The 72089-nt window shown below is 41.7% G+C and overlaps 1 protein-coding gene across 1 annotated transcript; it reads right to left on the reverse strand.

The window, feature by feature from the left end:
• Positions 1-11220: 11220 nt before the first annotated feature.
• LOC124613404 (carboxypeptidase B-like) lies at positions 11221-52336 on the reverse strand. Its single transcript, XM_047142108.1, has 7 exons — positions 52262-52336; positions 41788-42093; positions 36668-36755; positions 30828-30973; positions 19823-19879; positions 19612-19696; positions 11221-11483 (listed from the first exon to the last, which is right to left on the reverse strand). The coding sequence occupies exons 1-7, from the start codon at positions 52334-52336 to the stop codon at positions 11293-11295; spliced, it is 948 nt and encodes a 315-aa protein (XP_046998064.1). The 3' UTR covers positions 11221-11292.
• Between the last annotated feature and the right edge of the window lie 19753 nt (positions 52337-72089).

Here is a 72089-nt window from a genome sequence, read left to right on the forward strand (position 1 = left end):
TAAACAAATAACATTTAGATACAATTTCTGACAAATCCACTTCAATATCATACCTCATTTATAGCTGCGTCACTCCTATATAACTTCCACAGTTGCGTTGTAATGCTGGTTATTATTCGTATTAAAATATGTACTACAATTCACGGCAATCCGACGTTTATTAATTCTGCCTTATTATAGTTTTAATGGCCATCAGCGTATATAATTGATGGATGCAAAACCTAATGTACGAGGGTAATCCCGAAAGTAAGGTCTCCTATTTTTTTATAAGTACATAGACCTGTTTAATTCTACAATGGTTTACATCAGTTTACAGCTTGAGCATTTAGCTATTTTTCGACACAATCATCATTTCTGTCGATGCAAATTTGTAGACGCTGTGGCAGTTATTGTATGCCCATGTCATACCAGCTCGGCGCCATGCTGTCCAGAAAGTTATAAACCTCTTCTTTCACCCGTCGTCGGAGCTGAGTCGCTGTGACCACAATTAATGCTGACAGGTACTGTGAGGCTCTGAAAAAACTCAAACGGGCAGTTCAATACCGGAGAAGAGGAATGTTGAGCAAGGACGTACACATTCTCCATGACAACGCTCGCTCACACATCGCTCGGCAAACCGTTGCTCTCCTGCAACAGTTTCAGTGGAACGTAGTCACCTACCCACCCTACAGTCGTAACTTGGCTCCCAGTGACTATCACCTGTTCCGTAGGTTCAAAGAACATTTGGCCGGAAAGCGATTAGCTCCGACAACGAGGTGAAAGAAGAGGTTCATAACTTTCTGAACAGCATGGCGGCGAGCTCGTGTGACGTGGGCATACAGAAACTGCCACAGCGTCTACAAAAATGCATCGACAGAAATGGTTATTATGTCGAAAAATAGCTAAATGTTCAAGCTGTAAACTGATGTAAACCATTGTAGAAATAAACAGGTCTATGTACACTCCTGGAAATTGAAATAAGAACACCGTGAATTCATTGTCCCAGGAAGGGGAAACTTTATTGACACATCCTGGGGTCAGATACATCACATGATCACACTGACAGAACCACAGGCACATAGACACAGGCAACAGAGCATGCACAATGTCGGCACTAGTACAGTGTATATCCACCTTTCGCAGCAATGCAGGCTGTTATTCTCCCATGGAGACGATCGTAGTGATGCTGGATGTAGTCCTGCGGAACGGCTTGCCATGCCATTTCCACCTGGCGCCTCAGTTGGACCAGCGTTCGTGCTGGACGTGCAGACCGCGTGAGACGACGCTTCATCCAGTCCCAAACATGCTCAATGGGGGACAGATCCGGGGATCTTGCTGGCCAGGGTAGTTGACTTACACCTTCTAGAGCACGTTGGGTGGCACGGGATACATGCGGACGTGCATTGTCCTGTTGGAACAGCAAGTTCCCTTGCCGGTCTAGGAATGGTAGAACGATGGGTTCGATGACGGTTTGGATGTACCGTGCACTATTCAGTGTCCCCTCGACGATCACCAGTGGTGTACGGCCAGTGTAGGAGATCGCTCCCCACACCATGACGCCGGGTGTTGGCCCTGTGTGCCTCGGTCGTATGCAGTCCTGATTGTGGCGCTCACCTGCACGGCGCCAAACACGCATACGACCATCATTGGCACCAAGGCAGAAGCGACTCTCATCGCTGAAGACGACACGTCTCCATTCGTCCCTCCATTCACGCCTGTCGCGACACCACTGGAGGCGGGCTGCACGATGTTGGGGCGTGAGCGGAAGACGGCCTAACGGTGTGCGGGACCGTAGCCCAGCTTCATGGAGACGGTTGCGAATGGTCCTCGCCGATACCCCAGGAGCAACAGTGTCCCTAATTTGCTGGGAAGTGGCGGTGCGGTCCCCTACGGCACTGCGTAGGATCCTACGGTCTTGGCGTGCATCCGTGCGTCGCTGCGGTCCGGTCCCAGGTCGACGGGCACGTGCACCTTCCGCCGACCACTGGCGACAACATCGATGTACTGTGGAGACCTCACGCCCCACGTGTTGAGCAATTCGGCGGCACGTCCACCCGGCCTCCCGCATGCCCACTATACGCCCTCGCTCAAAGTCCGTCAACTGCACATACGGTTCACGTCCACGCTGTCGCGGCATGCTACCAGTGTTAAAGACTGCGATGGAGCTCCGTATGCCACGGCAAACTGGCTGACACTGACGGCGGCGGTGCACAAATGCTGCGCAGCTAGCGCCATTCGACGGCCAACACCGCGGTTCCTGGTGTGTCCGCTGTGCCGTGCGTGTGATCATTGCTTGTACAGCCCTCTCGCAGTGTCCGGAGCAAGTATGGTGGGTCTGACACACCGGTGTCAATGTGTTCTTTTTTCCATTTCCAGGTGTGTACTCATAAAAAATAGGAGACCTTACTTTCGGGATTACCCTCGTATTTTTAAACGACAGGCAACAACACTATGGAGCGTGTACACGATATGTGAATAGAAGGGGCGTTCAATGAGCTGTGCACTACATCCTTTTTCCTCGCCAGTATCGTTTGAAAAAAATGGGGATTTTTTCGTGGAACATCGTGGAATATTTCCCTTGAACTCCTATAGTTTCTCGAAGTTCCGATACATGGCGACGATACGTAGCCTTCGAAATGGCCTCTGTAGCGGAGGCGCGTTTGAATGAGAGAGCTGTCACTGAGTTTCTTTTGGCGGAAAACCAGAACATCACAGGTATTCAAAGTCTCTTGCAGAGTGTCTACGGAGAGCTGGCAGTGGGCAAAACAACGGCGAGTCGTTGAATGAGGCGTCTACCATCATCGCAACAATGTCGCGCAAACCTATCCTATCTACCGCGTGTCGACTAACCGCTCACAGCTATGACTTCATCAATGTTGGAATGTGCGAACTCATTCGAGATAATCGACGGATCACTATCGAACCCCTCGCTGCTCAACTGGTCTGTGTTGGTAATACTGACACACTCGTCCACCAGTTTGAGTACTCAAATGTGTGTGACCACTTGGCTCTTCGCCGCCTAACAAAAGACCATAAATAGCAGCGAAGGATTATCTGTACCGAATTGATTGGGCATTCCGAGACTGATCGTGACAATTTTTTTGTCGAAAATCGTCACTGTCAATGAAACAAGGTTGCATCACTTCGAACCCGAAACAAAACGGCAGTCTAAGGAGTGGTGGCCCTTCACCTCTTCTCAAAAGAAAAGCTTCAAAGACGCATCATTAGCTGGTAAAGTCATGGCGACGATCTTCTGCGACTTTTAGGGGGTTATTCCGTTTGATGTCTTCCCTCATGTTGCAACGATCAACTCTGAAGTGTACTGTGCTTCTCTCACGAGGGGACCTTCTGGGAGGTATATCGCGTTATGAGCACCCACTTCGCCTGTTTATAGTGTGGGTAGGCACCTATCACACTCTAAAATTTGTACTTTTTCCTCCTATCTATGTAATTATGTAGTTCTCAATTCGTTCGAGCAATCAATCATTCATAATAGGAAACACAGTCATTGTTCAGTCACTCAAAATTATTCAGAAATTTTACTTGTTAAAATGAAATCAGGCGATGATTCTTCTTCTCTGCAGGCTCGTGCTTTGCGGCAGTCTGCTAATCTGTACAAATAAAATGCCTCGTATTTGCGGGAGCGTTGTATAATCAGTCGGGAAACCTCAGATCAAGCGGATACTTGGATTTGATGAAGTTTAGCCTTCCGAAGAAGTAATGGAGCTCTTGGATTATTAAATGCAGGTTCGTATCCAGTCTTTCGGAAGTTCCTCTCTGATTAACAACTACGCAATATATAGATGAATATCATTAATTCTCAAATGTCAAATACACACCTTTTGTATGAAGGAGCAATATATATACATATTTCCCTTTTAATCATACGATTTCGTATCAGTTATCTTTTATCATAAATCTCAATATTCAGATTCTGATACTAAAATGTAAACTTTCACGGCCGGAAATATCATGTCCATTATAATTATCCGGGCTGTTAGGCCGTGGTCGGTTGATGAATTCTGAGGTGATTCCCAACGTTTCGTCTCGGACTGCGGGAGACATCTTCAAGGGGGTCCGTAGCTTGATGGAAGGTCCAACACACACACTGGCTCGCTACTGACTGCCGCTAAATTCCGTGTCCGCGCGCCCCCGCGCCGCGGCGTGACGTCACGTGTTTTGAAAACGTCAGTGCAATTGGCCGCTGTCCGTCGCCGTCGATCGCCGTTGCCATCACCCAGTAGTGGAAGCTGAATAAGGACCCCACTAACAACGTTCTCAGAACTGTGTCGCGGTTAATAAAAAAGTCCTCCATTGAAGAGAGTGTACAGAAAGGTCTCTGCAGTTCGGTTGCGCTACCACCGAGGCTTTATGGATTGCCCAAAATTCATAAAGAAAATGTTCCGTTAAGACCGATACTAAGTGCCATTGGTTCGCCCACCTTCTCGTTAGCCAAGTTTTTGACTACGCTGTTAAACCACATGTGGGCCGTTCGGACTCGTATATAAAGAATTCGACACATTTCATCAGCAGATTGAATGGCATAGTTGTCCAGCCGGAGGACATATTGGTCAGCTTCGATGTGGTACCGCTGTTTACCATGGTTCCACTTAATGATGTATTGGAACAGCTGGATCGAATTTTTCCTGCCGATATTTTAGAGCTGTTTAAGTGTTGTTTGACGACCACATACTTCAAGTGGAATGAACAGTTTTATGAGCAAACGGATGGCGTGGCTATGGGAAGCCCCCTAAATCCCGTAATTGCAAACTTCTTTATGGAGAAATTCGAAGAACAGGCCTTAGGTACTGCCAGCAAGAAACCAAATGTATGGTTCCGATACGTGGATGACACGTTTGTGTTGTGGAGACATGGTAGGGAGGAACTAAGCCGGTTCCACGAACATCTGAACAGTATAAACTCAAGAATTCAGTTTACTATGGAGGAGGAGGTAGACTGCAAACTACATTTCCTCGATGTGCTTGTGTTTAGAAACGAAAATGGTAGTTTGGGCCACTCAGTGTACCGCAAACCCACGCACACGGACCGTTATTTGCACCGGGATTCGAACCACCACCGACAACAGAAGCGGGGTGTTATCAAGACGTTAGCGGACAGAGCTAGAAATATTTGTGAACTTGAGTTGCTCGACGCTGAGATGGAACATCTCCACAATGCACTAACGAAGAACGGATATTCGTCCGCCGAAATAAAACGTGCGTTGAGGCAGCCACGCAGAAATCATACTGACGTACAGGCTACTGCAAAATCTAAGGTTTTCCTGCCGTTTGTTAAAAATGTAACGGAAAGAATAGGGAGGATCTTGACGAAGCGGAATATTACCGTAATTTACAAGCCCACCAGGAAGATACAGGAATACCTTAGGCCTGCCAAGGACGCTCGCAAACCATTGGAAAAATCTGGAGTGTATAGGATCCCATGCGGCTGTGGTGATGTTTATGTGGGTACCACCAAAAGAACTGTTTCTAAACGTTTGGAAGAGCACAAGGGAAATTGTAGAAGAGGAGAAACGGAACGATCAGCTGTTGCGGAGCATGCTTCCCAGCCAGGGAACCACAATATTCGTTTCGAGGAGACGCAAGTACTAGCGGCCACGAGCGGATACTACGAAAGGCTCTACAGGGAGGCAATCGAAATCGCTAAACACCCAAATAATTTCAACCGAAAGGAGGAGGGCGTCAAATTAAACGGTATATGGATGCTGGTGTTAAAGAAGTTGTGTACCATTCGTCCACTACTGGGTGATGGCAACGGCGATCGACGGCGACGGACAGCGGCCAATTGCACTGACGTTTTCAAAACACGTGACGTCACGCCGCGGCGTGGGAGCGCGCGGACACGGAATTTAGCGGCAGTCAGTAGCGAGCCAGTGTGTGTGTTGGACCTTCCATCAAGCTACGGACCCCCTTGAAGATGTCTCCCGCAGTCGGAGACGAAACGTTGGGAATCACCTCAGAATTCATCAACCGACCACGGCATAACAGCCCGGATAATTATAATGGACATAATATTCAGATTACAATTCTTCAAACAATGCTCAGGCTAATCGGCACGAAGATAATCTCGGAAGCTTTTTTCTAACAACCACCAGAGAGAATGCTACAAAGAATAATTATGCGCTCATGTCATAGCTATTGTATGAAACTACTTTGTGCATGGATTCTGCGAGTATGAAGATAGAAAATTAGTAAAAGTCATTCAAGGGTAGAATTGTATCAGAATAATTCATCGAATATAAAGAGATATTACAAATTGTAGGCGCCAATGCGACCTCGTTTTTTGAAATATTGCCTGTTAAAGTTTCGACAGCTCTTTATATACAGAAAAGTTTCACTATTCTGGCAAGTGAGCGAGTAGCCGTGTGACAGTTCCGCTTGGGACGCGACAGCGACCGGTTGTGCCGGTGCTTCCGCGTAGTCGTAGCACCGCAAGCATTGGGTATAGAAATTCTTTGATTGTGAGCTGTGATATTCTCAGTGCTTCTTCACTAGCGTCGTAGAGGAACACGATTCTGAGATTAAACACTTCCCCTGGCCTCTTACGGATTTATGGACAGCCATGCGGGATACATAGTGTCAATTTCCTCCAGCATTACTTTAGACATTAGTTGAATCCAGGCCACGTCGTGTTGCGGCACTTCCGCGTGCTTGCGGGGTCCTACATGAGATTAGGCAGGTGTACCAGTTCCACCGGCCGGAGTCGCCGAGCGGTTCTAGGCTCTACAGTCTGACGACCTCAGAAGTTAAGTCCTATAGTGCTCAGAGCCATTTGTACCAGTTCCTTTGGCTCTGCAGTGTAATAACTTATTGCAATTACATTGAAGTTTATAAATAATGGAATTGTAACCAAACATATTCACATGTGAGCTCTTTTTTTTTCTCGGGTGATGATTATTGTGCGTTAACTTCAAGATGGCCGAGTTCAGAGGTTAGAGCAGGGACCCTAAGAAACAGTGCTGGCACTACAGACAGAGGATGATGCTTTCGCAAATGCAGAAGTCACACACAAAAGTAAACGAAAAAAGAAATAACTTTAAATATTGTTTGTAAATGAATCTGAAATCAATTTTTTCGGATTAACATGGTTAATAAAGATCCCGACTGCAGCAATTAATTACACTTATCGTAAGGAAAGGATACAGCATGAAACAGAAATAAAATTTACAATGCAATGAATGGCGTTTTAGGCATACTTGTATAAAAACATTTGAAACCATGCGGGCATTTGCTTTTCATTGTCTTGATCTTCTGTTTGATTGTCAGATTCTTTCTAACAACTGATATGGCTGTATTAATGATTACTTCATCGACAGTGGGACTGTACTGTAATATGAATGTCTTTCGAAGTAACACAATAGCCAGCGGTGTTTCCACACAAAACAGTAGAGCAATAAAGGAGTTACACTTACAGCAATTAGCACGAAAATACAGGGCTCCTTCAAAGAGAACAAACTATCTGAAATGTAAATTCGTCGTTTTATCCAGGCGTTTTCGATGATTCGGCAGGACGATTCTTTGAAACTGTTCGAAACTCCCAATGATATGCTTGCTTTGTCCTATGTAGGTGGTGCTCTCAGGGAAGATTTGTAGCTGGGGCTGAGTAATTATTTCCGTTCCCTTTCCGTTTTGTGGCATCCAATCGCAAGCAACGTAAATTTTACGAGCAGCGATCAATAACAAAGATTTTCTTCTGTTCTTCTAATTGTAGACCTACCGGTAGACATTGTAGGTGACTTTCAAGAAGTGCCAGGAACTTAGCATCACTTATTTTAGTCACGTATTGTACAATAAAAACACTCAGAACACGTAAGTGTACAACAGTAACGAAGCAGACGACAATGGCTACCTCGCGCAATACGATGTTGGCTGCAGCCAAAAAACACATCAGTGCCGCCGAAGCCTTCCGACGTCTATCGACTTCTGCCCATTCAGGACTAGGGAGAGGTCTGTCAATTAAAAGTTAACACATGCAGCGAGTTTCGATATTATTCTCCCTGTATTTCTCAATAAGAGTCGCAGATATTATTTCAACACACAAAAGAAATTATAATTTAAATTAAACGTTTTATTTTATAAGCTCGGCAGGTTTTAAGTGAGAGAAATTTAATCATTCGTTTCTGTTTGTTCCATGCCGACCGCTACGGTCCAACGAAACGACACTAACGTCAACTGACCGTGAATGATGGAAACTAGAAAGAGAGACAAGAGAGTCAGCGACAGGTTACTTATGCGGTATCTGCTACGTTATAAAACTGTACAGCGTTCTTTGGTTTTCAATTATGACCACAGTATGACATACAGAGCCGCGTCAATCACTGCAGTGAAAATTATTACTGTCTGACAGTTCGTGCGACACTCACGCCCCCAGCGGCGAGAAAGCAGCCGGAAGATTAATGTTTGTTTTTAATTATTTTTCTAGTTAATTAGAGAAATATTTGTTACATTTTTGCGTTCCAAGCATTAGTAAATAATCAAGAGACTTGAATGATCATGAAAAACATGTAAAGACAGCCGAATGTCCCTGATTCAGTGACATAAGCTCATAACTTAACGATGAAGAAATACTTCCGTATATGCGTATAATCACAGCTTACTCCGCTGAAAACAAGAGAATATAAACTCATGTTTCATGCATGAAAAGAATACATTTCTTTTGTTGTTTTCTTATTATGATATTCGTAGCATCATTGCAGGGAGCTTAATGTTTCGCACAGTCTTACAGTTCACTCGACTTTCTAATATATAAATATTTTGGTAAATGTAATTACTTTTGCTTCAAAGGCGAATATGTTACAAGATTCTTGCCATTTGTGGCTCAGATGCAGCAAGAATGGTGGAATTTGTTTCTTCTGTGTTTGGAAACAGTTTCATTGCTTTTATTCTATTATTATTTCGTCTGTGTCGTTTTTCCTTCAGCTACAGTTGTAGGACATCTGCTCCGTTAAGCAATGTAGGCATTGCACTCCACACACGTTTTTTATGTGCCACATTCACTGGTTTGACTGGAACTGTAGTGAAGAAAATCTCACGTTTTTGAGCAGATATGCAGCGCCTTTCTGCAAAAGGCCACGTCTTCTACAGTTTACTAGCAGTTTTTTTGTTCTTAGGGAACACGACATTTCCCAGTAAATATCTATAGCTTACAAGAAAGTCGTCAATAAACTGTTGTGTGATGTAGCAATTGACGCCTCCTAAGACCGTTAGTAAACCTAAGAAAGACAAATTTAGCGTCTTCTTGTTGTTGTTGCTGCAATTCATTACGCTACAGACGCCCACTTTTGTAAAAAACATTCTACAGATCAATACAAACAATTATGATTCACTTTCACTTTCACAATATTTCTCCGATCTCAACAGTTTAACTTCCTTTCCACTTCGAGTGCTGCAAGCACTGTGGGTAACAAAAAAGAGCTGGAGTGTTGCTACTGTTATATTAGACAGTGGATATGACAATGATATATAATATCTGTGATATCCTCAGGTTGTAAAGGGAGACATTCAATGAAAATTTAAAAATTATTCAGAAATGTCAAGATGCATCTTATAACTGATTCTGTACTGCGGTATAGTGTATACTGTATTATTTAAAAGATCTTTCTTTTGGTTTCGAGATTATTTCTCAATATTTTGAAAATTCATTGCGGAAAAATGAGTAAAGAATTTTTGTTTTGCTGAGACAATGGATGCATTGCACTTACATCGGGCCGACGTTGACTTTCCTTTCCAGATAAGAGCGTAGCTTTTTGACATTGGAATTTATATTTTCCACCAGCAAACTCAGTTTATTTCGGATACAAGTCTCTTGACCATTCGTGTCCTGTCCACCGAACTTCAATATGACTTATTTAAAACAGTGCATTGTTAGCTTCTCGATCGAAGCTCGATTCACGCGGTTACCATTGTACTATTGTTACTGACGTAGTAGCTTTACAGAATGTCAAAATAGCATGTGGTGTCTCAGAAACTAAATGTGTTGGATATTCCTAGTTACGTTTAATGATATTGATGAAAGCTGCGGAAAAAAAGCAATCAAGAATTTATGCAATGCTCATCTCCTTAATTTACGTACATAACATTCCATCTACGAAAAGCTCCCCCAGAAACAACCATTTGAGTTTTAGTCCATAAAGTGAATTGATTACGATCTGTCTTCCTAGTGCAAACATTTCCTTTCTTAAATTTGTGATCGTTGGCTTCCTTGAGATTTTCGTTACAGGTAAATCTTAATTTATCACTGAAGAGTGACAAATTAACTGTTTAAGACAATTTCGCTCCATGTCATTTGTCTTCGTTAGAACAGAATTAATCAGTAATGCATGTGCATTTGTAGTAATAACTAAAGTGGAAATTCAGGCCAGTTAGTTTCCTCAGAGATAATTTTTATCCGTTCTGTGGTCATGATACCTCAGTCAAAATGTTTTTGTTTTAATAGAATTTGGCAGGTGCACTTTTTATTATCTTCTCCATTATTTTTGAAGGAGGATCTTATTATTGGGTAAAAAAGTTGTTTTGGAAAGTGAAGTTCAACAACTATGCTGTTAATAAACAGTAGCTGTGAAACTTCTATTTCCAAAATAAATAAATAATTAAAAATAAAAACGTGTAAAAGGTACTTTATCAACTCTAGACCCGAAAATAATATTCTCCTTCTAAAACAATGGGGAAAATAATTGCAAAAATGGAATTTTTCAATTAAACTCTTTTTTTTTGAAGGAGAATCTTACTAGGTGTTCCGTAGTTGACTTCTACTAGATTGTAGCTATGTAATTTCCATTTTGAAAAAAAAGAATAAAACTTTTTTTAGCTATAGACCTGCAAATGAAAATAACGGTTAACATAAAAAAATTATAGAATTTTCAATGAAGTTCTATTGAAATTAAGTCAGGTTGCCGTCATCTCCACAAATGGGTCTGACACTAATATGTATTCCCGCTTTACTTTTCAGCATTCTGTAATAAATTCTAACTGCTTCCTTTATGTTTGCGTTAAGGGAAAGAGGAAACCAGAAATATTCTCCATCTCTGTTAAGATACTACGATTGACGAAAGGCCTTCGTTGCTAAATCTAATGCATAATGTATCTAAATGTAACCTGCTCAGTGATAAGCGTAAAAACTGATTACGAGATTTTTTTATGCTTTTAGAAATGTGTATTTCTGTTCATGACTTTTTGATGCATTAAAAGGTTTCTTATTCAGTGTTGCATTAATAATCGGAAAACCTAAAGAGAAATCTCTCTTTATTCCAGAAAAAACATGTAACATATAGAAATTATCGGTGAGTACTGGTTCTTTTTATCCATAGTTATCAGCAACATATTGGCCGAAGACGCGCACGGCTTCGAAGAATGGCGTCACCAAGTTGAGGATGTCTGACGCTGGAGGATTGAAACCCTGGCTGCCGCCACCGGGAAGTTCGATGGTGTAGGAGAGGGCTACTCCGCCGACACCCTTCGTCCAGTCATCACTGCCGCCAGCCGCTGCGTCTGTAGAAACAACGTAAGGTACAGTGTGGTGACTCAGTAACAAAACGAACATGGAACACTGTGCATTTGCAATTGCAAAGCAGATATTTTACATCTATAGCTATACTACTAAAAAACTGTAAAACCGTCATGTCGGTCTGTTTGCCTATTTGAACAACCTGATCTCAACTATCAGTTTAATAAGTCACAGCTGCAAAATACTAACGCCAGTTCTTTACAGACGAATGGAAGAACTGGTAGAAGCGGATCTCGGGGAAGATCAGTTTGGATTCCGTAGAAATGTTGGAACACGTGAGGCAATACTAACCTTACGACTTATCTTAGAAGAAAGATTAAGAAAAGGCAAACCTACGTTTCTAGCATTTGTAGACTTAGAGAAAGCTTTTGATAATGTTGACTGGAATACTCTCTTTCACATTCTAAAGCTGGCAGGGGTAAAATACAGGGAGCGAAAGGCTATTTACAATTTGTACTGAAACCAGATGGCAGTTATAAGAGTCGAGGGGCATGAAAGGGAAGCAGTGGTTGGGAAAGGAGTGAGACAGGGTTGTAGCGTCTCCCCGATGTTATTCGATCTGTATATTGAGCAAGCAGTAAAGGAAACAAAAGAAAAATTCGGAGTAGGTATTAAAATTCATGGAGAAGAAGTAAAAACTTTGAGGTTCGCCGATGACATTGTAATTCTGTCAGAGACAGCAAAGGACTTGGAAGAGCAGTTGAACGGAGTGGACAGTGTCTTGAAAGGAGGATATAAGATGAACAACAAAATCGAAACGAGGATAATGGAATGTAGTCAAATTAAATCGGGTGATGCTGAGGGAATTAGATTAGGAAATGAGACACTTAAAGTAGTAAAGGAGTGTTGCTATTTAGGGAGTAAAATAACTGATGATGGTCGAAGTAGAGAGGATATAAAATGTAGACTGGCAATGGCAAGGAAATCGTTTCTGAAGAAGAGAAATTTGTTAACATCGAGTATAGATTTAAGTGTCAGGAAGTCGTTTCTGAAAGTATTTGTATGGAGTGTAGCCATGTATGGATGTGAAATATGGACGATAACTAGTATGGACAAGAAGAGAATAGAAGCTTTCGAAATGTGGTGCTACAGAAGAATGCTGAAGATAAGGTGGGTAGATCACATAACTAATGAGGAGGTATTGAATAGGATTGGGGAGAAGAGAAGTTTGTGGCACAACTTGACTAGAAGAAGGGATCGGTTGGTAGGACATGTTTTGAGGCAACAAGGGATCACAAATTTAGCATTGGAGGGCAGCGTGGAGGGTAAAAATGGTAGAGGGAGACCAAGAGATGAATACACTAAGCAGATTCAGAAGGATGTAGGTTGCAGTAGGTACTGGGAGATGAAGAAGCTTGCACAGGATAGAGTAGCATGGAGAGCTGCATCAAACCAGTCTCAGGACTGAAGACCACAACAACAACAACAACAATCTCAAAAAATATTAGACTAATTATCATGAGGTTTTCGCCGGTGGCTTGAACGTGGCTTGGGACTAGGTATAAGGTTTATTTAATCAAAATACGATCACGAAAAAAATATCGTTATCTAACGTTTCATCTAAGTACGTCGTCTCTCTGTGTTTTTTTCTGTTCGAACACACTAATCTACAAAACTAGACGAATTTTCATGGGGTTTCCACATGCAACTTGACTGTGGCTTGCGGCAACATGTAGGCTTCATTTAATCAAAATCTGGACGTGGAATAAAAGATATCACAATTTGAGGTTATATCTAAAATTATCACCTCAGCTTAATAGTTGATGTTTAACCATCAAGGCGTAGTAAACCAAACAACCAACAGATGGTGCCGTTAGTTTCGTAGTACGCCAAAAAACCAATGAATCCCCCTTCTCATTTATTTTAACCTCACCAACAGATGTATTTTCCGAATTTTACTTCACTTCCAGTATTAAGCACCGGAATCCTGTCTTTACGAAATTACTTGGCTAGGATATACGGATTTATTGATTTCACTTTGTATATTAAAACGTGACATTTCTCCGCTTCTTCCGATAGGTTTTATTTGTATTCTTTTCCAGAAAAAACGAATTTACTAAGTCCACTTTGTGATTCTGGTGCCTGCTCGTTACATTTCGATTTAGTTTTGTTCACGAATAAAAATGCCTAGAAAACGGTAGAGTCTTTCTGAGTACATCAGAATGGCTAAAAGACTGAGGACTACGCGATATGATGTATCAAATGAAGATCATGAGGTGAGACTTTCTGCTGCTCGAGAACGTTGAGAACATCGCTCTTTGGAAACTCCTTCTGAAAACAGGGCGTGACTTGACTCTGATCAAGAGCATCACGCGTGATCTCGCTCCTGAGAACCTTCACTCACAGAGGCTTAAAGTTCCTTCTCTCCGACGCAACGTTATAGAAGCGGAAATTTGGACTGGAAGCAGCGCAGGCAAGGGAGTTTTTACACGCTATAACCCTCTTATTCCTAACAATTTATCATTTCGCTTTGAACGTGTACAATTCCCGGTGAGCTTATGTTATGCCATGACCATAGACAAAGCACAAGGTTAGGCTATGCGTATTGCAGTCGTGAACTTTAGTTTCAGTCGCTTTTCGCACGCCCACCTCTATATGGGTAGTGTAGCAAACAACCTCTTCGTTTATGTCCACAATCATATTACCTCAAACGTTGTGTACAAAGATGATTTGTGAGTAAAACATAAGTTCTACGTTTGATAAGTCTCAGACACAGCTCTAAATAAATACCGAGCGATGCTGAATATTTTAACCTACCAACCCATGCATTTAATAAGAAAATAATACATTTCATTTTGCCCACTTTTTTTAACTGTCTAGAAGGAGTCAGTTGTGTATAATTTTTATAATAATATAGATTATACATGTCAAAGTCTAAACTGAAAAGTATTTCTTCATATATTGTTCTGCTTTCTTTTGAGAAATCTATAGTATACAGAGTTATTCATAAGTACCTCCACGATTTCGGAAGACAACTACTCAACTACAAGACATACAAAAAAAAAAAAAAAACACGTATCATTGGATGCAGCAGCTCTCCAAGCTTCGATGTGTAATACACACCATGGAGTAGTTGCAGTGGGGGTAGGAATGTTAGAACATGTTCACATATTTTTCTCTCCATGATGTTGCCCCGAATTAGTTCGCACCTCTCGACAGAAATCTCTGTGAACACATATCTACTGCAGTCTGTTGATGAGCCTTCTTTGGCAATTCATGTCAGCGACGTATTGATGTCTGCCACGTTAGAAACGTAGCCGATACTGAGCAGCGGTAAACTAGGTTAAAAACTTAGTGAGGTGCTCTATTCACTGATGCGTGTATATTTTCTGTATGTCTCGCAGTTTTTGGGGAGTCGTCTTCTAAAACACTGACTATACATAAGACTAGTCCCATACAGTTTCGAATCTTCTCTTAGGTATTAACACTAAATTATTGCTTGTTCAGTGTAATGTAGGTTGCATAGTTATATGTGTGTGTGTTCCTACTGAAACAAAAATGGAAAACTCGGAGAAATGTTTGTCGAACTGGGTACACATACGAGTAATTATGTCTTTTTTTCTTTTGGGATTAGCAATGCAGACGGTGAAAACAGCTGTTGCACCTATAAGGCTGGAATGGGGATGGGAAGGGTTGAGATGAAAGAACAGTGTTGATCTGCTAGAGCTATTTTATCCAAAGAATTTCTGTAATGCAGCCACGGCACTAATACACCTACAGATCGCAATGACTGTTGGAAGGGGATGACAAATTGTCTGCAGTGATGAGGTCCGCTTCGAATTGAGCCCTGACGACCAGCGATGGGATACCAATGTGACTGTCGCCCACCATATAACCCGACAGCGAGTCGTGATGGTCTGGGGTGCCATTTCTGTTCATAGCAAGACGCAAAAAACGTTCAAATGTGTGTGAAATTTTATGGGACTTAACTGATAAGGTCATCAGTCTCTAAGCTTACACACTACTTAACCTAAATTATCCTAAGGAGAAACAAACACACACACCCATGCCCGAGGGATGACTCGAACCTCCGCCGGGACCAGCCACACAGTCCATGACTGCAGCGCCTGAGACCGCTCGGCTAATCCCGCGCGGCATAGCAGGACCCTTTTGGTTGTCATCCAAGGCACCCTTACAGCACAACGGTACGTCGACGACATTCTACACCTCGTTTGGTTGCCCTTGATGGCAACCCAAGCTGGTCTTACATTTCAGCAAGATAATGACCGCCCCCACACAACGAGAGTTTCTGCAGCTTGTCTTCATGCCTGCTAATACCCTGCCTTGGGCAACAATGCCGCCGGATCTCTCCCTAATGGACAACGTTTGGAGCATTATGGGCAGGGCTCTCCAAACATCTCGGTGTTTTGACGATCTAAGGGCATAATCGGACAGAATCTGCTCGATATCCTTCAGGGGGACATAACCAACTTCGTCAATCAATGCCAAGCTGAATAACTGCTTGTGTAATTGCCAGAGGCGGACCAATGCTTTATTGGCTTACTCAGTTGACGAACTCTTTCGCTTGAATAAATCATTCATTTTTCTGTAACTGTAACCATTTTCTGTCTGTACAGGGTACTTCCGTCCCATCTGCATAATTTCTTCGTAATGCGTCGTTTTTTTGTGTCTTATTAGGGTGTAACTCTGTACGAACATTGCGTCAGCTGGACTCCCATTAGCACGTTGAAACTCTGAGTCCTTGAGCTGATTACACGATATTTTTTACATGTACCCTCCGCAATGCTCGACGGTCCATGTCCAAGATGATATGAGGTCCGTCTGGCATAGTTTTACCTGCGGTTGTTCCTAAGCGTTTCCATTTCACAACCACATTACCAACAGTCGCGCAGCTTTATAAGGGCTGAAATGTTCCTCCTGGGTTTGTTACGCAAGTGATATACACTAGGTCACGATCCAAGTCCCTGAGCTGTCCTGACGGATCCATTCTGCTCTTACTCCTCCTCTACTGATATCACAATACTTCCCGCCTTCTTTTATAAAGGCATCTCGTGATGTCTAGTCATCTGTTCCGCATTCTCTATCGATACTTTTGATCAGATACTGTGTACATTTATTATATAGGATCAGAAGCACCATGATATGAAAAAACAACATTTCGGTCCCATATTGAAGTCCTAGCCCAATAATTCCTTAAAAGAATATATAATACGGTTGGATGTTAGAAGTGGAGAGGGGGCAAGAGATCTACGTCGCGAACACTTCAGCTGCTATTCCAGTGCCATTGGGTTTTCTTTGGACGCTTCTTCGAAGCAGAAATTAAACAATAGTGCATTTAAACGTTGTAACTTTAGTAACTTGAACTAACGGTCACTATTCCATTGTTCTTAACTCTATCTGGTAGATGTAGATGCTTTTTAAACGTGAAAAAGATGGAAAATACGAGAGACCGTCCCACAACATGAATCGCGATAATGGACACAGCCTGCCATCGTCTTGGCTGGCAGAGGCGCTCATGGGGTTGGTCCGTCACACGCGGCTGGAGGTAAAGTAGGGTTGCCACATGTCCGGCTTTAGCCGGACTTGTCGAATGTATCGTCCGCAGCTCGTGGTCTAGTGGCTATGTCGGGATCAAAACCCGCCAGTGCTTAACACAGACGAGCACGCCCGGCTGGTGTGCAGAAGGCGAGAGATATCTGGTTCTTGGTATGGTAGATGTTGTCCCTCGTTACCCTTACGACTCCTCATCAGATACTCAACTGCTGTTTTTTGTTTTTTCTGGACGCGGGATACTTCCCACAAGCGAAGGCTAACTCTGTGAAGTGGATTTGTGAACACGCAGCACACTGCTTGTTTGCTGATGGGGAGAAAAGTATCCTTGACTAATAGCAGTTCCTTAAAGAATCCCATTGTGCAGTTGCCCGCAGTCCAAGACACAGATAATTTTTCACCAATTTGATTTGCAGTGATTTCCTTAACCCACCCCAGAGGCGGGGTGTTCTGTCATGAAGCGTTGATCCCCGCCTCTCCCACACTTCGAACCAATATATTCACTGGTCATCAGAATGTTATTCTCGGAAAAATTATACATTGATATTCTTAATTAGTTTGACGTCTTGCTGCGCCCTCATCGTGTGGTGGCGATTACCTAATATCGTCAGTGGTATTAATGACAAAAATAAGTAAATAAATAAAAATAAAAAGAACGAAAAGGAAAATAAATAAATAAATGATGTTCGTTGTATCTCTGCTCCACGTTCCCTACGCTTTCCTTGGTTCCTGGAGGGTGGGAACGGTACATGGTGGCCAGGTCTTGAGTTGCGATCCCTCCCCACTTTGCCCCCACCCCTCACTTTGGGCGCCAGGAAGGTTCTGAAAAAAAAGTGCCTAGTGGTGCTGCCTCTGGATGACGAGAATCTGACTTCGGTTCCTGTTCGGTTGGTAATTTTTTCCGCAAGAGGACTGGGTGATTGAGTTGTCCTCGTCATCTCATGATCATTCGGGAAAGTGCCGAGATTGGATAGTGCAAGGATTGGGAATTTGCACGGGCGCTGATAACCACGCAGTTGAGCGCTTCACAAACCACTATCATCATGTCAGCTATAAAATGTCATGTCCGGATTTTTACAGTCAAGTCCGGCCAAATATTTGCAACTCTGCCTTGTCTGGCTTCTGTTGGGCCTTTCTGTGATGAAGTAGAGAATGCGCTACCAAGGCCCGTTCCAAACTGATGACTTAGTCCCGGAATAAGTATACGGAGGAATAAGGACATACACCATAAGTATATATAGATGTATGAACCAATGCTAGTGTTATAAATACGTTCTTCTTCGTAGGCCGAACGAGCAATTAAGATGACTGAGCACTTAGTAGCTATCATAATTGCCAAATTATAAGGCTGTTTACTGATTATATTATTAGCTTAAGCACATCTAATGTCGATCTCGCAAAACATTGACTGTAATTGTTCATTAATAAATGACTATGAATATCTAATGGACTCTATTTCTATTTAAAATGGATAGTCCGGCTTTTAGGGCTAAATATATGGCTAAGTACACCACCAAGACTGGCTTTTCTATGTTTGTGCCTGGTAACCATATTATATTATTCGACACACTGGTCCCTCCTAGCCACCACGAAACGACGCGGGAGTAGCACCACCCCATAAAAGCAGCTCACTCTTGATGGTCAAAAAAGGACAATAAGGCACCGTGTTAAATTGCATTCCACAAAAAACAACAGCAGCTTTCTTCTGCAATTCTGACACGCAGTCATAAAATGAATCTTATTTACGCCATTTTAAGGAATTGTGGGAACAGAAATAACGTCAGTTTTGTTACAGTAGTAGTACACACTAATATAACTGATGCCTCATCATTTTACATCACGACGCGCTCTAGAACCCAGACTAATTTTTATGGATATTGACTCCGGCCACCAAAGACTACGAAATTATATTCCAGAAGCGTGTTAGACATTTAGCAGTCTGCTTTAATACGACATACAGAAGTGTAGGGGTTAAAAGTCGACCAAGAGAGACTTTTACGACAAGGAGATTAACACGGTTAGTAATTGTACTGAGGTTTTCACAGCTAATTTATTTGACAATGGAAGAACCGATTGTGAAGGGTAATTGAGGGAAAATAGCAATTTAATTGCACCCACCTAAGATTGTTGCGTGCGGGCATTATTAATGTTCATGTGATTTAATATTCGTGACCTTTAAATATTCCACCACATCAGCTTCTCTGTGTAAGGCAGCTACGCTACAAGTGTTAATAGTGGTAGATCGTGTGTTATAAATCGTGAAAAATTAAATGCACAACTTACGTTAGTTCCTTCATCAGGTTATAGTGAATTCCTAACCAAAGTACGATACATGCAGAAAGCAGATTCAAAGTAGTAGTGAAATGTAATAGTAATAATAATAAAGTAGATAATTAAAAGAGGGATGAACGATTTACTTTGCAATAAACAGGCAAGAAACTGAATCACCGACTCATATGCAGTGTATTTCCGAAGATTCAGATACTAAAGTTCAAAAAATTCGGAGCAAAGTGGAAACTGTCTGTAACACAAACCCGATGGCTAAATTCTCAAGTATAACTCCCGTTTCATGAGGTCAACTGAAAACGCAACACTACTTACACAAGACGTTTGTAGAGCTACCGATGGCGTAGCTAGGGCCCCCTGCAGCTTGCTGGGCGGCATCTGCTTGGCGTGCCAAGGCGTCCTGTTGTAAGACACAGCGAGAATAGATTAGAAATGTGGAATAATTTCTGCCGTTGAGCTAATACTACTACACAATCAATATGAAAAATCATGCAGAGAAAGAGGTAAGTATAATAAAAGACGTTACCAGAGTCTCCCAGTCGTCAGGCAGTTCGCTAGTGTAACCCCACGGGTAGAGTAAGTACTGAAAAGAGATTACAGACATTGTATTCACATAATACTGAATTAATGAACTGGTACTAGAACATGATACTGTTCAGAAAGTAAAAATTGTTCAGCAACATATTTGTATTCACCAAATTTTGCCAGCGACCACATTTGAAACTGTATGCTAAAAACGAAAGTCAGTTCTTATCTACAATCTACACTACTGGCCATCAAAAAAGCTAAGAAATGCAGATGATAAACGGGTATTCATTGGACAAATATATTATACTAGAACTGACATGTGATTACACTTTCACGAAATTTGGGTGCATAGATCCTGAGAAATCAGTACCCAGAATAACCATCTCTGGCTTTAATAAAGGCCTTGATACGCCTGGGAATTGAGTCAAACAGAGCTTGGATGGCGTGTACAGGTACAGCTGCCCATGCAACTTCAACACGATACCACAGTTCATCAAGAGTAGTGACTGGCGTATTGTGACGAGCCAGTTGCTCGGCCACCATTGACCAGACGTTTTCAATTGGTGAGAGATCTGGAGAATGTGTTAGCCAGGGCAGCAGCCGAACATTTTCTGTTTCCAAAAAGGCCCGTACAGGACCTGCAACATGCTATCGTGCATTATCCTGCTGAAATGTAGGGTTTCGCAGGGATCGAAAGAAGGGTAGAGCTACGGGTCGTAACACATCTGAAATGTAACTTCACTGTTCAAAGTGCAGTCAATGCGAACAAGAGGTGACCGAGACGTGTAACCAGTGGCACCCCATACCATCACCCCGGGTGATACGCCAGTATGGCGATGACGAATACACACTTCGAATGTGCGTTCATCACGATGTCGCCAAACACGGATGCGACCATCATGATGGTGTAAACAGAACCTGGATTCGTCTGAAAAAATGACATTTTGCCATTCGTGCACCAGGTTCGTCGTTGAGTACACCATCGCAGGCGCTCCTGTCTGTGATGCAGCGTCAAGGATAACCGCAGCCATGGACTCCGAGCTGATAGTCCATGCTGCTGCAAACGTCGTCGAACTGTTCGTGCAGATGGTTGTTGTCTTGCAAACGTCCCCATCTGTTGACTCAGGGATCGAGACGTGGCTGCACGATCCGTTACAGCCATGCGGATAAGATGCCTGTCATCTCGACTGCTAGTGATACGAGGCCGTTGGGATCCAGCACGGCGTTCCGTATTACCCTCCTGAAGCCACCGATTTCATATTCTGCTAACACTCATTGGATCTCGACCAACGCGAGCAGCAATGTCGCGATACGATAAACCGCAATCGCGGTAGGCTACAATCCGAGCTTTATCAAAGTCGGAAACGTGATGGTACGCATTTGTCCTCCTTACACGAGGCATCACAACAACGTTTCACCAGGCAACGCCGGTCAACTGCTGTTTGTGTATGAGAAATCGGTTGGACACTTTCCTCATGTCAGCACGTTGTAGGTGTCGCCACCGGCGCCAACCTTATGTGAATGCTCTGAAAAGCTAATCATTTGCGTATCACAGCATCTTCTTCCTGTCGGTTAAATTTCGCGTCTGTAGCACGTCATCTTCTTGGTGTAGCAATTTCAATGGCCAGTAGTGTATTTCTCAGAAAAAAAATTGTTGACAACAAGAAAAACCTATCAAGAATAAAAGTACGTATCACGCCAGCTTTTGTGAGGAGATTACTGTGAGCTTACATATACGAGGTTTCATCTTCAGGGTCAGCTGTTAATTGACACCGAATTGCCTTTGTTGTTGTGGTGTAAGAGCAGGTTAGCTACTGATATCAGTCTACTTTATGCTTATGATGATGTATTACACAGTAAATCCAACGTTTACCTTCATCGTTTATGTGTTAAGTTTTAAGCCGTCATCTCACGAGACGTAAATACGCACGTGGACGAGGAGCTAGGTACGTCACATCGCCTAGTTCCAGATTCCACGATACTGCGCAGAGTGAAATAAAAAATCTGGCTCGTCAGATTTTTGCCTCTTGAAGAGGACCGTGGCCAGTGAGATGCGCATCGTTTTACGTTACAGGGAAAATATCGGAGCCGCGACATTGCATGGCCCTAAACATCGTATTTGGTGGATTCTCTTTCTCATACAGTGTATAGTATGAATGCAAACTGCTTCAAAGCATCTTCCAACTGAGGATCTCTCGGAAACGCGCCGTTTTAGCTACGCATTGTTATAATAAATTGATGGGAAACTCCATATCGGTGGTTGATGTTTTCAGTATTACACTTGAGACTTACGAAAGTATACCACTTCAGTTATATGCCACAATGAACATCTATGAAAAACGCGGTTTTTTTGGTATAGTCTGCATATTAAACATCAAATAATGACATATGTGGATACAGTCTTTAGAATATGTATGATATATAAGAGGGTTGGAACTTGAATAGTGGCAACTATTTATTTGCAGCTCGTACAAAATAGATACGTGTTTCAAAGCTTTACTGACCTTCAAAGTAGTCACCAACATTGTGTATAACCCGTTGCCAGCGATATGGAAGTCGTAGAATACTCTTAGCAGTGCCAGTTGTGTTGACAGTTCGAGCGGCGACGTCTATTGCCCGACGAATTCGTAGCAGTTCTGAAGCGAATGCCGTGAAGTGTCTCCTTCAGTTTAGAAATCGAGTTGAACTCGCGAGGGCTTAATTCAGGGGAGTGCAGTAGGTGGTATAGCACTTAGCAGCCACATGAGTCAAACAAATCAGTAACATCTTGCACTGTACGTTATTGAGCTTTGTCCTGCAAAATGATGGTCAGGTTCTGCAGAAAGCGTCATCACTTCTGTCCCTAAGCTGGTTGTAGGTTGTGTTCCAAAAATGAACAGCATAGAGACAGATGTGATGACACTTTCCAGAGGACCTGACCATCGTTTTACAGGATGGTGTGTGGATGCAAGCTGTTACTGATTTGTTCGACTGATCGGGCTGCTAAGTGCTATACCATCTACTGCACTCCCCTGACTTAAGCCCTCGTGAGTTCAACTCGATTTCTAAACTGAAGGAAACACTTCACGGCATTCGCTTCAGAGCTGCTACAAATTCATCGGGAAATAGACCGCGCCGCTCGAAGTGTCAGCACAACTGGCACTGTTAAGAGTATCCTACGACTTCCACATCACTGGCAACTGGTTATACACAATGCTGGTGACTACTTTGAAGGTCAGTAAAGCTTTGAAACACGTATCTACTTTGTACGAGCTGCAAATAAATAGTTGCCACTATTCAAGTACCAACCATCTTATATATCATACATATTCTAAAGACAGTATCCACCGATGTCATTATTTGATGTTTAATATGCAGACTGTACCAAAAAAAACCGCGTTTTTCATAGATGTTCATTGTGGCATAGCATTGAAGTGGTATACTTTCGTAAGTCTCAAGTGTAATACTGAAAACATCAACCACCGATATGGAGTTTCCCATCAATGACTACTTGGGAGGCCAGTAAAACTTTGAAACACGTGTCTATTTTGTACGGGCTGTAAACGAATAGTTGTCACTATTAAAGTTCCAACCATCGTAAGTAGGCCTTGTTGCTACGTTGGGCTGTAACGCCGAGGTTAGTGTCGTGAGTGCAGAGTTATGAAGAGAAAACTGGCAAGTTCCCATGCACCTCCTTACCATTTTTCCACCTTTCGTTTTCTAAAAGGTTCTAGGTATTTCTTGTTGATTAATGTACTATCTCAAATGTATAGGTTATTTATTATAAATAATGTATTTGCTACAAGGCCAACGAGTGGAATGTTTCCCCAGTGGCCAGAAATCTTAACGTGACTGACAGTCTACGTCTGAAAGTAAGTACAAGTTACATACTGGACGTTTTTGCTATTATGAAAAAAAAAAAATGGTTCAAATGGCTCTGAGCACTATGGGAGTTAACTTCTAAGGTCATCAGTCCCCTAGAACTTAGAACTACTTAAACCTAACTAACCTAAGGACATCACACACATCCATGCCCAAGGCAGGATTCGAACCTGCGACCGTAGCGGTCGCGCGGTTCCAGTGCTATTATGAAACTTTCTGTAAAATATGTCTTCCTATCTCTGACTTATGGATTGGATCATGTTCGTATCTTGCCCGTAAATATCTTTTGCAATGATGGTGAGCAGCTTCGAAAAAATCCCTCTTCCATTCGAAAGAAATTACAAAACTAATCTCGATACTGAAGTCTATGTGAAGAAGTACGTTATTTCAGAGTCCTGGTAGTCAATGCAACATCGAGAATATAGATATTATGTGTGCACAGACTGACATTAAACATAATACCTTTTCTTTTCCTTCGCTATTTCATGCCCCTTGCCACACGTGGAAGGTGGTCGGCTTTCAGTCCGCTCTTAAGTCAAGCGAATTAAAAAATACAGTAAGAGAAATAAAATTTGTGGCTGTTTTTCTACTTTAAATAAAAAATCAAAAACAGAAAGCTGAAAAACGAAAATGTATCCATTTTAATAAGACATCATAGAAAGTTGAAATTCTTCTGATAAAAAGACTGAAGAACTGAGCTTTCACTCTGATGGACCTGCACTGGGTGAGAAGTCTTGTCGGAGAAGAAAATACGTTCCATAGGTTTTAGGGGTTTGAATAAAGCGAGTGGGTCTATTATGTAGGGAAAATATGGAAAGGCCGATAGGGGGAAGAGAAGCACTGGTAAAGACAGAGGATGAAGAGTAGTGTAGTACATGTGGAGGTATTAATGGAGAGCAAATAGGAGGCAGTGGCCTTGATCTGCAGTGGGATGGATGGGGAAAAGTTAAGACTGGTAGGAGGGATAAATATCATGGCGGTTATCATAGTCTCGGAGAGGGAGTTGGCTAAAGTTGGGTTGTGATGGGTATGGAGTGTGTGTGAGAGTAGGAATGGAGGCATGTTTTTTGTGAAGGTGCAACAATGTACCATGGTTGGTGATCAGAGGGATCACAATGGGTTCCTGGAGTTTAGTTTGCGGATGGCATAGGAGATGTGATGGTGCTGAATGTGGACCAGGAGGGATGGGAATGTTATAGGATTGTAGTGTCTTTGCAATATTGCGCGAATTGCCTTAGCACGTCTCTCCCCTAAATTCAAATTCCCATTAACGCTTCAGTCCACTTGGTATTCCCCCTAAATTCAAACAGCATTGCAGAGGCTCTTCAGCTTGTCTGGAATGCCACTGCAGCATCGAATAAAATGCAGGAACCTGCCTGAAAACCAGGCGTAGGTGCCTTAATTAAATGAAACTGTGATTTCTGAGTCCTTTCCAAGTCTCAAACATCTGTGATGTAAATGTGAAGGCTGCAGTGACGAATGTAACTTTATACCAAGGCTCGCCCAGTGCTTTTCAGATACAGGAGGCGAGTCTGTACAATGTTCTTTGAGTTTAGGGGGTATACCGATTGGTATGAATGACAATTTGAGCAGGAGACCCCGGTTCGAATCTCGGCCTTGTTGCAAATATTTATTCATCACTTCAATCTGTATACTTAGGATGAATCACCTGAAACTTGCACCGCAAACTTTGCGGAAATGGAAAGTACAATAGATGTGCTGTTTTCATAGATTGAATTGGTAGTCAAGACCTCGTATTGTTAGCCAAGAAAGGGATTGTGTTAATACTTAGAAAGTCTGTTTTTTGTACAAACATACTCTTTTAAATTGAACAATGCCCATTGTCTTTAAAAAATTAACTGTAGGGTAAATTAGAATGTTAGTGGTGTTTGTTGCAAGATTCTCTTTACGAGATACCGTATTTTGAAAAGTTTCCACACCGACGCTTGTTTGTACCATTCACCCGGCGTAGTTGCTGGGTACAATGTTGTTATATTTGCTTACAATGTGCTTGTGTGTTCTTTGAGTGCACTGCGGCTTTCTAGTCGTTAGCGTGTGACAGTCCAAGCAGCAGTTCGTGAGTGGACGATGGGATTTACCAGTGCCGAAAAGGCCGACGTGATCATGGTATATGGAGTTATTTCTTGTCCGATGTAGGCGACGAGATATCCCAGTAGACGCCAACCATATCGGCAATTATTTATCATCTTCTTCAACCAGTTACGTGAAAACGGCAATGCAACACACAGACAACGTAACAGCAGGAAGCAAGTGACGACAGAAAAGATGAAATTAATTTTCTTATTCTGTCGCAGTTGAACCGCACGTTAGCTTCCTCTAAATCACACGAGCAAGTGGCATGAGTCAAGCAAGTGTCCTACGCTTTCTCCAACGGCATAGGTTCCATTCCTATCATGTCTCTCCCCATCGAGAATCGTGTTAACTTCCGTACATGGGCATTCAGACCGAATACTCCAAAGGTATGCCACATTTACCGATTATAGCCATGTAAACCATCGAAACATGCGCTGTTGGTCTGTGTACAATCCCCGTTGGTGAAATGCCAGCGTCTATGGATTGTAAACGAGTGCTGCGGCATAGTGAAGCATCAGCTTAGAGGTTTGTGTTTCATATATGGAACACTGAAGCCCACAAGTATTGCATTCTTCCACGGATGCTAGAAGGCGTTTCTCTGCAGATTTGGAAGAATGTGTGGTACCAACATTATCTCTGTCCAGTGTATGGCACACGAATTAGTGCAGAATGTCTTCACGAATTGTTTCCATGTCGTTGGATTGGAAGCAGAGGACCTGTACCTTGGCCAACCCGTTCTCCAGATTTGACGACTGCAGACTTTTCTGAGGAAAGCTGAAAGACGCATCTACAAGGACATAGCACCCACACCCAATGCTATGCAACGACATATTGCTGCAGCCTGCTCGGACATCTCCGCTGAAATACTAGCACGTGTGCAGCATTCGTTCCATACCAGACAGGTTCCATACCAGACCGGTGCCGGCGGTCACTTTGAACACAACCTGTGATGGTCACTTGTCTCGTTACTGGTCAGAATCCTCATAACTAGTATGTACACCTGTATTGTTCTTTAGTGTCTGCTACCACAGGTATTGTACAAGAGCTGATATGGGAACTTTTCAAAATGCGATTTCTCGTAAACGACTCACACTGGAATCCTGAAATAAACACCTCTGACATTCTAATTTATCCAGGTTTGTATGCTAATGTCAATAGGTATCGTTCCACTTAAAAACGTGTAGGCATTGTTCCACTTAAAAAGTGTATGTCAACACAAATAATACACTTTTTAAGTATTATTAAAATTTATTGATTGGGTAACAACACGAGCCTATAACTACCAATCCATTACATGGAAAAGTTTTAGGTGATTCACCCTGTATACATCAGAGTTATTCGAAACTTTAAAAGGTCTCTGGGACCAGGTAGTTTCTTTTTATTCCACTCTCTTCGTGTCTGAACTGTTTATGGTCCACATTGCAGTTCTGTACAAGGCTACACTCCAGACACACAAATTCAGAAAATACTCTTTAACATTTATATTTCTACATCTACAGTGACATCCATACTCTGCAAGCCACCGTATGAGGGTTGGCAGAACGTATCTTGTACCGCTACTAGTGTTCCACTCGCAAATGTTGAAAGGGTACAGTACTGCCCGACATTGAAGATAGGTACAACATTCTTCTTTATTCCTGTCATAACAACATATTTTTTCTAATAATAACTCAATTTCAATTAACACAGCGAAGCCGGATAGCAGTGGAGGAAAGAATGACAATTTATTTATTTAATTGATCACATGTGCACTCCCACAAAATAAATCCCTACATCCAATTTGGTCAGATCTGCGAAATGAATGAATGTATGGTTGTCTGCTAACCACAGATAGTGAATGTGCAATATATGATCATGTTTGAGACGGTCCTTTGGTCACCTTTGGTGGAACCGAAGAGATGACATTTACCTGAGCTTTGAGCGCCTGAAATGTGGCTGACCAATGGGTAGCATGGTTTTCCCCCACCACGACGGAGGTGCGAGATGACCTGAAGAAAGGCCATGTTTCAGCACTCTGCCGCTGGATCTTGAGTTGGTAAGACCTGTCTTAGGTGTACTCCGTAAAGACAAAAGAGTGGAGACATGGTGTGCATGTGGAATACTTAAGAGTAGTTTGGAATAATAATTTCTCTATTTCAGGAACTTTTGTGGGGAGAATTAAATGTCAGGCAGGTAATATTAAGGGGATCGTAGTAATCTTCGGAAGTGAGCAGCGGTCACAATGAAACAACGTGTAGCAATAAGTTAAAATACTTCCGAGTGCTTGAGTTAAGCTGAATTACTAGCGTGTGTACTATAAGTTGGAAATATTTAAGAAATGGCGTGTGCAGGACTTGAAATTAGAGACGAGTACTTCCACGTCGTGAGTACTGTGTGAGTCTCAATCTGTGTATGAGACAAAGGATAAAGAGAAGTACTCGTCCATGGTATCAGTTGAGGACTCGCGTGTGTGATGAATATGTTCTTAATATTACTTTGCGTGTTATGTTACCGTGTGACGCTTGATTCAAACTATAATACTCTGCGAGAGAAGCAAGGTGAGTCAGCCGTCTATCCAGCAACGCCACTTGGCTTGCATTGCACAGGAAGACGTGCATCATATATTCTCCAGAGTTCATAGTAGGAAAGAAAAGTTACGAAGTGGGGCAGTGTCGTGTGAAACTGGGATAAATACTAATTGAGGTGGGAAAGCTGAAAGTGGTGTGATTATAACGTGTGACTATTCTTTGTATTGTATGTTGCCAGTGTGATGTATTTCATGAAATTTAAGTATTTGTGGTTGGCATTGGAGAGTAGCAAGATAGGTTCAGAGGTAGTGGCTTATGCATGTTCCTTTTTGTACCGCTCGGTCTGGAGGAAATTTTCGTGATGATGGGTGTGAGAGTCGAAGTGTGAGATATAGCAAAAGATCCACCACCCTATCCAGAAAGTGCACTGTAGCGTTAAATAATTACGAGACCATAAGATAGAGAATCACTAATGTAAAGCCATGCCCACAGGACGGAGTTTCTCATGTGTAATTCTTGTAGAAAATGTAATGGTGTGTTTAGGTTATAGAATTTATCGGAATAAAAAAGATAGTGAAAAGAAAAAGATTGGTGGCCTTTTCCTTCGAACAGTATGTTGTCATGATATCCAGAATTTATAATGTGTGCGCCATTCATATTCAGTGCGATGGGCACGTGTTGATCAAAGCCGTTGGGTGAGAAAGGAAATGTGGTATTGCCAGTGCGTAGTGAACAGTCAGAGTTGTGTAAATTACTAATAGTCAGAAGTGCGTTATCCATTTCCGTTGCTTAATATTCAAACAGGAGAATAACTTGTAAATTAATTGTGAATACTAGAGCTCATGTTAATTGATAAATAAAAATGAATCCACTCGCTTGGCACACCACTCATCTTGCAGGCATGTGGGTGCCGCTCAATGTATCGAGGGGAAAACGACGTTTTACGTGCCTCCATAAGAGCCCTAATGTCTCTGATCTTTTCTTTGTTGTCCTTATTTATAGTAGACATTAAAATATAACTTTTTAGGATTCCGTGCCTGAGCCGATAAAAATAGAACACACTTTCGCCTCTCTGCCTGCCTGTCTGCCCTACTGCTAAAACCCTTTTCCTCAGGAATGTGCGGAAGTACCACTTCGAAATTTATGTCGCATACTCAGGTCTATTGTCCCTTCTCTGAGAAATAAATGTAAGCTTATCAGTCAGTGTAAAAAGAAGATACTGCCATCTGCGCAACATATTTTGATACTGGCAAACTCACCCATCGAAACACATAATTCACTTCCCGCTGACGTAGTCTCATGAAATTTGGCGAGAAGCAAAGTTTCACATAAGGAAAAAATCCTAAAACTATTACTTTGTAATCACACTATACGAAAAAATATTCATTTTGTTATTTGTTATCCGAAGTAACTTTAAGTTAAAATATTCTCGAAAGTGTTGGAAATATCAGGACTGATATCTTGCAAGTATCAATGTCGATAACAGGCAAATATCGTCGAGGATCTCGATGAACTGTCTATACATAATTAAGTTTGTACGGATCCCTCAGAGCGCGAGTTCTGCCTTTCTTGCCCTTGCCTGCCTGCATTTGATTCACTCTACACTTCGGCCATCGTCAGTTATTTTCCTGAATAGCAAAACATGTCTATTACTCTTAGTGCAATTTTTTGGGGAACATGTTTTTTTTTATGTTTTTTCAGTGAACTCTAATAAGTTAACACGATTTATTTTATGAAATTGGCCCTTTTTGTATTTTACTAATATTGAAAAAAATTATTAGTTAAAGGTATATCAGGACAAGTCAAAAGCCGTTTTAAAAAATTGAGCCCTGTATGTAAATTCTTAACAGCTGAAGCTTGTCGCTGAGCGTAGTGCAAACGCGAATCTATTTGTTACATTGGAAACCCATTATTAGACTACATAAATTACAAGAAACAAAAAAGGAAATTTGTGAAGTAAAATAACGTAGAGGGTAACGGTGTACCGGAAATTTGTTTAAGTGCTGGATTTATTCAAACTAAGACAGCTGAGACGGCTTGTACCCTGCTGTCAGTTTGTTAACAACACTTTTGAGGTGATCTGTATCGCTTTAGAGGCGTTAAGGCTGTAAACTATGATAAACTGTGACGTAACAACAACAGAATAAAAGCTGTGCATTACTATGTGCAATATGTTAGAGTTGAATCATTATTTAAATTATAACCTTATGATACGCCGTATTAGTTTTCGCAGCAGTTAAAAAAATAAAAAAAATAAGATGTAAAAAATAGCCACTGCATATAAACCAGTATGACAACGTCAGTCTGTTCAACAATAATCAAGATAAGTAATAGTATTTCTCGCTATTTAACAATACAGCGTAATTAACGAAATTAATTTTTTAAGTTCATTCGTAGTAATGCCCATTTTCCTGGATAATATGTTAATGTGCAACTATCTATAGGAATGGGTGGTCAAATGCATTTAGTTGGCAACTAATGCACAGCAATATCATTTCAGCTTTTATGAGTTAATTAGACAATGCTGTATCTGTTACTTACGGGTCCGTAGCTGTGGAATGTGAGGTAAAGTTTGATGCGGTTGGCGTTGGCCAGGATGTAGTCTCTGAGAGCTTGCGTCTCAGACTCCGAGAACGCCTCAGAACCGGCGTAAGTGTCAGAGCAGGGGTAGCTGCTGGCGCCAACCTCTGAAAGAAAGGAATGCGAGGACTGGTCAGAGATCGAAGGCTTCCAGATTAATTTGTCGGCAAGTAGGAACAGCTGCAGCTTTGTCTCTACCGGTTGACGAGAATCAATATACTCGTAATTCAATGGTCGATCATTAGAAGTCCCGCTGGGATATTGATGGCGAAAGAAATGTTCGTATTTGCTGTGTAACAGGAAAAGTAGGCACTTTCATGACGTACGATTTTTGCTCACCAAGTTCTTCGCCGACGTCGTGAAGTAAGTTCACTATCTGATCGGAAGTGTCCGGACATCTACTAGCGGACGTTAAAATGGGACGTGTCCACCCTTCAGCCGGCCGAAGTGGCCGAGCGCTTCTAGGCGCTTCAGTCTGGAACCGCGCGACCGATACGGCCGCAGGTTCGAATCCTGCTTCGGGCATGGATGTGTGTGATGTCCTTAGATTAGTTAGGTTTAAGTAGTTCTAAGTTCTAGGGAACTGATGACCTAAGATGTTAAGTCCCATAGTGCTCAGAGCCATTTTAACCATTTGAATCCACCCTTCACCTTGGCGTCAACTCGCTGGAGACACTTTCATTGAGGTGTCTGAAGTCTGTGGAGGAATGTCAGACTGTTCTTTCTCAAGTTCCGAAACCAGAAAGGATACTGATGTTGGATGCTGCGGTCTGGTGCGAAATGGACGTCCTAGCTGATCGCAAAGGTGTTCCAATGAGTTCAGGCCGCGATTCTAGTTAGGTCAGTCTGTTTCAGGAATAATATTGTCCACAAATCATTGTCATTTATGACAGGTTGCATTGGCTTGCTGATACAATAATCGTCTCCGAACTGTCTCTCTGCTGCACACAGTCACAGTGCTGCAGACCGTCTTCATAACTGTGCGCAATAAGGAGATACATAAATCGCTCGTTTCCATTCTTCCACTGTCCAATGGCTTCGGTCCTTAACACTTCTTCAAGCGCTGCCTACGCACAGTCTTCGTGCTAGATCGACTACTAGTAGCGCTTTGGAAGTACACGAGAGATCTTCCGCTAATTTCATGAAATATTTTACAACCTCCCTCCATTAATCTGTCTTCTCTTGGTTTAGCTGTATTCTCTCTACTTCGATCATCATCAGTTATTTTGCTGCTCAAAATAGCAAATATACCTTTAATATCATCTGTCTAATCTAACTCCCCATGTATCGCCTGATTTAAGTCGACTACATTTTATTGCACTTGTTTTGCATTTGATAATGTTCATCTTATATCCTTCCTCCAAGACACTGTCCATTCCGTTCAGCTGCACTTTCAAGTCCTTTACTGTCTCTGACAGGATTACAGTGTCATCGGCAAACCCCGAAGTTTTATTTCTTGTCCCTGAACTTTAATACCTTCTCCAAACATTTCTTTGGCTTCCTTTACTGCTTGCTCACTACAGAGAATGAACAGAATCGGGGATAGGGTACAACCCTGTCTCACTCCCTTTTCAGCCACTCATTCCCTTTCGTGCCCTTAGACTCCTATAAGTGCATGTGGTTTCTTTACACTCTGTAAGTAACTTTTTATTCCCTGTATTTCATCCCTGTTGCTTTCAGAATCTCAAAGAGGATATTCCAATCAAGATCGTCATTTGCCTTTCTCTAACCTACCCTTTAAGGTAAGTCGTAGGGTCAGCATTGTCTCAAGTATTCCAACATTTCTCCGGAATCTATAGTCTTCTACCAGGTTTCCATTCTACTGCAACTAATAGGTATCGGCATTTTGCAGCGATGACTTACTGACCTGAAAGTTAGTTATTATTCATACCTGTCAGCACCTACCCTCTTTGGAACTGAAATAATTACAGTCTTTTTGAAGTCTGGGGGTCTTTCCCCTCTCTCATTTCGCGTACTAGCTGGAATAATTTAGTTATTGCTGGCTCTCCCAAGGCTGTTGGGAGATCTGAGGCAATGTCGTCTACTCCAGGGGTCTTGTTTCCAATTAGTCTTTCGGCGCTTTGTCAAATTCTTATCATTGTATCATAGCCATTTTGCGCTCTCTGTCATTGTCGTCTTTTTAGACATCTGTATTCCCTTTCGCTCACTTCACTTGCCAATTTTTTAAGTTTTCTCCTTTCAGTAATAAAAGTCAATATCTCTGATGTCCACATATTTCTATTATTCCTTGCTTTGTACCTCTTTGATCCTTCTGTCCTCTCTACTTCATCTCTGAAAGCTACCCATTCGTCTTCGGCTGTATTATTTCCCCTATATTCAGTCAATCTTTGTCTAATATTTCCTTTGAAACGCTCAACACCCTCTGGTTCTTTCAACTTACCAGGTCTCCCTCACCTTAATTTCCTACCTTTTTCTAGATTCTTCAGTTTTAATCCACAGTTCATAAAAGATAAATTATCTTCAGAGTCCATACCTGTCCCTGGAAATGTATTTTAAAAATCTGGTTCCAAAATTTCAATACTAACATTATATAATCAATATGAAGCATTCCTATGTTTCCAGGTTTCTTCCACGGGTACAGCCTTCTTTCATGATTCTTAAGCCATATGTTAGTGATGATTAGACTATGCTCTGTACTAAATTTCACCTGAGTGCTTCTTCTTTTATTCCTTTCCTATAACTCATATTTTGCTGTTCTTTATCCTTCTCCTTCTCCTCCTACCAAGGAATTCACAACCGCAATCAATTTTCCTGCCCCTTAAATAGCTGAATAATTTCTTTAATCTCATCACATATTTTTCCAGTCTCTCCGTCACGTAGTTTGCATATAAACTTGCACGTATGTGGTTGGCCTTGGTTTTGTGTCTGTCTCGGGGGTGATGCGTTCACTATGCTGCAAGTAGTAACTTACCCGCATTCCCATTTTCTTATTCATTATTAGACCTAGTCCTGTATTACCACTATTTTATTTTTTATACCGCTTTACTGACCTGACCAGAAGTCCTGTTCATCCCCACGATATCTAACTTCAACCTTTCCGTTTCTCTCCTTATATTTTGTGGTCTACTTACCCGATTAAGGGATGTAACATTTCACCTTCCGATCCGTTTTGTCTTTCCTCATGACGACATTCTTCTGAGCATTCCCCGCACGGAGATCCGAACGAGGAACTATTTTCACTCGGGAATATTTTACCCCAAGAAGATGCCATCATCATTCAGCCATACAGTAGAGCTGCATGTACTCGCGAATAGTAAGCTCTAGTTTCCCATTGCTTTCAACCGTTCACAGTGACAGCACAGGAAAGCCATGTTGGCTGATGTTACGATGTCAGATGAGTCAATCATCCAGACAGTAGAACCCGCTGCTCTTCTTCATGAACCACACATTTGTCTGGCCTCTGAACAGATACCCCTCCCTTGTGGTTACATCTACGTACGACTATCTCTTCAGTTGGGGCACGCAAACTAGCCCACCCTAATAATGTTTGTAGTTCATGGGGCAGGAAATAAAGGAGTGAAACATGTGCCGTTACCTTCAGCTGATAAGAATTTCCGTTCCTTCTGTCCGCAGCTCGCATTCTAAGTGCAGTAGGAAAGGATGGGCGCTATATTTTCATTTATTTATTTAAGATTCCAAGCCCGATGAGCCAGTTTGATTTTCGGCCGGGTCGCAGATTTTTCTTCGGCCGATGTGTGGATGATAGTGTTATTCTCATCATTCCATCTCACTTTCATCTACGCACATGTCTCCAAAGTGGCGTCAAGTAGGAAGACTTGCACCAAGCATCCGATCTACCCAGATGGTGTCTCTTGCCAGTAATGGTATGAGACTGTTGCCTTCATTTTTAGCGTTCCGAATATCAGTAGGTAGTAACTGAACCCTTATAGGATCACTCTGTTCTCCATCTCTCTATCTGTTTGTACTACTGTTGAAAGCCCATCCTCTCAGGAACGGGTAGGGGTATCAAGCTGAAATTTATGTCATACTAAGGTCGATGGTTCATTGTCATCGTAAAAAATTGGAGCTTTTAAGTAAATGCAGTCGAAGGATACGGCCGTTTATGCCACAAATTTTGATACTCGCAAACACACTTCAAAATATGTAGGATACTTCCCGTTGACCTAGAACAACGAAATTTGCTAACAAGCAACGTTTCATAGTACAACTAATGGGAAAAAATCTGAAAACTGTAAATTTGTAATTATATAAACGAAAAAAAAATTATCATTTGTAATGTGACTGTATGTATGTCCGTCTATCCCTTCTCCTCAGCAATAGGTAGACGTATTAAGTTCAAATTTATGTGACATAGTAAGGTCTTTGGTCCCTTGATGATGTAAAAGTGTAAAGAAGCTTAAGCTTCTGAATTACTTCTATTAAAAGATATGGCCATTCATGACACATATTTTGGCACTCGCAAACTCATTCATCGAAACCTACATGATACTTACCGTTGACCTAGAATCACAAAATTTGGGAAGAAGCAAGGTTTCAAAGTTATCAGTTCATGACATGAAGTCTGTATATGAGTCCGCGATCATTTTATTTTTAGCACTTTTATTTTCACAAGTTGTTCTCGATCACATAGATTTCTTTACACTTTATGACCGGTTTCGGCTTATCGCCATCTTCAGATCGTTAAAATGTCGCATGTCACGTGTTTAACTTAACGATGATTTATATCAGAATATTTTAACGATCTGAAGATAAGCCGAAACTGGTCATAAAGTGTAAAGAAATCTATATGATCAAGACGGACTTGTGAAAATAAAAGGTTTCACAGTACTAGTAAATGAAAAAATGCGAAGTTTGTAAGTTGGAATTATATAACACGGAAAACATTAACATTTTTTAATTCGCCTGTCTGTCTGTCCTTCGATTAAGATGCCTTTTCTCAGGGACGGGTTGACGTATGAAGTTAAAAATTGTCGCATGTTAAGGTCTATAGCCCCTTGACGGCGTTTAAATTGTATAGTTCTAAGTCAAAACAGTCACAAGGTAACGATGTTGATGCCACATATTTTGATACAAACCTACTAATCAAAAACTGTTTGGTATTCTTCATTGAACTAGAATCATGAAATTTGGCCGGAAGCAAGGTTTTATAGTATAAGTGAAGGAAAAAGTCCAAAAACTATTCATCTGAAATTATATCACACGAAAAAACTGTTTTTTTTTCTCACTCTCGAAAGTCTTGGAAGTCCGATGACCCACATCTTGTCCGTATCGATATCGATAACAGCAAAATTCGTCTCAGGATGGATGAACTATCTATGTACATAATTAGGTTTGTACAGAGCCCTAGATGCGCGAGTCCTACTCCATTTATCCTGATTTTTTCCTTCCTTTCCAATGGCGATTGCAGGACGAAGTGCGCTATTAGCAAGTTTCTTTCTTTTAAGTGTGTTGTATGCTGAGTTCTTGCGAGTTTCATTTTCTTTTGAACAACTACAGCAGACTATGAGTCTGAAAGCAGCACAATGTGAAATGGTAACACGTCACATTTCCCGACATTTTAGCAGACAAACCGTACTAAAAATTACGTGTTTTGGAAGTATCTTTAATCCGGTGTATCGCTTAAACATCTTGTTTTCGCAATATGAGAGGTCTGACTGGTCCATAAACTTTACCGCATTCAACGAACAAGAAGCGAAACGTTGCAGGATTTCACAATGAAGGTTATGAAATTCTGTTTTCTGTATAATTAGTGTTCAACATGTATGAATCTAATACAATGAAGGTAACAATTCATATGCAGTTTCTAAGTGTTTGCTCACCATTCCAGTGGAAATCAAAGTTCCTGTTGCCGTCCACCCCCGTGCACAAAATGGATGCTCTTGATCGCGTCTTCCTCCACATGCGCTCCTGTGAAATCCAAATGTACATGTCAGCAATGGTACATGGGTAGGAAAAGAGGCAAACTGCACTGCCTGACAGAGAAGTTCAATACTTGATGAACAAGGATTTTGTGATTTAGCTTTTCTTTACATAATACTTTGATCGTAGAAGATAACAACAAATACCTCATGATTGTCTTAGCCAACAGTTTCAGTTTACAAATGTTTATAAAAGTAAATTTCCAAATATCTGGTATGTGCTGCGCGTAAGTTTTGATTAAAAACTCGCAATATTCGCTGCAGTACACACAATAAAATCTGTGTCAGAGAACATACATTGCTGTTTCGAGACCTGAAACCCATAAAGGATGCGTGCAATGTACATGTTACAGAACATTCAATAAATCGCAAGCATGACACGTGCATTTTAATGGCACATGACACGAAGTAGCCGAGGAAATATCTGTCAATTGTCGTGATTGGTGGACACATCAAGTTCTGTGCTCAAAAGTTCGACGTTGGAAATCGTTTTATTGAAGAGACTTACACAGTACAATAAATTTACACTAAAATCACAATATAAAATTGGAATTTCCTGTGAACTCAATTAAATCAAGCAAGTAAGAGAGTGATTCCTCGCTAGTGCTTATTACATTTTGTGTGGACTACATTACTTAGAAGTAGCTATGATAGAAGTAGTAAAAACAGAAATAACTAAAGCACAAATATAGTTATTTGTGAAGAGTGGTATAACAGATACTGTTGTTGGGCAAGTGAAATTGAAGTGTGACTTATGGCAGCAATGGATGCGATTGAAGAGATGGGAGGAAAAGAGAGAAACAGAAACGGTGAAAAATGGAACAGAACTCGTCGTCAGAGAGTATGTAACTTAGTATTCTTAAACATAGGGGACCTCTCGAAATTTAGGCATAAAACTATTAGTTGTTCAATATCAAATATAATTATTAGAAACCTTTTTTGACGTAATAAATTCTATTAGCAGTCTAAGAGTCATTAAATCTTCTTTACTATTACTACACTTGCAGTAAACTAATTGTAATAAGTAACAAATGATGAGTGATATCCTACCGGCAATGTACGAATCTTTCCAACTTAGTACGAAGTTCGCTATTGATTCGTATTGTGCGTTGGCGTTATAATGTACTGATCTCTGTGTTGACCATGCTCACGGTTTGGTGTGGTTTATTAGTTATAGATTAATCTACAAATAACAAACCACATCAAACAGTTCTCCATGCCAAAGTCTCACCGGTGTCCCTATGTGATTCTAAATACACATACAAAAACATGTTTTGCAGACAAATAAAAACGAGCCACAGCTGAAGAAAAGCGAACTACAGAAACGGTAAGAGTAAAAATGGGGTACATGCCATGATTTTGCCAGACTATATGTCTCTAAAGATTGTATTCTAAACGAAAATTCAATTCGGACGATGCCCTAATATCTCTATTAAATTAGACCTGTGAGAGATTTAAGTACAAAGCCATAGTGCAGACGCAATCTAAACAAAAGGTAAAGTATACAGGGTGTTCCAGCACTACGGCTACAAACTTTTAGGATATATAGGGTACACCTAGACGGTGGAAAATCACACACAAGAAAGGAAGGACAAGAACAGGGTGGGAAAACATGTTTATTACGCTTAACGCAGCAGATACCGAGTAATAAAAACAAAAAAGGTGTACGCATCGCGACAGCTTCTGGGGAAGTTCGGGACACGTCAGCTATTGTCCAGAATATCAGGTCTTCCATGCGCCGGATATGTGAATCCTGTATCACGGCCTGACGTCGTAATTTCGAATACCTTCTTTGATGAGGATTGTTCGTCTGTTTTATTCTAATTTCTTGGATTGATGTACTAAGCATAATAAACATACTTTCTGGTAGTGTTAGTGTCTCCCTTTCATGTGTTTTGTGTCGTCACTCTTGCACCTGATTCCGACCATGCATTGCTATCTGATTTTCCGTCGTATAGGTGTCCTCTATATCTCCTGAATCTTTGAAACCGTTGTGCTGAAACACCCTGCATATGTGCTTTATACAACAACAAAATCTGATGTAACATATTCCCTAGACTATACAATATCTGTATGTATGTATTTCAAGAACAGTAAAAGACGAAACCTATTGAGGCTGCCACAACTGTGCTGAAACATGGTTGGCTATTGAAGAAAAACAAAAAGCGTGTACTTGCAAAAAGGTGGATAACCTTTAATTTGTTATTATATTTCTGTAAGTACTGGAAAAGAGCTTAAAATTCCAATACGATTTCACGGACTTAAAAAAAAAAAATGAGGTGCTGAGAACCACAAGGACCCAAAGCACATACACCATGTTCTGACTGGGTGTTGTGTGAGTCCTTAGGTTAGTTAGGTTTAAGTAGTTCTAAGTTCTAGGGGAATGATGACCATAGATTTTAAGTCCCATAGTGCTCAGAGCCATTTGAACCATTTGAACCATGTTCTGAGACAAATAGATGTTTTTGGACGTCATATTTGTTGGCAGACCACCAGTCTCATAGGTCTTGCTCCATCGTAATGATAAGCGACGGCAAGAAGATGAAGAATGAAAGAACACAGAAGGCAGTGAGACGATGTCAGCCAATAGCCCGCTGACAAGGACAGCGCCTCGACAGGAATGACCTCTACTGAAGAGCGTATAAGAGCCGCTCCTGCCAGCCTCGGCCGGACAGTAATAGAAAGGACTGGCACAGTATTAGGAGAGCACTGCGATAGCAGTGACGTGTTATCCATATCAATTGCTTGCATTGACCTTGTATACAGCAATGGACCTTGAATGTTTGCATGTCACCTGTCGCTTGCCACACCGTTGTCAATTCAAAGTTTCTTCTTATTTGTAATGAAAACTATTTATGTGATTTGTTTGAATTATTGTATAGCGTTCCGAGAGTGCTGCATCCTTTAGGAACCCCATAAGCGACGAGTGGTCAGTACGCCACGGGTCTGAATCGTTTTCTCAATTCCTATACTTCCTATTAAAAAATAATGTACCCGCTTTACTCGTACGTCACGAAATATTGATTAATATTTAGCGTTATGTTTACTATTAATGTTAATTCACAAAATTTCCATATGTTGGCTAGTGATTGTCTTTTGACATTTGTAATCTTTGTAATTCATGTGAAACTGAAATCGAAACCTTAAGAACGTATACTAAGTGCACAGCATTCAAAAGGATGACCTATTCCAGCGCTTCAAGGTTCCTGTTACTACCATTTTCATTAAGTACATTATGTGGCTTGCGTTTCAGATAAAACTGACAGTATACACTATGTGATCAAAAGTATCCGGATACTTGGCTGAAAACGACTTACAAGTTCGTGACGCCCTCCATCGGTAATGCTGGAATTCAATATAGTGTTGGCCCACCCTTAGCTTTGATGATACCTTCCACTCTCGCAGGCATACCTTCAATCAGGTGCTGGAAGGTTTTTAGGGGAATAGCAACCCATTCTTCACGGAGTGCTGCACTGAGGAGAGGTATCGATGTTAGTCGGTGAGGCAGGGCACAAAGTTGACGTTCCAAAACATCCCAAAGGTGTGCTGTAGCATTCGGGTGAGGACTCTGTGGAGGTCAGTCCATTACAGGGATGTTATTGAAGTGTAAAACCTCTATCACAGGCTGTGCATTATGAACAGCAGGTCGATCGTGTTGAATGATGCAATCGCCATCCCCGAATTGCTGTTCAACAGTGGGAAGCAAGAAAGTGCTTAAAACATCAATGTAGGCCTGTGCTGTGATACTGCCACACAACACAATAAGGCGTGCAAGCCTCCTCCATGAAAAACACGACCACACCATAATATCACCGCCTACGAATTTTACTGTTGGCATTACACACGCTGGCAGATGACGCTCACCGGGCATTTGCCATACCACACCGTGCCACCGGATCGCCACATTGTGTACTGTGGTTCTTCATCACTCCACACAACGTTTTTCCACTTTCAGTCGTCCTAGGTTTACGTTCCTTACACCAAGCGAGGCGTCGTTTGGCATTCACCGGCGTGATGTGTGGCTTATGAGCAGCCGCTCGACCATGAAATCCAAGTTTTATCACCTTCCGCCTAACTGTCATAGTACTTGTAGTGCATCCTGATGCAATCTGTAATTCGTGTGTGGATGGTCTGGATAGATGTATGCCTTTTACACATTACGACCCTCTTCAACTGTTGGCGGTCTCTGTCAGTCAACAGACGAGGTCGCCCTTTACGTTTTTGTGCTGTACGTGTCCCTTCACGTTTCCACTTCACTAGCACATCGTAAACAGTCGACCTAGGGATGTTTAGTAGTCTGGAAATCTCGCGTACAGACGTATGACACAAGTGACACCCAATCACCTGACCACCTTCGAAGTCCGTGAGTTCCGTGCAACGCCCGATTCTGCTCTCTCACGATGTCTAATGGCTACTGAGGTCGCCGATATGGAGTACCCAACAGTAGGTAGCAGCACAATGCACCTAATATGAAAAACGTATATTTTTGGGGGTCTCCGGATCATTTGATCACATAGTTTACCTCCAATTACGGAGTACTGCAACTGCATAAATGACATAGACAATAAATTACGACAGCGACCCTAGATAACAACTGAGTAGTGGAGGCGAACGATTTTATATTTTCTGCTTTAGGCCCATATGGAAATGAATATTGGAAAAACCGCTGAAAACGGTTTTATATATACGTTGTGGGCCTACAGATGTAGATAAAACGGGGTTTCCATAAGATCAACTCATGAAAGGAGCACGCACACATGCTACAATCTCAAAATCGACGATGATGTGCTGTAGGCGCTTATGGTTCTGAGCGCCTCGATTTATTTTTTTATTTGATGGGTTTATGGCGAAGGTCACAATTAACATAAAACAGGTATTCCTATGACCATAGCGTTGACGGGGAAAAATAAATCAAGAAATAGATAATTAAATAGAGCCATCTGGAGAGGTTTTGTTAGAATGTAATTTCTGGATAAGCAGCAGTCCTACGATAGATTATGAGGTATTCAACCAGTCATTACATCTGTGAAGGTGTACTCGTATCCATCAGGGTTGAGCACGGGGATGATGTGCCAGTCGACGCTGTCTGTGAGCGCGCTCTCGGCTGTGTTCTCGACCAGCTGGTTGATGACGTAGAGGGCGGCAGCTGGCGCGATCCACTCCCTGGCGTGGATGCCCGCGTCGATCAGGATGACCGGCCTGGAGCCGTCGCCTCCAGAGGATATCTGGATGATATCCAGAGGGCGACCCTCGTACGTCTGTCCGATGGTCTGCACAGTCACTGTACTGGGATAGCTTGATGCCAGCTGCGACAGGTACTGCCGAATCTGTGAAACCCAAGTCGGAATGTTTAAGTAGGCTGTTTAGGTTTTCATGTTGGTGACGCCATGTAGCGCTCTGTATTAAAATCGCTGACTGGGCTGTGTTCAGTCTGTGGCTGGTTGGACTCATTGTGGATTGTTTGTTTGTGTAGTGTTGGGCAGTTGGATGTGAACAACCCGTAGCGTTGGGCAGTTGGAGGTGAGCCGCCAGCAGTGGTAGATGTGGGAAGCGAGATGCCAGAGTTTTGAGATATTAATATAAGCGGACGATCTGGAAGTGTTTACGTCAGAAAAAGGAAATTTGTCAAAATAGATGTCAAGAATTTACATATATATTATGACTTTTGAACCCTATTAAGGCAAATACATTGTTTGTTCTCTATAAAAATCTTACATTTCCTAACTACATGCCTATCAGTAGTTAGGCCGGCCGCAGTGGCCGAGCGGTTCTAGGCGCTTCAGTCTGGAACCGCGCGACTGCTACGGTCGCAGGTTCGAATCCTGCCTCGGGCATGGATGTGTGTGATGTCCTTAGGTTAGTTAGGTTTAAGTAGTTCTAAGTTATAGGGGACTGATGACCTCAGATGTTATGTCACATAGTGCTCAGAGCCATTTGAACCATTTTTGAGCCTATCAGTAGTTAGTGCCTTCAGTAGTTAGAATCTTTTATTTAGCTGGCGTACTGGCGCTGGCTGTATTGCAGTAGTTCGAGTAACGAAGATTTTGCTGAGGTAAGTGATTCATGAAGTGTGTAGGTTATAGTCAGGGCTATTCTTCTGTAAGGATTATTGAAAGTCGGATTGCGTTGCGCTAAAATATTGTGTGTCAGTTTAGAAATTATCAGAATAAGTAAAGAGAAAACTGAGTAAGTTCAGTTTTTCTCAGCTGTTTCTGTATCAAATAACGGAGAAGTTGACCAGCACAGTCTTTCTTTACATTCAAAGGGGGAAGTTTCAGGTGTTAACCAGGCGCATACGCAGTCGCTTCAAAATTAGGAAAATCCGGATAATCCTACGTTGGTGACCAGCAGTAAAGTACAGGTTTTGTAGCATTCCCTCCCAATGACCCTTTATGACTTACACAATGTGTATCAGTATCATACAGCCCCACATGACGAGTACTTGTTCAGTGAGATGGTGGACGACTATTTAGTGAATGGTAGAAGACGATGAAGCATGATGCCAGAACACAGTTTACCCCGAAGTTGCTAGACGCCTACTCCTTTCGAAAAGTCCTAAGTACCCAGACAGGGTAAGCCTCTCCCGTTGGGTGGGCAGATCGCCATCAACAGTGCCACGTACTCGCACTATGAGTTTGAATATTTAACCTAGAACATTGCTGCAAAATGTGTGATTGCGAGCCTTTGGCCACTACGTTCCCTACTTTTCCCAGTAAATACTTACGGTGAAAACGTCTCCTTAAATCTGTATCCTGTTCAGTAGCCTCTCAGACGATCACAGCAACTTAGCGACTTGAGCGACAAAGTCGGATGTGGAACATTAGCAGTTTCGTCGCAAATAGTGCGTTTACTTTTGTCAGTATATGTTTTGCTATAAATATGATATTCGTGTTATTGTGGATTACTGGAGCATTAATTACTGCAAAGAATCAACAATGTCCAATTTTTATTATATATGTTTTTTGCAGAATGGACAAATTTCATTGATCAAGTGTGGAATTAAGCATGAAAATAGTTGGTAATGAAGTGAAACTACATCGCTCCAGCGTCCTTTCCAAGTGTGAAACATCTATGATGTACAGGGTGATTATAATTAAAGTCAAACTTTCAAAACGCTGTAGAAATATCACCACTGGTCAGAATGATGTCAAACTGCAACGGAATATTATCGGGAAAGGAGGATAAGCATATGACAGAAGAAAAAAATAGTGTGAAAATTGATCAATGGATGGCGCTGTATGTGTCAGAATACATTAATAAAAACACCTGTCATCCGCGCGACCCACTGAACTTGGTACAAACACGCCGGGTACACGGCTTTTCGTCCTTTCGCGTCTGCGACGTTCGCCATCACTATCTCAATGCAGGATTTCACTTGTAAAGCTGTACTACAAGAATGATGACTGTGCACACGTCGCTCTGCAGAAGTTCCGGACACTGAAGGGTTTTAAAAAAGGCGTTGGTCCGATGACTGCTGTAGGTTTGGAGAACATGATTCGGAAATTCGAAAAGACGGGTTCTTTTGATGTGCAACCAAGCAGAGGGAGGACACGAATTGGTTCAGCGTCAGTGGGAGCAGTGGCCACAGCAATACAGTAGGAAACGAGTGGTGGTGTGCAAACGTGTAGTGCACGGAGAACTGCCTGGACATTGAACAGACCCGTGAGCACGGTGCCTAAAATCCTACGAGACATCCGTCTTTGCTATCGATTCAAAATTACCCACGTGCACGAGTTGCTTCCTGTTGACCTCCCAGCAAGAGGGACCTTTGCTTTAGAATTTCTTGCTAACATGGAAGTGGACAATGATTGGCCGTGGAAGATTTTGTGGGCACTTCCATCTGTCAGGATATGTCAGTACACAGAAATGTCGAATATGAGCAACGGAAAATCCACAAGCAAATCAACCAGTACCACTTCATCCTATAGTGCGGGTTTACGGCATCATTTATCATAGGACCATATTTTTTCGAAGAAACAGGTCCTTCAGGTCTTGTTACCTGTACCGTCACTGGTAAGCGCTATGAGTATCTTTTTCGCAAACACATCATCCCATCTCTCCAACAGCGTGGGTGTGTGGACGGGATCATTTTTATGCAAGACGGCGCATCTCCACACATTGCGAATTGAGTCAAGCAGCTTCTGAAGCACCATTTCGGAAATGCTAGAATTATCAGCCGTCATTTCCCTACATGCTGGTCGTCCCGATCACCTGATCTCAATCCGTGTGCCTTCTGGTTGTGGGGCCATCTGAAAGATGTTGTGTTCAGTGCTCCGATTGCAAACGTAGCTGCATTGAAGTCACACACTGCGTAACACATTCTGAACGTGACCCCGGAAACACTTCTATCAGTTGTGGAACATGCAGTTTCTCAATTTTAACTTGTCGCAGAAAACGGTGGACAGCAAACTAAACATGTTTTGCGCCAGTCACAAGAAATTTGGATTCAGGACAATTAAAAACCTATTTTCCCCATCCGATTTGATTTGACCATGCCGTGGTGGACGGGCTTACGTAACTAACACTATCACACCTGTACACCCACACTGAGTATTACGGTTTGTTTAACGTCAAACGTACACCTTAGGCATTGTTGTATGATGAAATTGTCATTTGTAGTCAACCACTATTAAATTATGATGCTTAGAGAGCCATCAATAGCTACATTTTGCAACTATTTATTTTTCTTCTGCCATTCGTTTTCCCCCTTATCCGATAATATTCCGTTGCAGTTTGACGTCATTCTCAACAGTGGTGTTATTTCTACAGTGGTTTTAAAGTTTAACTTTAACTATAATCGCCCTGTACATATGCGGACTGAAGCGACGAATGAAATTTATAACAAGGCCAGGATTCGAACCCTAGTCTCCTGTAAATGTGCAAAACATTATGCCGCTATGCTTAGCCCATTTGGTTTTCCCTCTAAACCCGAACAGCAGCGCAGAGGCTCCCCAATTGTATTGGGATAGCAACTCAGCATCAGACAAAACGGAAGATACTGTCTGAAACCCAGACTCAGTTGTTTTTATCAAACGAAGCCTTATGGCTCCACAGACCATTCCAAGTCTCAATCATCTATGCTCTGTATGTGGAGACTGAAGTGACTCTGCACAGCTGCACAAATTACCCCAGCACGACTCCCATTCACGCCTCAGCCCACTTGGTATTCCCCCTAAACCAGAACAGCATTGCATTAGAAGGGAATACTAGTCGGCCTGATGCATGAATGTGAGTTTGGATTGAGGAGAGAGGCGTTCTATCGTAGTCTGTGCAGTTGTGCAGAGCCACTGGGCATAAGCGTTAGCGCATCTGCCTATGAGGAATAGGCATGGATTGGCTACAAAATGCTTATATACATCATTAATAATAAGACTAACATGCAATTAATACATAAAAATTAATAATTTTGACAAAGAACCAGGTAATGTGTTTTTGTATGTAGTGTTATTGAATACAACGACGGGACTGACAGCAAAATAAATAAGCAGAATTGTAATATCGCCTAACTGAGTTTGGAAAATCTAAACAAGTTTTCAGAAATATGATGTGTTTGAAATTTGAAAGCAGTCAGTTACTGTTGGTTGGTTGGTTGGTTATTTGGGGAAGGAGACCAGACAGCGTAGTCATCGGTCTCATCGGATTAGGAAAGGACGGGGAAGGAAGTCGGCCATGCCCTTTCAGAGGAACCATCCCGGCATTTGCCTGGAGTGATTTAGGAAAATCACGGAAAACCTAAATCAGGATGGCCGGACACGGGATTGAACCGTCGTCCTCCCGAATGTCAGTTACTGTGTTTTTGTTATTATTAATTAAGAGTTACGTTGCCCCTCCTGGGGTCGCTCTGTTTACAATCCCCCAATTTTTCTGTAGAATTTACACTATTAGTATATAAAATCGACCTGCCAGGGTATCCAAGAGCGCTAACGAGCTGCTTCCTGGACTCAGGTAAGCGCGCCGGCCCCAGATCGAATCCGCCCAGCGGATTAAGAACGAGGGCCGATTCGCCAGCCAGACTGGATGTGTTTTTAGGCGGTTTTCCACATCCCATTAGGCGAATACTGGGCTGGTCCCCACGTTCCGCCCCAGTTACATGGCTCACAGACATACGAACACACTTGCACTATTCCGTGGATTAAAATAGCCGCAGACCGTTGGGGTACGCTACTTCCTCCCCGGGAGGTTCGGGGTGACGACAGGAAGGGCATCCAGCCATCCTTAAAATTAACATGCCACCTCCGATTAATCAGCAGACCCCACAGGATGATGGTGAAGGACTGTAGGTTATCTTCAGTGTGAAGGAAGTGAAGAAGATTAGAATGTGCCATCGACAGTGAGGTCATAATTGATGGAGAACTAATTCAGATTGTTTCAAGGATAGGAAAAGAATCGGTCGTACTGTTTCAAGCGAACAATCCTGGAATTGACCTGCAGCGGTTAAGGCAACTCACTGATAATCCAGATCTGGATAGCTGGACGCTGATTTGAATCGTCGTCCTCCAAAATGCGTAGAATGTGCTAACCACAGTGCCACCTCTCGGTCCCTTCACTATGGGTGATACTGTGAGGGCTCCTGGTAACTGTGGTTAGGGATATGAATGTGGGAAGTATTGGAGAAGATTTTATATGGGAAAGGAAATGGAACGGCTACATGAGAAGTAATTGATGGGTGGGATGCAGGTGCTAGAAGATGTATGGGACGTTTGGTAGGATATATTGAGTTGGAACCTTAATTCCGAGTAAGTATGTTGGTTATGATATGATGAAAGGGTGGATTTTAGGTACCGTCATTCCTCGTAACTATGATCCATTTTACAGGGTATTTTTTCACTTTGTCTGCAGAGAATATGCAATATCCAATAACACTGATACGACCACCAGTCAATAGCTTGAATAACAAGGTTTTGCAGCGCGGACCACCGCAAAACGAGCAGGAAAATCAGTTACTTTCTGGAAGATATCGACTTGGGTGCGGAGCGATGCTGACTCCAGTGCCGGTTGAGGATTTACAGCTCGAACAGCCCGAGAGGCCCCACAGATTCTCGATTGCGTTTAAATAAGAGGACTTCCGCGGCTAGGGGAGTACAGGAAACTCATGCTGTTGCTCTCCGAATCACGCAAGTACACTACAGGCACGTTGTATTGTCCTACTGGTAAATGCCATCGTGCTGAAGAAAAATAAAATGCCTGCAGGGGTGGACATGGTCACCAAGGGTGATTTATTATACCCTCCAGGACGACGAGACAACCTATGGAACGCCACGGAAACATTCCCGAGACCCTCCCGACGACTGTTGCAGCGATTTTGGTTTCAGAAGTTTCGCGCCGTACACGCCAACGGGCATTGTTCGATTGAGCGTAAAACCTGATTCATCTGAAAGGCTACCTGTCGCCATACAGTGGACATACAGTTGCAGTATTGTTGTGCAAAATCTAGCCTTCGTCGCAGATGAACAACAATCAGCATGGTTGCAACAAACAGGTGTCTGCTGAGGAGGCTCATACGCAGCAACGTTCGCTAAACGGTCGTTCAGGAGACACGGTTGGTTGTCCCTTTTGATTGACCTGGACGGTCAGTTGTTCTACAGTTCTACGTCTATTCGTCTACTCGCATCTCCGCAGTTGTCCATTTCTCTCATTTACGGCGTATGGTGCGCCACAGTTGCTTCGGTGCCAATTTTGGATATCGCCATTTTACCATGCACTGTATACTTTAACCGCGGTGGCACGCGATCAGTTTACAAACTTAGCCGTTTCGGAAATGCTTCAACCTTATCCCGAAAACCAATGGAGACGCCTTTTACGACGTCAGATAAATCTCTCCGTTTCCGCATTATGCAGTTTTCACTGTTTACCGCATCCCCCAGCACGCTTTATGTGCCTTCCACTTGTAGTGCTACCGCCTGCCGTCTGAGTGGTTATTGTAAGCGGTGCTCACATTAATATGGGTGGACTGTGTCTAAACGACATTCAAATTACTTCTTTTGCTTCTCAAGTGCTAATGAAGGGAACGGTACATTACTACTATTCCAAGTCTTTATTTAAAGTATTATTAAAATAGAAATTAATTATTAAACCAAATCCAAAGTTTCCCACTTCTCCCCATGCAACTCACTTGTGCCCTGGTTTTGCAAATTTTAATGATTCTACCCGCCCAGGCTTCGTCCTCATATTTGACAATTACAAAATCTTTAATTTTAAACTGTATCTGGGGACAAGGGCGATCTGGCCACCCACTTATTCTCTATCGCTGTTTATTGTCCATTATTTACTCCACTATACCTGGAATTAGTATTAAACAGAGCTATTTTAATTTCAGATATTTAAATACCATAATAGTAGGGCAAAATAATTTAACATGAACAACCTGTAGATAGGAATTTCGGACCATAGTTAAGTCTCAAGCTTAAATTTCTTTGTAAAATGTCATATAATGCGAATTCATTGGTAAATAATGATCAATAAGAATAGTTTATTTAAATTTCCTTGCCTGTCTGTGGTCAGACACCAAAGATTGCAATAAAATCAAAATCAGTTTCAATCCTCAAGGAAGTTCAAAAGCAACCGACACTTTCCAAGTGTACCGATATAGCCTAGTAATTCTGGTTTAATGGAGTGCAGCACAAGAGAAATGCACACAATAATTGTAGAGGTCTAAACAACAACACTATTCGACACTTGCAGCTTGGACTACAGTTACGGCAAGCTACGATATGAGTTTATGGTCTAAAAGGAACTGTAATTGAAAAATAACATGAAGAGTTTGAAAATGAAAGTTAGTCCAAGAAATTTTGAGGTTTTAGTTATGTGGATAAGACGGTTCTCATTTGTTAGGTAAATGTGGCTGCGGAGAAATATTCTGACGAATTTTACTATAAGTAATGCCTGGAGTTTTTCAAGGGTGATGGGAAGGTATCACTTGTTACTCAGCTGATGAAGTTATTGAGATGGAGTTAGAAGGATTGTTGAGATGAGACTAGGGTAGATGGACTGGAGTAGAAGCCCTAATTATAACCGTAACAAAAATTAAATGGGGCTGGGAGGAACATGTAGCCAGGATACTGGACGGACCAAGGAATTTCTAACAGAGTTTTTGAGAGATAGATAATGTCTGAAACAACAACCTAACGCATGTTCTGTAGATGACATTAAAAAACTTACAGGATCAAGAATGATGCATACAAATGTATGGAGAATTTTCGGAGGCGGCTTTATCCAGCAGTGTGAAATGGTTATGTAAAATTGATTATTATTATTATTATTATTATTATTATTATTACACTTTCATTCGAGCACCCTGCATATCTGCAGTTTGAAAGTAAACGAAAATATTCAGATTTGTTGTTCTTCGCCAGAATCTGCGTGAGAATGTGTAGCGAGCCCTGATATTTTTAAGTAAGTCGAATAAGGAGTTACACTAGACCCGATAAACAGTCTGATCATTTAAATGAGGAACAAATGTCACTGAATCTGACTTTATTCTATTTCGTTTGTTGGTACAACGCCGTTTAAAAAGTGAGAGAGAATTCGCTGTATCATGTTTGTTACACGCCTCAATTTCGAGTCATATGCTTGTTCTATAAACCGCAAGGAGGCTGAGCTCACGGTTATACAACGCATAGAAGAAATACGAAAAGTATTCAGTTCGTTGTGTGCAAAGAACTTCTCTCCTGCAGATTGCTGTTGTCAGACTGCTAGGGAATACGGCACGAATTCAGACAACAGAGAGAGGCTTGCGTTCTATTGCGCAGAGTTCGATAGAAATAATGAAGATTACTGTTTAATGTCCCGTCGGCATTGTAGTCGTTATTGATGGATCACAACCTCAGGTCGAGGAAGGATTGGAAAGGAAGTCGGCCGTGTCCCTTCAAAGGAACTATCCCGGCATTTGCATTAAGCGATTTAGGGAATTCACGGAAATCTAAATCAAAATGGCCAGCCGGGGATCTGAATCACCATCCTCCAGAATTCGAGTCCAGTTTGTTGACCACTGCGCTACTTCACTTGCTAGATTTCGATTGAGGCAGGATTAGCATCAATTAGCGAGCAACGATAAGGTCGACCGGGCATGTCCATGACAACTAACAACGAATGACGTACGGCATGTGTGTGTGTGTGTGTGTGTGTGTGTGTGCGCGCGCGCGCGCGCGCGCGCGCGCGTATGAGAGTGATCCTGACATCTTAGTTTAGGTAGTAACCTTTTCGACATCTCGTTCAAGAGGAAGTCAGCTATTAATTCAACCATCTTCCAAGTGCGGCACAAAACGATTGACGTCTCAAACACCTCACGCAGCGATATGAGAAAGGAATAATGTCACATCATTATGAGGCACGAACCAGAAGAATGAGAAGAAACAATCGTTCGTAGTATCAAAACACTGTACAATAGATATTTATTTCTAGAATCACAAGTACTTACCACAAGCTGATGTTGACGCGAGTGGAATGACAGTGAAGGATGCCTATTATAGTGACCGAGCGAGGTGGCGCAGTGGTTAGCACACTGGACTCGCATTCGGAAGGACGACGGTTCAATCCCGCGTCCGGCCATCCTGATTTAGGTTTTCCGTGATTTCCCTATATCACTTCAGGCAAATGCCGGGATGGTTCCTTCGAAAGGGCACGGCCGATTTCCTTCCCCATCCTTCCCTAACCCGAGCTTGTGCTCCGTCTCTAATGACCTCGTTGTCGATGGGACGTTAAACACTAATCTCCTCCTCCTCCTATTATAGTGTCGTATAGGAGTTTCTGAAAATGGTTCTGTCCTCCACAATAAGCATAGTCTTCCACCACCGCATTCGACTAAGATCACATGCAAACTTTTATGGTGCTTCTAATGGGAGTTAATGTACTGCCGGGTCGACGTGACGTCTGCTTCAGCGAACGACGAAATATGCATTTGTGTGGTAGGCGTGTCACAACTTACAAAGATGTCACATCGTTATGAGGTCACTAGTAGTAGGTTTAAATTTATTAATTCGCATGACCAGTTTCCATATATTTAGTGTCATTATCAGTGTCATCTTGTATATAATGCTGTTCCACTCTTTATCATGACGTGGCAACGTTTACGACATGGAAACATCTATACCATGAATCAGTGCCTTGCTTTAACGGTGAAAAGACAATTGGCAAGCATTGTAACTATGCTGGAACGCTTCACATACCACCTCCATACTATAGATTATCATCTTAAATGCCTCGCTGTGTGAGATCTCCTAATCTTTCGTTGTAATTCATCCGTATAAAATGAGATATTGCATCGTTCCGGTAAAATTTATATCCGATCCTTTAGCAGGTCCAAGAAAATTGTTCAGGATAGTTAACATACAATTACAAAAGAAATGTCAAGCGATTTTCCAAATTTTTTTAGGTAACTGTTTCCAATTCATAAGTTAGTATAGTAAAGTACTGAGTTCCAAAAAAATTCAAGTAGATTTCATTCTTCGGCTGTCGTAGGGAGCCAACCAAAATATTTTCAGCTCGGGCGATACTCACTTCATCATAGCGCTGGTACTCGGTGAATGAGATGCGACTCTCGGGGGTTTTAGGGATGGATTTCACCAGCGTCATATTTCGCTCCTTCTCAAAGATCCTGTAAATTGACAATGATATTATTTGTAAACCATAGAAACTACTCTATTTATAACAGAATGTATCGTTATCTCAATAATAATAATAATAATAATAACTAGTAGTAGTATTAGTAGTAGTAGCAGTAGTGTTCATGTTTGTGCCCTTCTTTTTCCTTTTTTTCAAAACTTTGACATTTATTTATTTAACCTGATGTGATTTAACATCACATACCAGAACGTATCAAATAACAAAACCCATTTTATAAATAGTTTGTACTCTACAAATATTCCCATTTACGTCTGTAATACTGGGATCTGTAAGAAATTGTCAATTGAGTAAATTCTTAGGTGACACCTGCATAGAACTCACATTACTGTTGTTTTGAGAAAGAATACACATTTCTCATAACTGTTAAACTGTTGTAGTTTGTGGTGTTGCGTAGTTATACACAACTGGAAATTTTCTCCACTCCTGTCTGTTTTTGAGAACATGTAAAATATTGTTTTTCCATCTAAACAATCGGCGGTATTTTTCTTCATTTTGGGGTAGCATGCATGTAGAAGATCCGTTGGTGTGATCATGTTGGGCGTCCTTTGAAAACTTTCCAATTTTTTTTTCTCATGGACATCTATGCTTTGTTAGCATTGCCACATAGAAACTGATGTTATTTGGTGTCGGTTAGTTAGCAGGTAGCACACAGTGATGAATCTGCTACATGAATGAAGTGTAATCTTGACCTGCATAAAGTTCTTGTACGCCTCGATCACTTTGCTCATATGTTTTTCAAGTGTTTTTATTTCAGTATGACTATATTCTATGAGGAAGTGTTTCACATAGTTTGAAACAAGTGATGTATTGGTGCAGCAATGTAAATTTTAGGAGTTCTGTGTCAGCTTTCCTTGGTTCCTACATCACCTTCATTTTATCAGAATGGGCTCTCTCCCTCTCGCCAGACCAAGTTTTATTGGCCTCTTTCACCAGCAGTCCAGTCGTGAATTTTTTGCCAAAATTTTTTTTTGTCTGGTATAGCATCTTGTATTATTCCGCGTCCTTCAGCGCTACTTTTACCGCATCGATCCGTTTCATTGTTTCCACTTCAACTATATCTGCGACCGTCGTAGAATTTCACAGCATCCTGGTTAACCAGGTTTTGGTCCATTCTTTAAATATGCCCATAAACTTTAGAATACGATTTTTCGTACTTCCAGTTTCTTTATTTACTCTTGGTCTGTATAGTCCTATTTCTTTGTAATTTGCATGCTAAAATTATCCGTATTACAGTTCACTATCTCTTTTGGATTTCTTTAAGGATTCTCTTTTTGTTTAAAACGACTGTTTAAGTCCCATAAAGTCATATGGTTTTATGCCCGTGTTGTAATGTCTGAGTTTTGTGTATTTTGAGGTACTTTTTCGTTATAGATTTGTTTCTTAAGTCTGAAGGCTCTTTCCGCTTTGCGGCAACGAATTTCGTAACTAGTCTTTTACAGGTAAGTTTCCTCAGTGATTTCACCTAAACATTTGAATCGGGGGAAACTTCTCGATTTTCCCGTATTTAGTTTTTAGAATTTTGTTTCTTTAAATGATAATTGGAGACATAATCTTTCTATTGTTCCTTTACGGGTTTTTGTTTTTTTAGATCCTCAAATTGAATCGATAGAACCTCTGCAAAAGCTAAGCAGTCTATCCTAATACTAGTTCGGTCTGATTTGATTGGTTCGTCCATTTTAAATCTCGATTTTAGTTTCCGAAACTTCTAAAATGCTTTCTCTAAAACGCAGTTGAAAATAAATGGATTCCATCCTCTTCCTCACTTCTGTTTTAATTTTGATATGTTCCGAAATTTCTTCTCCGAATTTTTGTACCATTTACTTAGTTTTTCACTAACAACTGCAGTGATTTTGCGATTCAGACCTTGAATTTTCAAAATTTGGAAAGGAGACTTAGAGTCTACCGAATCACAACTTTTTTCAAAAAAAAAAAAAAAAATATCACAGGCAGAAACTACTTAATGTCTGAGAATTAGTTTCAGAACTGAAATTTATTATAGGCATATTCCCTTTGGTCTGAGACCTCCTTTACATTCATCAGTTCTGCATTCAAGTTGTTACTCTATTCCATCCAAGAAACATTGAGAGAGAATTTGGTGCAAGACAACAAGAAAGGAACTCTTTCTGTAACTATTAACGTCGGTTCTGTCTCCAGTCTTCTGTAGTGGAAGTATCCCTGCAGTTTTCATATCATGCGGAATTTTCATGTTTCTCCAAAAGTTTTGCATGGACAATGTAATTTTCTTTAAGGTTTTTGGACCAACTAATTTAAGGTTTTCTGCAAAATTCTGTTTTCAACAGATGCTTTGTTATTTTTTAACCTTCAATTTGTCCAGCACTTTCCTCTTCATTTAGTACTTGTGAAACTGGATTGATTTTTGTGGGAGCTTCTAGTGGAAATACTATTATTATTATTAATGCCGTCAGATGTATCATAAACATTACGGTTCATAATACACTAAAAACTAATAAATGACTGCATGTTCCAGCATTATACAGTTGTAACTCAGAATGTCGCCACGCCAACTGCACGCGGTTAAGCTGATATGAGCTCTTTCCATAATCACTTCACAGAAAAACGGTTAGCGGAGTACATATGCGTAACTGTTTATCATCACATTCGCAAAGTCTTCTACCGTCAACGAAATCCCAGCTACATACTGTTTCGTTGCCACAATGATCTCTATTCCGAAACTGTCTAAGAGACTTCCATGTGGCCCACCTCTGTTTGTGTCCAGCGGGGTGTTCCGCTTGTGGAATCCAGTGTTGTTCCTCGGATTCTATCCGCCTCTCCAATTAGTGTCTCGCCCCTTGAAATCTACACAACATCTAATAACACTGTGCCTAAATTTCTGTATCATGGAGTGTTGTGTGGACGTAGGTAGTTTAGTTGACGAGTTCTACACAATTAGGGTTTGCCATAGTCAGCCAATCTGCCGGTTTCATTTGGAGCACAGTCAACGTTCATGGAATGTGTTACTTTATACCACACTGGGCTCCTGCACTCGCTCATTGTTAAAGCTATAATTTTCATAACCGATGTTTTGGCTTTACAAGTCCTGTTTTTTAACGTTCAAAGTATATTATTTCCAGCACCGATCTCCGATTTGATGATGCAACAATGTTTCTGGGAGGTTCAAACTCTATCTAGATTAACTCTCAAGTAAATGGGATTGGGACAGCGCTCCAGTATCGTACCTCGACATGAGATCATCATTTTATTGCGGCTTGCCAGTTGCGAAGATCAATAGCGCAGATCGGGATTTGATTGTCTTGATAGCAATGGTACTCGTACAAACATTCAAGCACCTCAGTAATCTTTTGTTCCATCTCATCAAATGATTTTCTCTGCGTGATTATTTGCGTCATCGAGGTACAAGCAGCTCTTTCTTTCTTTGGACATAGGCGGATCGTCGAGTTGAGTCGAGCACACTGCCTCTGACAGAAGTGTCATATCACTGGGTAAGCGGGGATGTTACACCGACTACTCCCTTAAATGTTTACCACAACGTTTTCATAGCAGCTCACTTGACTCTGCACTGTCGCTGAAGATATACTGTACGTGGTGGTACGGCTGCTGTAATTTTGACCATAATGGGTCTGTGTTGAGAATAGGGAAACGTTGGCCACACTTCTCGCAAGCACACGGGCAGGAAATTACTCACCCGCCGGAGCCACACTCCAACACCGTGTAACACCGACGCAAGGTTCTATAATGGCCTCAGTTCAGGTAGGAAGAGAGTACACCAATTTCAATGGATATGCCGTATCTCGCTCATCGATTGGGGCGATGGAGTTGCTTAATTTTAGCCACTGTTCCAAATGGTCGAGACATTTTGTGTGGGATTAATATCGAATAATTTAGCGTGTCAGTCAAGGCGCGATGGCGCGTCTAACAGTTCGTCACACCACTAACTATTGCGTCCAGTCCTATGAATGGAGCTGTTGTCATCTTGGAAGACGGATATCTCCACATCTTATATGTGCAACAAAGGAAAACATCTCTTCACACAGATTGGTGAAATAAACATTTTGGTTCATGCTCTCAGTAACCTGAATGAATTGCAAACACGCAACATCATGTATCGCTTTCAGTAATGACTTTTATGAGAATCAAAACTCTCATGCATGGAGTTCCCTTCGCAATATCTGCTCAGAAGCTGGTTGAGATGGACCTGCATTCGTGGCAGTAGCAGTTTACGTCGCATTTTTTAAAAAAAGGAAAAAATAACGTGTAGAACTTTTATCTATACTAATGTTTGACGGTATGGACACAACTCAAAAGTAAAGTCAGTAGCACTGCCTGAAGTGGCTTAGTGCTCTCATTTTGTGTTCCAAAACTGTTTAGTAAATTATCTCAATAAACACCTGCAGTGTCAACAAACTAATTGTAGTTACTATTAGTAGCAACATTTCACCATTGCAGATTATTTGTCTTCTTTTGTAGATAAAATATTTTCAGCGCAAATTAATTTTCTTTCTAAGTTTTATTTAGTTGCTCATGAATCATCAGAGGTATCAAATTATTTGATTTGATGCATGTGCCCGTTGGGTGGACTCAGTGACGTTCTAGAGGCACGAAAATAATTTGCGTTCATCACAGCTGCATGCATTGGGCGTAACAACATTTTTAAAAATATATTACAACGAATTTTAAAGTAGAGTTTCTGTGAAAGTCTATGTTTTTTATTGTTGTCATGGTCTTCAGTCCGAAGACTGGTTTGATGCAGCTGCCCACGCTACTCTGTCCTGTGCAAGCCTCTTCATCTCTGAGTAACTATTGTAGCCTGTATCCTTCTGAATCTGCTTTCTGTATTAATCCCTCGGGTACTTCCTACGCTTCATTACCAAACTAACGATTCCTTGATACCTCACCATGTTCCCATTCACCGACCCTTCCTTTTAGTCAAGTTATGCCATAAATTTCATTTTCCCCTAATGTTATCCAGTATCTCCTCATTAGTAACATGATGTACCCATCTAATCTTCAGCATTCTTCCATATTTCAAAAGATTCTATTCACCTTTTTTCTTTAGTCATTCAAGTCTCACTTCGGTACAAGGCTACACTCCATGTTAATATCTTCAGAAAACGCGTCCTAACACTCAACTTTAAATTCGATGTTATGAAATTCCTCTGTTCCATAAATGATTTTCTTGCTACAGCCAGTCTCCATTTCGTATTCTCTCTGTTTCGGAGATTATCAGCTATTTTTCTGCCAAATAGTAAAATTCGTCTACTACTTTTAGTGTATCATTTCCAAATGTAATTGCCTCAGCATGTATTCTATGTATGGAACATGGAACAATTGCGAAGTCAAAGAGAACTGCGGCATTCAGCGTGTGAAAGAGAGTAGAAAACTTACTGCTCGAGATCATCAATGAGCACGTGGTGCAGCACTCCATGGCGATCGAGGAATGCTCGGAAGTGGTCGTGCATGTGGGGCGGCACCCTCACGTCCACGGGGTGGCCGGCACGGTGAGCTCGCGACCAGAAGTCGAGCGCCGGGTGCTCCCGCAGCTGAGACAGCGTCTGCAGCTGCTCCTCCGTCGGCACCAGCCGGTAAACTTGGTGTCTGCCACAGAAAGACGACAACTGCCTCGTTATGTTCATCCAAACATCTGATTGAATATATAGAGTGCTTCAGGACAGCCAAGGTACAATCATACAGTATCAGGTCTAAAGTATATGGACACCTATTAATGGGAAACAGAATGGTGTGTGTCGAACCTTCGATTTTATGACGCCTTTAACTCTATCGGAGACACTTTCAATAATCTGTCTGAATTTCTTTCACAAGAGTCAAAAACAGAAAGGGTAGTGACATCGGACAGCGGGGTCTGGAGCGGAGTCGAGGTTCTAACGCAGTACAAAGGTATTCCATTGGTTGGAGGTAGGGACTCTGGACAGGTAGTTCATTGAATGTTATCCTTCACAAACGATTCCCACAAAATCTGCTTTATGACAGAGTGCGTTGTTATGCTGATACTACCACCATCTCCAAACAGTTTCTCTAGGATACGCAGTACACAACGTTATAAAATGTTTTCATATTCTTCCCTCTTATCGTTTTCTTAAGCCCAATAAAGGGCCACACCCTACCCCCGAGAAACATCCCCATACTGTAACAGCACCTCCTCCGTACTTTATAGCTGGCATCACACGCGAGTAACACTCGACTAGGGTGGCTTTAGGATGTTTGAAATGTCACTGATGGATTTTTTACTCAGCTGACAACCAACAACTAGTCCACGTTCGATGTCAATGATTTCTCCAGATGGGATCCATTGTGCTGTTACTGATTCTCTGCTGACAGCACAATACTCCCCGCCTTCTTTTATTCTATGTAAATTGAAGGTAGAGAGGGGGAGAAAGGAAGGGAAAGGAAAGGAAGGCGATCAATGCTGTCAGCTGCATCGGGGCATTACGCAGAATCCGCAGCGAAGAGCGAAAATGTGTACTAGAACACGCTTGAAGAAATATATGAAATAAAATATTTACCAAATCGTTTGACGACTGTATTGATTAAGCTTCTTGTTGACACAGACGATCCACTGCCACGCAAAGCTGTGTGCTGCTGAGTCTTTGTGTTGGCCATTGCTTTGTAATCTGAATCATTTCCTCGCAATAAATTTTCTACAAATTCTTCAACCTTGGATTTATTCGAAAAATTTTCAAGGGGCTCTCCGGTATTTGCACGGTTAGTGCACACTGTTTTTTAAAATTTATTAGCGCCGATAATGGGATAGAAAATATATGTAAATCTATATGATGGGAGAGACTCCCTCACTACAGAAACTCTGCCAAGCAAATTTAGACGTGGCTGAAGAAACAGGGACAAGTACAAAGTGGAAGCAAAACAAAGCTAGCATATATATATTTGCTAAATAAAATACGCTTCTGAAATAAGTGTTTCAGTGGCACCAAAGATGGAAACTCTTGGATGACATGTACAGCGAAAGTGAGAGTAGCAACGCAATCTCAGTCATGCTGAACTCAAATGTTGTTTTTCAAATGTCTATTTACGAAGATAAACGAGTACTGACCCAGTTTATCCTCGTGTCACTTGAAACATGAGATTAGGTGTATTACTCGATGCAACGTAGCCATAGTGAGGGGGAACTTCCAGGATGTAGAACAGTTCATAAAACAAGAACACACAATAAACATTTGCAATTAATAACATATATGCTTAATTACTTTCTTAATGTCCCAAGTGAAACAGTCCTCCTGGATGTGAAATAAGTGAAATAATTTTAAACATATTTTCATTTCAAAGAGAACAACGAACTTTCACAAAATATGTAAGTTTTCGATATAATGAGATGCAAAAGATAATTTCTAGGCTGCTGTTACCATGAATCATGAAAGAGAAATCATTTTACAATATTTATTTACAATCATCGCATTACTTCTCTGAATTTGTACGGAAGTCAGATTGTAGGTAATGATCACATTATTTGATATTATTAGTAACATATACACATCAGTCGGTTCTGCTAATAAATTCAGTGCTAGTATTGCTTCCACGAACTCTAGTCCCTAAACGGGTCTTCGCGGGACAGCCGACCGGGGTAGCCGCGCGGTCCCAGGCGCTTTGCCATTGTCCGCGCGGCTCTCCTCGTCGGAGGCTCGAGTCCTCTCCCGGGCATGGGTGTGTGTGTTGTACTTAGCGTAAGTTAGTTAGGTTAAGTAGTGTGTGACCTCATCCGTTTGATCCCATAGGAACTTACCATAAATTTCCAAATTTCTTTGCAGAACGTTCATGACTTCAAGCCACATTTATTTAATCTTAGACTTTTCGGACTCGGAAAATTTTAGCTTGACTTGGTGAGCTGCTCCAAAATAGATGAGTGATATAGCTATTTGTGTCAGCGGCGTTAAGAAATAGCTTAAATTGCTAGAATAAAGAAAGGAACACCGAGTGCGTTGGAATTCCTGTCAAACGAAATCTGTAGCTGAGTTAACCCCTTTACAAACCATAATGCACCGTACATCACTTTAACAAGAAACAGTCACTAATAACTGGACGAAAGTAGACTTTACATCCTTGTAAAAGACGGGGAGCTTAAGTGATCACAAAATTACCATCAAATATTTCTGACATCTATCAGCAGCAGCAGCTTAGAAAATGTTCTGAGCTCAAATGTCATGAGGTACCTCAAACAGAAATACCTCCTCCATGCCAAACAACATGGATTCAGTACACGTTGGTTATGCGAAACAAAACTCATGTTTTTTTCACACGACATTTGAAAGCCATGTATCAAAGCTATCAGACAAATGCAGTAGTCCTGATCATGTGTGACTGGACAGAGGATTTCTTGGCAGGGAGAACCCATCACGTTATTTTGTATGGGGAAACACGGAAAGACGTAGAAGTAACTAAATGAACGCGACTGGCTTCCCAACACTTCGATGTCTCGTGAAAGACTTTCCTAGACTAGTTAACAGGAAGTAAAATATTGCTACACGCTTTTAGGCTGGGGTCTCCGTTGTTCATTACATGTACGTCACTCCCCTCACGTGCTGTTAACACTCTCTAGAGTCTCGGAAACAGGAAACAGTTCTGAGGTAGAGCAGCATCTCACAACAGAAAGAAACATTTGTAACTGTGGCGTCCGTTATTTTGGACACGTTCAAAAAAACAGATACCATTTTCATCCTGCAGCCACTATGAATCAAGACATAAGTGAATTAATGACATTAACTGCCAGTGGATATAGACTTAATACTCAATGGGGAAATGTAAAAATTTGTGCCGTATCGGGATGCGATCCCACGTCTCCTGCGTACTTGGCACATATACTGACGAATGTGCCCTCCACACAAGTGACGAGTGTTCCTACACGGACGACACCTCCTGTTAGACTCAAATTCCCGCACAACTCATGTAGTGCCCTTTGCCCATTATACTCATTACTCGCGACATTTCTTCGATTCCCAAGAGTTCGAGAGTGGTGTGCATTCGCACTGAAGTGATCACATAGTCGTCTCCACCTTAAATATAAATGTGGTGTTTGTTCTTTTCAGCACATATTTTCAACTTTCCTCAATACTCACTGGCAGCTAATGCCATTATTTCAATTGCGTCTAAAAACATTTGTCTTTGTTTCAACAGTATTGATGCACTCACACAATCTTTTTTGTTGTTCAGTCTGATACGAGAATGCGTGTTTTGTTCCCTCATACGAAATGTAAAATATTCGTAGAGACCTTTCATTTACAGCCCCTGCGTTCGACGAGCCTATTTACGACATTCTATCCAGCCAATATTAGTTTATAGCGTTATGTGAACTTATAAGCTCAAGCAACCTTATCCCTGGTTTGGAAGCACTAATGTCGCAAATAGAGGCTCATTAGTAATGTTGCTGTTGTGGTCTCCAACCAGAAGATTTTTTTCATGGAGATCTGTAAGCTATTCTATCCTGTGCAAGTCCCTTCATGTCTGAATTATTACTGCATCCCACATCCTTTTGCAGCTGGTATCTCTAGTCAGGCTTGAATATCAGCTTTAGTGACATGAAAGGAAAAGGAACAGTATGGGTCATTCACAGCTTCATTTAGCTTAGAGGAAAAAATTCATAGACTGGTCTATAATAATCCACTACGAAAAACCGAAGAACATGCAAGCTGTTTGAACTTTTTGTGAGTACTTAAAATCATTTACTCAAGACAACGTGATAACCTGTTGTATTCGCCTGGATAATGGGCTTGAGTTTCTAGGGAATCCAGTCCATTTTGTTTACGAAGTGTTCAGCATATCAGATTGAATTCTTATCTGTCGTATATAAGGGCATTATCTCGTAAAAAAATTATCTTTCTACTTCAAAATTCCCCCCGGCCTTATCATACATGGCCTGCTCTAAATCAAGTAAGATAATCGCCATCACCCGTTGAGAAACTATCATGACTCACTTTACAATATTATCTAGCAGAGCTTTAAGTAGCCACTCTGAAATAATGACTCGAATTTTCAGCAACTTCTTTTAACCAGTTAGTCTAAAAGACTGATGTCACAGAAAGATATGACCTCGAAAAGAAATGAATTTTTGGAGGTTTACGGAGCTCATGTCGTCATGTACACTCACGTTCCGGACAAAAAACGGAACACCTTGAATGACTAGAGGTAGAAAGTTCATATTCATAGGACATATATATTGGTATGTTTTTCAGAAATGACGAGCGTTTCTGTCGCCTCGGTTCAGCATGTATCCTGTTGCTCAATAGGCACCGGGTCTGCCATGGATCCTGATAACTTGTTTCATGCGTGGTGGCATCAACACGTATAAGGTACGAATGGCGTCCTGTGATACAGCCATCCGTGCTATATTCACCTGGTTCCAAAGTTTATCTGGGGTGGTTGGCATTGGTTCCAGCACTGTAGCCGTCGTTTCACCACATCTTATACATTTTCGATTGGCGACAAGTCTAGTGATCCGGTGGGCCAGGGCAAAAGGCTGACAGTCTGTGAAACCAAGAAGGCACGTGTTCCTGCAGCAACATGTACCCGTGCATTGTCTTGCTGGAAATTGGCATCTGGAGTGTTGTGCAGAAAGGGTATGGGTTCGGGTTGCTGATGTCATTCACGTATATGACATTGGTCACAGTGCCCCGGACACCTACCTACTGTGATTTGTGGCTGTACCCAATATAACACACCATAAGGCCTTGTTTTGGAGCTGTACGTCTTGGGCGAATGCAGTCACTGTGATACCACTCCCCCTGTCTGCGGGAAACCAAAATGCGGTCATCACTTTCAAACAAACAGAACCTGGATTCGTCCGAAAACACTATCTGATGCCATTCCTGTCCCCAGCGACGTCTACATCTACATCTACATCTACATCTACATCCATACTCCGCAAGCCACCTGATGGTGTGTCGCGGAGGGTACCTTGAGTACCTCTATCGGTTCTCCCTTCTATTCCAGTCTCGTATAGTTCGTGGAAACAAAGGCTCTAATCTCTCTGATTTTATCCTCATGGTCCCTTCGCGAGATACACGTAGGAGGGAGCAATATACTGCTTGACTCCTCAGTGAAGGTATGTTCTCGAAACTTTAACAAAAGGCCGTATCGAGCTACTGAGCGTCTCTCTTGCAGAGTCTTCCACTGGAGTTTATCTATCATCTCCGTAACACTACCGCGATTACTAAATGATCCTGTAACTAAGCGCGCTGCTCTCCGTTGGATCTCTTCTATCTCTTCTATCAACCCTATCTGGTACGGATCCCACACCAGTGAGCAGTATTCAAGCAGTGAGCGAACAAGTGTACAGTAACCTACTTCCTTTGTTTTCGGATTGCATTTCCTTAGGATTATTCCGATGAATCTCAGTCTGGCATCTGCTTTACCGACGACTAATTTTATGTGGTCATTCCATTTTAAATCAGTCCTAATGCGTACTCCCAGATAATTTATGGAATTAACTGCTTCCAGTTGCTGACCTGCTATATTGTAGCTAAATGATAAAGGATCTTTCTTTCTATGTATTCGCAGCACATGACACTTGTCTACATTGAGATTCAATTGCCATTCCCTGCACCATGCGTGAATTCGTTGCAGATCCTCCTGCATTTCAGTACAATTTTCCACTGTTACAGCCTCTCGATATACTACAGCATCATCCGCAAAAAGCCTCAGTGAACTTCCGATGTTATTCACAAGGTCATTTATATTTATTGTGGATAGCGACGGTCCCACGACACTCCCCTGCGGCACACGTGAAATCAGTCTTATTTCGGAAGACTTCTCTCCATTGAGAATGACATGCTGCGTTCTGCTATCTAGAAACTCTTCAAACCAATCACACAATTGGTCTGATAGTCCATACGCTCTTACTTTGTTCATTAAACGACTGTAGGAGCTGTATCAAACGCCTTGCGGAAGTCAAGAAACACGGCATCTACCTAGGAACCTATGTCTGTGGCCCTCTGAGTCTCGTGGACGAACAGCGCGAGCGGGGTTTCACACGATCGTCTTTTTCGAAACCCATGCTGATTCCTACAGAGTAGATTTCTAGTCTCCAGAAAAGTCATTATACTCGAACATAATACGTGTACCAAAATTCTACAACTGATCGACGTTAGGGATATAAGTCTACAGTTCTGCACAACTATTCGATGTCCCTCCTTGAAAACGTGGATGACCTGTGCACTTTTCCAATCTTTTGGAATGCTACGCTCTTCTAGAGACCTACGGTACACCGCTGCAAGAAGGGGGGCAAGTTTCTTCACGTATTCTGTGCAAAATCGAACTGGTATCCCATCAGGCCCAGCAGCCTTTCCTGTTTTGAGCACTTTTAATTGTTTTTCTATCCCTCTGTCGTCTATTTCGGTATCTACCAAATTTGTCATCTGTGCAACAATCTAGAGAAGTAACTACAGTGCTGTCTTCCTCTGTGAAACAGCTTTGAAAAAAAAAATTAGTATTTCGGCCTTTAGTCTGTCATTCTCTGTTTCAGTACCATTTTGGTCACAGAGTGTCTGAACACCTACCGCTTTGACATAAGACCAAAATTTCTTAGGATTTTCTGCCAAGTCGGTACATAGTACTTTACTTTCGAATTCATTGAACGCCTCTCGCATAGGACATCCAAACATCATTGCCGTCTAGCATGTTTCTGTACATTCGTCAAAGGCAAGCAGAGAAGTGGACGATGCGCACGTAACCCATGCCAAAATAAACGGCGAGAGACTGTCACCTTGATAGTCTACGATGTGCTTCACTGTTCCACTGCTACGCCAGAACCGAGTAGGACGAAGATCTATCGTACAATACCATCGAATGAGGCGTCGACCTTCTCGGGGAATGGTTTGAGTGATACGACCTGACGCATCTCGTCTTGTTCTGCAGCCTTCCGTGAGCCATTCTGCAAACATCGGTTGTGCTGCGGAAACATTTCGTCCCACACGAGCAGCAGTTTCTCGGTTGGCTGCATCACAGTCTCCCATGCCAATAACGTGCTGTCTTTCAAACCCACTAGTTTGACGGTATGTTTCGCTCGTGCTTCTGCGAGGCATTCTGCACTTCTGCTCGAGTCACACTGTTCCATAACCTTCGGTCTATTGCGACAACGAGAATCGCAGGAAACCCGCGGGCCGACATGGTTCAGATGTTAACCATTTATGGAGAACATATTAATGTACATGCCCTGTTAATATGAACGCCCTACCTCTAGTTGTTCAAGGTGTTCTGTTTTTTCTCAACAAGAGTGTATCAAGTGCTAAAATAAGTGGTACTTTCCACCTGCCATCCACAGCTACTAATAGGAAAGCACTGATTTTAAGATTCCAAGAGTCTCAGTACCAAATGGTTATCCCACATCTGAAAAGAATGGATTCTGATTCTGACAACAGAATGACATTTCACATTATTTTCCTCTCCGTAATATTAAAATGTACACATTATGTTGCGCCCTCTTGATTTCACCATTGATTTGGAAGCTTAAAATTTGAGACTACTATTTTCACTGACAATTATACCAATATATGTTAGAATATTGAAACGTTAGAAAGCATGAATATCATGTAAATGAAGGAAGAAGGTAAAGCTTCAGGTTGTGTTGGGAAAGAACGAAGCAACAAAGGGCGAAAGTAAAGATGATACTGAGCTCATGTCTTTCAAAGGAGAGACGCTGCTGCCTTGAAACTATGAGATTTATTGTTCATGAATTTTTTTTCTTCATGAAGTTATTATCAGTTTCATGGTGGTTTTACAGCAGCTAGCAATGAAGATTCCAATGAATGTGCCGATGAGACTTAATACTTCAAAAAAATAAATAAATAAATAAATAAATAAAATGATTTAACGGTTCCGATTCGAATTCGCCCATTTGCAACACTAATTTACTGCCTTAAAAATAGAGTTAGTGTCCGAAAAAGTAGAGGTATAAAATGTTCTTAGTTTATTGATTTTAGATACATTGTGTGGTGGACATATAGAATTTAAAACTTAAAATTTGTTATAACACAACTTTTTTCTTTTTATTTTCCCAGTCATCTACTTATGGGGGCAGATCCCTTTGGCACCAGACCGCTCAATTCTCCAGTTATAAGCTTTCGTTGTTTTCAAACAGTGAGAGATGTTTCAAGCATTTAGTACTTTCCGCAGACTTGGAACCAGCATCAATATTATAAACTGACGTGCATGCTCCGTCTTAGAACGCACTGGAAAATACAGGTCAAGTGTAGAGGCATGTTGACGTATAATGAGAAACGCTTTTTAGCTCCGTTGCTAGCAAATTATTTTAGAGCATGCCCCTTTTTTCGTTTTAGACTTCTTCTTAACATGATACCCCTTTCATATACAATACTTTTTTTGCTTCTAGTAACAAAACGAATATCAAGAAAGTTGCATGCATTGTCAAACAAAGACCATTTAGGGATAAAAACAGGGCTGAGACTGCACACCATCTTTTGGTTTCACTTTTAGTATTTAATTCTTTTGTCTTTCAGTGACATGGGAACGAGCGAGCGAAGAGAGGAAGGGATTAAAAAAGGACAAACGTTTGCAACAAACAGCTAAAGCTTTTTTTTAACACAGAGCGCCAACAAAGGCCCCGTAATGATTTGTAATAAAGAAACAAACTATCTTGAGCAAGTGTGTGTGTCGATGAATTCTGTCGTCGCTACTTGTAAAAATTACATATTTGCAAATGACGGCAGAAACTGCGGACCATTAAAAATCCATTCATCTAGTGAAAAGCATTTTGGTTTACAGACAATAGCTGATGATTGTCTCCTAGGAGCAAGATGGTGATAGTCATACTGCATAAACTAGAACGTATCTGCAGGTTCTAGAAGTCTCCTCCACGTGTGCTAAATAAATGTCTCAGGTACCAGCCGCACAGATACGAGGCACGTTGGGCTTGGTACAAAAAAGGCCGAAACATGGCTTGATGTTAATAAACATCTGACACCCCGCACTTACTATTAAACGTATAAACTCAGCTTCCCCTCTCTTGATCTTCAACTCTTCCTCTCATTTCCCTAGATGTACCACATTACCTGATTCATCATGCTTATCCACTTTGCTTTTTAATGTCATTTATTGAGATTTTCAAGGTATTCTAAGTTGTCTGACATTGAGCTATTTTACCATAGCCGGCCGGAGTCGCCGTGCGGTTCTAGGCGCTACAGTCTGAAACCGCGCGACCGCGACGGTCGCAGGTTCGAATCTTGCCTCGGGCATGCATGTGTGTGATGTCCTTAGGTTAGTTAGGTTTAAGTAGTTCGAAGTTCTAGCGGACTGATGACCTTAGAAGTTAAGTCCCATAGTGCTCAGAGCCATTTGAACCATATTTTACCACATCTCTACAGTTACATTTAAGCATTTACATTGAGGTGATAAAAGTCATGCGATAGCCATATGCACATATACAGATGGCGGTGGTATCGTTCACACAAAGTATTGTATCCTGCCTAGTTGTAAAAGATGTGTCTAGGACACCTGCTTCTCGGATCGACAGACAACAATTCAAGCAAATCGTATCAAAGAGTTTTACTACGAAATAAATCAATAACAATACCTGACTTTGAGAAATACATAGATGTGCCGCCAGAAAAGGGCGACACGGGATATAATCAGTGTACTTCAGTATAAGGATTCCAATACAAGTGAAGTAATACAGTGTATGCTTCCACCCAAGTCGCTGGTCTTGACGCTTCTGTAGAACTGAACCGTGGCCAGTCGGCGCGGTGCTTATGTTCTCTTCGCCTACTTCATAGCCCTCTCTGCTCCAAAGTTCCCGACTGGCGTGCCGACGTTTGACTTTATACCGGAACACAAAGTATTAGGGGGCAGAGCATTAGCAGAGCGGTCATTTGTACTCAGGTGATACATGTGAAAGCATTTCCGAATTGATTATGGCCGTTCGACGGGAATTAATAGACTTTGAACGCGGAATGGTAGTTGGAGCAAGCGCATGGGATATTCCATTTCGGAAATTGTTGGGCAGTTTAATATTCCGAGATCTGCAGCGTAAAGAGTGTGCCGACAATACCAAATTGCAGGCAGAACCTCTTCACCGCGGACAACGCAGTGGCCGACGGCCTCCACTCAACTATCGAGATCAGCGGCGTTTGCATAGAGTTGTCAGAACAAACATACAAGCAAGTGAGTCAAATAACCGCACAAATCGATGTGGGACGTACAACGAATGTACCTGTTACGACAGTGCGGTGAAATCTGTCGTTCCTCCCTTGAGCTCGTCGGCGAATCGGCTGCATCCCAGACAACCGCAAAATCCTGGCCTGCCCGGATGAGCCCCGACTTCAGTTGGTAAGAACTGATGGTAGGATTCTAGTGTGGCGCAGGCATCACGAAGCCATAAACTCAAATTGTCATCAAGGCATGTGTAAGCTAGTGGTGTGGCTGTAATGACATGCGTTGTGTTTACATGGAATGGACTGGGTCCTCTGGTCCAACTGAACAGATCATTGGCTGGAAGTGGTTATGTTCAGCTACTTGGAGACATCTGCAGCCATTCATGAATTTCCTGTTCTCAAACAACGGTGCAATTTTTATGGATGACAATGCGCCAAGTCACCAGACCACAATTGTTCGCAATTAGTTTGAAGAACATTCTGAAGAACTCGAACGAATGATTTGGCCACCCTGATCGCTCTACATGAATCCCATTGAACATTCTTGGGATAGGATCGTGAGATGAGTTCGTGCATAAAATCTTGTAGCGGCAGCATTTCCGCTATTATGGTCGGTTATGGAGGAAGGATAGCTCTTTATTTCTGTAGGGGCTTTCAACGAGCATATGACATCGATTGTAGGCACACATGAACTGCGTTATAAATTATCACAACTTGTTCCATGCAGACTGACAGCAGAACTGTTTGATAACATGTTAGCTGAAAGGACATTAACAGTAACACTAAGGAAAGACACTAGCCGTCCAAAAGCATTGAGTAATGTGTTACCACATGGATCTGTTCTTCCTCCTCTCTAGTTTAATTTATATGTATATGATATTCTTCCAAAACGTTCCAGAAACTTTGATTGTGAGGCAACAACTGGGAATCAGCTGAAAAGATCATAACTTCTGATCTAGACATCTTAAGCCTATATTTTCGTTGGTTATAAGCAAACTCAAATAAAACAGAAATTTCATGCTTTCTTCTCTCCAGCAAATTGACGCACTGAGACCTCGATGTCTATTTTGAGGGGGACAAACTTCACCGTAACATGCATCCAAAATACCTTGGGTTCACGTTTGATAGTTCACTTTATTCTAAGGAACACTTGACATGAACATCTGCAAAGCTCAAATGCAGAAACGACATTCTCCATAATCTTTGTGGCAATCGTTGGGACCGTCAACAGGCACTCTTCGGGTGTCAGCACTCGGATTTGTAAACTCAGCAGGAGAGTACTGTGCGTCTTTCTGGATTAACAGACCACACGTAACGACGCCATGCGCATTGCCAGTGAGTGAATACGATCATCTCTCATATGTTGTTTACCTAACTTTAGCCACATTCCACCTCCTGATATCAGACGGAAGAGCGCGCAGTTGCGTGAATGCCAGATAATTGGTCGACAAGATGAAGGCGTATTACGCAACAATCACTATTTTTGTTTTCGTTGGTAAGTATGTACGCAGCTACAGATACCTAATTTAAAGTGAAATGTGTTAATTAAAATTTACCGTAGAGTAGAACTCAGTGGAAAATCCCATCTTAGTCACGCTCTTACCAACGAATAAACAAATAATTGATACTGACTGGGGTCATTGGAAGTGGTAAACACAAGTTCATAAAATGCTAAGAAAAATTAGAAGAGTGAGGATGCAATGAAATACACGTTGACAGTAAAGGAGCGAAATGAAACATCCTCCGAAATCGTACTGAACGTTTTCGCCGAAGTGTAAATCGTTGCGAAAACATATTAAATCTTTTAGCAACAAATAATCCTGAGCAAATTTTGAGCATCACGACGTTTACAGGGACCAGTGATCGCAAGTTCGTTGTACTGAGAGAGAATACCGCAACATCCCGATGTTTTACAGAAGCTCGAAATTTAACGCGTGCTTGTACGCGAAATGTTTTTAATAATTCCACAATGAAACTCTAAGGTTCAAAGCCTGCCTCGGGTATGGATGTGTGTGATGTTCTTAGGTTAGTTAGCTTTAAGTAGTTGTAAGTCTAGGGTACTGATGACCTCAGATGTTAAGTCCCATACTGCTCAGAGCCATTTGAACCTTTTGAACCGAAAAGCCGTCACCAAAGAAGACGAAGTAAATATTCCAGAATTCTAACCAAGAACAACTGCGAACATGATCAACTTAGAAGCAGATATCCTCGCTGAAGCGAAGCAGCTTAAATCGTTTTATAAAGCCAAGCCTTCGAGTCCAGGTTGTATACCAATTAGGTTCGTTTGAGAGTACGCTGTTATAACATCTCCATACTTAGCAATGATTTGCAACCGCTCGCCCGATGAAAGAACCGTACATAAAGACTAGAAAACTGGACAGGTCACACTAATACTAAAGAAATGAAATAGGAGTAATCCGATGAATTACAGACCTATGTTACTGACACTGATCTGCAGTACGACTGTGAAACACATACTGTGTTCGAACATTATGAATCACCTAGAAGAAAACAATCTATTGCTACATAGACAACACGAATTCAGAAAACTGCCGTCCTTGTAAAACAGAACTAGCTCTTTTTCATACGAAGTAACGAGTGCTACCTACAGGAGATCACAAATTGATTCCATATTTCTAGTTTTCCAAAAAGCTATGGACTTCGTTTCCCACAAATGACTTCTAAACAAATTGCGTCCCTGTCAAGTATCACTTCATTTGTACGACAGGATCCGTGATAATTCTTCAGAAAGCTCGCAGTTCGGAGTAATGGACGGAAATTTGTCGAGTGAGACTGTAGTCATACCTGGCGTTCTCCAACGAAGTGTAATAGGCCCTCCGCTGTTCCTAACCCACATAAACGGTTAAGCAGAAAATCTGATAATGACTCTTGGATTGTTTGCAGATGATGGTGTTGTTTAACGTCTGGTAAAGTCACTGGAAGAGCAAAACCAATTACAAAATCATTTGGACAAAATATCCATAAGGTTAGAAAACTGGCAATTGACTCTAAATAATGAAAACTGTTAGATCATTCACATGAGCACTAAAAGGAGACCGTTAATTTCGGTTACACGATAAATATCTAAAAGCTGTGAATTCAATTAAATAACAATTACGAACAACTTACATTGAAACGATAAAGTGCACGCAAGACTGGATTTTACTAGCAGTATAAATAGAAGAGGCAGCAGATCTAGTAAAGAAATTGCCTGCTTTATGTTTATCGATCCTGTTCAAGAGTACTGCTCACCAGATAGGACTGACGGAGGACATCGAAAAACTTCAAAGAAGGGCAGCTCGTATTGCATTATCACAATGGGAGAGACTGTCGCGGATATATCAAGCGAGTTGAAGTGGTTATCGTTAAAAGAAAGGCGTGTTTCGTTGATACGAGATCTTTTCGCGAAAATTCGATCTACAGCTACATCAATACTTCGCAAGTCACCTGAAAGTGTGTGGCGGAAAGTACTTCAGGTATGCCGGAGGGTATTTCTGTTACCACTAACTGATCCCCCCTTCCCTGTTCCATTCGCTAATGGAACAGTTGTTATAATGATCGTACAATCGAGTGTTTTCCCCACATACAAAACTTCA

The sequence above is a fragment of the Schistocerca americana genome, chromosome 4 (genome assembly GCF_021461395.2).
Source record: "Schistocerca americana isolate TAMUIC-IGC-003095 chromosome 4, iqSchAmer2.1, whole genome shotgun sequence".
Classification (NCBI taxonomy): Eukaryota; Metazoa; Arthropoda; class Insecta; order Orthoptera; family Acrididae; genus Schistocerca; species Schistocerca americana.

Excerpts from the sequence above, each read along its gene's own strand:
- LOC124613404 (XM_047142108.1), bottom strand. The coding sequence starts at position 52,336 with ATGACGCTGGTGAAATCCATCCCTAAAACCCCCGAGAGTCGCATCTCA. Across the intron at positions 19,697-19,822 it reads CTGACGACTGGGAGACTCTG|GACGCCTTGGCACGCCAAGC; the intron begins GTAACGTCTTTT and ends GTCTTACAACAG. Across the intron at positions 11,484-19,611 it reads TAGCTCTACAAACGTCTTGT|ACGCAGCGGCTGGCGGCAGT; the intron begins GTAAGTAGTGTT and ends TTGTTTCTACAG.